At 38.0% G+C, this 61,505-nt stretch overlaps 1 protein-coding gene across 1 annotated transcript; it reads right to left on the minus strand.

The window, feature by feature from the left end:
* Positions 1–10,087: 10,087 nt before the first annotated feature.
* LOC127623901 (tensin-4-like) lies at positions 10,088–58,918 on the minus strand. Its single transcript, XM_052098496.1, has 17 exons — positions 58,856–58,918; positions 58,630–58,738; positions 40,561–41,415; positions 34,551–34,660; positions 31,287–31,413; positions 30,907–30,987; positions 19,916–20,030; positions 17,370–17,725; positions 17,163–17,249; positions 15,541–15,672; positions 15,157–15,252; positions 14,793–14,870; positions 14,635–14,712; positions 14,367–14,535; positions 12,371–12,439; positions 12,000–12,029; positions 10,088–11,765 (listed from the first exon to the last, which is right to left on the minus strand). The coding sequence occupies exons 1-17, from the start codon at positions 58,916–58,918 to the stop codon at positions 11,624–11,626; spliced, it is 2,697 nt and encodes an 898-aa protein (XP_051954456.1). The 3' UTR covers positions 10,088–11,623.
* Between the last annotated feature and the right edge of the window lie 2,587 nt (positions 58,919–61,505).

The following is a 61,505-nucleotide window of genomic DNA, read 5'->3' on the forward strand; positions in this document are numbered from 1 at the left end:
GTGCAAGCGTTGTGGCATCCCATATTTAAGGAACCAGTCTCTTAAGAGGACCTTGGCCATGGTCTCAGCCTTCTTGTCATGGGTGGGAAATGCTTGACTGAACTTTGTGAAAACATCAGTCACTACTAGAACATTTTCATGCCCATCCATGGATCGCTCCAGTGTTGTGAATCCACTGCCACAACTTCCAGTGGTCAGGAAGCTAAGAATGATGCTCAGGGTGCTCTAACTTTGCTAGCACACAACGATCACATCTTTTCACCCACTCTTCTGCATCCTTGTAAATGCTTCCCAAAAATATCTCTGCTTCAACAGGCCTAGGGTTCTCTCTATACCTTGATGCCCCATTTGATCATGAACCTTCTTTAGGACAGGCTCAGTTAAACAGGCGGCTAACAACAACTGGTGACATTCTCCAGTATAGACATCATCAATTACACAGTATAAGAGACCTTCCTTCTCTCTGATCTTTTGCCACTGTTTCAACAGGGACCTTACAGGTTTGGACAAGCCTAATCTCTCTTTGTGATTAGGTTTTCTTTGTCGACTCCAGTTCTGTCTGAACACACTGAGTGTGGGATCAGACTACTGAAACTGAATAATTTCAGCTTTTGAATATCCTGGCAAAGTGGGGGCATTCTCACACCCAACATCCTCTTCTCTTGCTAAGGATGCTTGTAACTGCTTGACTTTACTGCATTCAACTCCTGCTGCCAAAAAGTCTAGTCCCAGAGCTGTCCCTGTCCTAAGTGAGTTACATATAGCCACACAGCCATCATACTCTGTATCTTCACTTAAAGGCTCTGGCTCATCTGGTCCTGGCCTCCTGGAAAGAGCATCAGCTGCACTGTTGCATCGTCTCGGGTGGTACTTGTCCTCAAAGTAAAAAATGGCAAGCTGAGCAGTCCACCGTTGCTCAATGGCACCTAATTTGTCATGAGGTGGCAGAGGGGGTTGTTATCGGTTATGATGATGCACCTGGACCCTAACAGATAACTTTTCTGTAACTGCCCACTTAAGTGCTAACAGCTCCAGCTTCATGCTGCTATAGATCCAATAATTATTCTCAGCCCCCCTTAACCTACTACTCACATAGGCTATCACTGTCTTTCTACCCAGTGGATGCTGGTACAACACTGCACCCAACCCAAGGCTGCTCGCATCAGTCACAATCACAAATGGAAGGGTGAAATCAGCGTACCCCAAAATTGGTGCACTAGTAAGTTTGTCTTTGAGATGTTCAAAGGCCATTTGACACTGGGGAGTCCACAAGCTTTTATATACCTCAGCTACCTTGTAGGGACTTTTATCTGTAAGACACACATTTACTACATCGTGTAGCGGTCCCGCTATCTGGGAGAAACCCTCAATAAATCACCTGTAATACAGAACCCTAAGAATGATCTAAGTTCCTTTGGAGTACTTGGGACTGGCCACTCCTGAACTGCACTTGTTTTGTTGGGGTTGGTACGCACCGGCTCTTCTGAAACCCGATGGCCCATGAACCTGACTTCTGGCTGCAGAAAATTACACTTCTCAATTTTCACTTTCAACCCAGTTTTCCTCAGCCTCCTTAACACTGTTTCAAGTCTCCCTAGATGATCTTCAAAGGTAGATGAGTACACCAGCAAGTCATCCAAGTAGATGAGTACAATCTGAATTACCAAGTCACTCATGATAGCCTGCATGAGGCGCTGAAACATTGCTGGCACGTTGCACAACCGAAAGACATTCGCCGGTATTCGTACAGCCCAAACGGCGTATCTTTTTCATGGACTGCCACTTGGTGGTATCCGGTAGTGAGGTCTATGGTTGAGAAGATTTGTGCTCCACCCAATGCACCCAGGCTCTCATCTATACGTGGAAATGGGAAAGCATCACATTTAGTCTTAGATTACGTCTCCTATAATCCATGAAAAGCCTCAGACATCCATCTGCATTGCGTACCAACACAATCGGTGAAGCATATGAACTCGAGATTTCACTTATGACACTTTCTGCGTAGTTCAGAGATATACTCTCTAATCTCTTCAAACTGCGTTGGTGGTATGCAATGGTATGGCTGAGAGACAGAATTATCATTTGTCAATGGGATCTCGTGTCTCACTCGATCTGTGTACCCCAGGTCTTCATCACGGACTGCAAACACATCAGCATATTTGGCACTGCAATGGAGGGACCTTGATTCCATGTTTCGCAGAGCTTGTGGTGGCAACAGAATGATCTTTGGAGTTACATGGCCTGGTACACTGTCTGGCTACATGTTCCACCCCCTCATACCTTAAACATATGGGTTGGCCATCATCCGTATAATTGGGTTTGAACTTAGATTTCCCACTCTGACTACCATTTGAACCAGCTTTCTGTACAGTGAGTTCATGAACTGCATTAGTGAGTTATCCCACAGCTTAACCCTGCTGAGTGATTAATTTTACTACCTCTTGCAAAACCCCTATTACTTCACTTTGTGCACTGTTAACGGGGTTTGAATATTCAGATATTCCCCCGACCCTGTACTCACGATATTTCGATTTCTGGCCACATTAGCACGACGGGGTCTGTCTTCCACCACCCACATCATAGCCTCTCCACAAACATCAAAGAGAGTGGACTGTGGCTTCTATCTGACAAGCTTGTGCAAATATCTGTGCAGGGTGGCAACTGAGAGAGAGAATGGGAATATTCACGAAAATCTTCCCCCTCTAACTGTCGGCATAAATAAAATCATCCAACAACTGTGGTGTGGTACTTTTCTCCCTAAAGGCTCCCTTCATATATGAAAACAGATCTTGAGTTTGTTTTGTCTCTCCTCCCATACACAGTTTAACCTCATCTAATGCTGAACCCCTTAAAAGAGAAAGAATAAAGTCTAATTGATCTTCATTGTTTAAACCCCTCACCCTGATTACACGTTCAACTTTGTCTATAAACATATTTACAGTTTGACCATCTTTACCCGGATCAGCACTGATTGGTACAATTTGACGTTCTCTTGGGATATACACATAAGATCTGGTAGCAGCATTACTCATGTTAGCAAGAATTGACATTGCTTGGTCATGTCTTTTACCTAGCTCATAAATGTGTCTCTGTAGCTGGGCAACTGGATTACCCCCATCACCAAGGTCCACAGCACCTGTTCACGTCCCGGCTGGTTCCAGTCTGAGCAGCAGACTAACCCTCGTCCTGGTCCATGTTCTTACAATGTCTCTACCTTGAATGGCACACAGTCACATAACAGTCACAGTTGCTTCAGTCGAACCTGAAGAGCCGATCTCTTGTGGTTTCCTATGCCAGCAAACTCCACAACGATGTGAACACCCTCCTGCGTTGCTGGAAACTGGTCCCTTGCTTCCTCACAGGCTCTCTAGGCACGTCACCCTCCAAGTCGTTGATCCTCTTGGAACAGGGACTCTACCACTCTTCACTACTACCTATATCTATGCTCCTCCCACTCTACCTGCCTGTCACCCCCAAATAATCAATGTAATCCCACTCCTGATACCAAAAATCTCTGTGGCCCGGTAATGTGAATAAATGACAATGACAGGGCACAGGATGAAATTATTTTAAATTGTGGTTGTTTTATTCCAGCATTTAAGCAGCATTTGGGGAATTTGGAACTTGGAACATGGAATTTGAGACAGGAAAAATTATATTATATTGATTTACAGAATTGAGAGTGGTTTTGTACCAACAACAAATTAATAAAGATGGAATAGACAACGGTCCGCATAGTCAATGCTAGCAGCCTCTTATCTGTTCGTCATCACACTGGCACATGCACACACTGACACACAGCATTTGATGAACCCCTCTCTCTCTGTGAACATTATTACTCCATTCATTTTAGGAGCATACACTTTTTAATGAACACAAACACTTTTAAAACAAATAAAAGTAAATAAAACTCACTCTGATGCTTCACCGCCGCATGGATATACACACAGAGGGCCTATAGAGCACATTTTTCTCCCCTCTTGATCAAACAAGAAAAATACACTTAAACACCCTACTCCACATACAATTGAGCACAAAATGTTTTCAGCATCACATAAATATTCATATTTCATCAACACTTATGCTCTGTGAGAAATAATGAGATTTGCTCTCACACGAGGAGAAGTGTATCAACTGAAATCGGCATCAATCGGCGAGACCACACTGCAAAACTGTTTATATGTCACAATAAGTACCTATTTATCATAATTTTATTGTTTTATCAACTTCTAATATATGCATTTCTCACCGCATAAGCACCACCTAGACCGCATAAACACTCACAATACTCCTGGGCAGAACGTTAACTCACATTCCTGTTTCTTAAAGGGCAAACGTAACATTTTATCACACACACACATATATATATATATATATATATATATATATATATATATATATATATATATATATATATATATATATTACATTCAGACTATATTCTCTGAAAAATAATGATATAATAATGATAATTTTGAATGCAGTTTTGTTTATCAGGTAAATATAGCTTGTTTCAAGGATAATTAGACAAAAAAGTTGCTTGTTAGGAATGTGATTTTTGCAATGTTGTTCTTTTTTGGTTCAATTCAGAAAAGAAAAACCTCTCAAACATGCATTTTGTTAATTTTGTAATTTTGCCATACTCAAACAAAAATATACATCCACGTAGTCCACGTACGCCATCACACCCTGTCTATCACACTTCTTTCAAATACAAATTTTCGGTGACCCCTTCCGCCCCCAAGCCACGAGTAATTAAGCTCAGGGTCAATGTCTTTATTCATACAGAATAAAGGGCCATGCTTATGACACAACCACACCTCACCATATTCCTTGAAACAAATGCTGACATTCTCAGCAGCATGATGCTGAAACACAACGGCAAGCAAAATCGTGCAAAACTAAACACACACATACACAGTGACAAGGGCTTCATATACACTGTAAATACAAATAGTTATCTCAAATTGTAAAAAAAATTGTTTACTCAGCTTAACCGTTTTAATTAAGTTACCGTTACTCTCTAAATCCTAAAGTTGTCATTAATAAAAACATTTAAGTGGTCCCAATTAAACATTACTTGAAATGTCTCATTTTGGAATCAAAACCCGTTCTTATATACTATTAACGTTCTTTAAACTTTGACTTTGAGTACTACTAACTAAAAATTTTCAGGCACAAAATTGCAGCTGTGTGGATACTCATAAGCCCTTAGACTCCAATAAATTATGTATTTTTGGTCAAAACAACAGAACTTATTAATGTATTTATGTTGTTGTTGTTTTTTTGTAGTGTGGTTGATAGTTGTGATTTATTTAAGCCACTATTAGGGTGATTAGTGTTACCTCCTGGTGAACTTGGAGCCTGTTAAATTTAAGCTATTCTTCTCTACTCAACTGTACTTTAGAAAATTGCACATACATGTGCACTAAGAAGTACTGAGTAGAACCCAATGTGCAGTATGGCTAACCTCGGGAGTCCACTCAGGATTTCCCTTATACTGTACAATTTGTGATATAACTCTATTTAAATAAAAACAATGGTTCTTACATTCTTTAATCACAGATGAGTTCAGTTTACTTGTAACAAGTTAACATTACTTAAAAAAATTAGTTTACTTAGAAAAAGCATGCAAACATGTAAATATGTAAGTAAGGTCAACTTATTAGATTTCAAAGTGTACACAGATTTCATAGATCATCATGACTATGACTCTGACCAAGAGGAATGCATTACAGAAAGCACTCCAGTAACATACAGCTCTTTGTTTAATGTGAGATATGTGTAATTCACCCACAAACACTTAATCAAACTCTCCCAACAAGGACTCTTTTCCAATGTGTGTGTTTAACTAAGCATGAGGAGACCTGCGGGGTCTTACGATTAAGTGTATGAGTGTGTGAGCGTGTATTTATCACTTTGTGGGTCCAAATGTCCCCATAAGGATAGTAAACCCAGAAATTGTTGACGTTGTGGGGACATTTTGTCGGTCCCCATGAGGAAAACAGCTTATAAATCATACTACATTTTTTGAAAATTTTAAAATGCAGAAACTTTTCTGTTAGGGGTGGGGTTAGGGGATAGAAGATGAAGTTTGTACAGTATAAAAACCATTATGTCTATGGAAAGTCCCCATAAAACATGGAAACCCAACAATGAGGGGTGCGAGGATAGGATGTAGAGTATGGCGATTTTGAGAAGGATATGTCACCGGCTCTAGCCTTGCATGCCTGGTAGTGTCCTGGTAGCCTGGAAACCTGCTGAATGCTACATCTGGTTTAATTTGGCAAATCTGACAGGGAAAGTTTCCTTGCAAGGAATGAAACTAGACTTGTTGGCCATATAGGCTAAATGACCAAAGAACATGTTTAGTCCATTCTCCTACAGCTGACGAGGTTCAGGCTTGGAAGCATCCTGCAGTTGTATCACTTTTAGCAAACACTATTTTTGATGGCCACAGCAGCTGCCATCACTCCACTGAGCTTTCTATAGGTGAGACTTCTCCAATGCTTGCTCAACTCGAGACTCCCTCATCCCACTTGGTGTCATGACCTTCGCCTCCTAGTGACGTGTCAGTGCTGAGCCACACTAGCTTTTTGGAGGAAAGCTGAGTTTTTCCGGCAAGCTGTGAAACTTGCAAAGACTAGCAGATGCACAGTTGTCACTACGTTTGCGTCCAGCACAGGCTAGAGAGCCCTGGATCTAAAAGCCTTTCGATCAGAGGTGCAAGGATGTCACGTTCTGATTTTTATGGACAATACCACAGTAGTGGCATATATAAATCGCAAAGGAGGAGTACGGTAACCCCCATATTCTAAACCTGGCAAACTGAATTCTTCTTTTGAGTGAATTATTTCTCCCATCGATCCGCGTGGTGCATGTCCCCAGCCACCTGAACAGCAGAGCAGATTTATTCTTGCATCAGGGTCCCAGAACAGGAGAATTAAGACTCCACCCTCAAACAGTTCAGGGGATTTCGGAGGTATTTGGGGAAGCAGAGGTGGACCTGTTTGCCTCCCCACAGACCACATATTGTCATCTATGATACTTTATGACACAAGCTCCTCTAGGTCTAGATGTCTAAGCTCACAGATGGCCAGCAAAACCAATGTATGCCTTACCTCCTGTCCACTTGCTAAATCATCTATTGTGCAAGACATGGTAAAACAATAAGGCAGTATTGCTAGTTGTGCCAAAAATGCCCCTACAGCCACTGGTCCCAGAGGTGGTAGACATGCTAGATGATCCCCCATGGGGAATTCCTTTCAGGTCAGATCTGCTCTTGGAAGCCTGAGGCACTATCTGGCATTCTCTGCCAAAGCTATGGACACTGCATGTCTGGTCTCTGAACCGGTTTTGTCCTACACAATAGGGTTTCTACAACCAGCGTTGAACACCATACTATAGTCCAGTGCCCACTAAACAAGTGCAAACTCTTGGTTGATTGGTGTTCCTCCCGGGGTGAGGACCCAAAGCATTGGATTAGATTATTGTTTCTTTTACACAAGAGCAATTGGATGCAGGACTCTTTCCATCCATGCTCAAAGTATATGTTGCTGCCATAATGGCTACACATGACCTTTTTAAGGTAATGTCAATAAGCAGACATCCTCTGTTCAACAGATTCTTGCATGGTGCAAGATGTCTGAGACCTTCTCTCCCAATTACTGTCCCAGTCTGGGACTTAGCACTGGTATTAGATATGCCGACGTGCCATTAGCGGCAGTAAATTTACGCATATTCTTACTGTGATGCTGTGCTGCTAATCACTTTGTCATCAGTAAAAATGTTTGGGGATCTCCAGGCCCTTTTTGGTCAGTAACGCCTGTCCAGAGTTAGGACCAGGCCTGTCAAAAGTTATTCTTAAACCCAGGGATGGTTATGTGTCCAAATTTCTGGCAACCCCCTTTAGGGCTCAGGTTGTTACCCTGCAATCATTCTCTCCTCCTCCCTGGTTTCGGACAAGGCTAAGAAATTGTACATAGACCTAACAAGTCAATTCAGGGTACCAGAACAACTCTTTATTTGCTTTGGAGGCTGCTCTGGGTCGTGGATGCTATTGAGCTTGTGCATATCTAGAAAGGCATACATTGCTTAATAGGCATAAAAGCTCATTCTACCAGGAGTATGGCCTCCTCCTGGGCATGGGCAAAGTGCATGCCTCTATAAGACATGTGTCTGCCTACAAACTCCTTCGCCAGGATTTTATAACCTGCAGGTATATTTCCTCTCCTGCTGTGTATTTACGGAGGAACAGGATTGATCACTAACCAATAAAAATGGTTAATAACGGTGTTAGCCATGGTCTCTCTTTTCCCATAGGTTTGAATGAGAGCATTTTTACAATGTTTTACTACCCTGTTGGCTAGTGTCATTGTGGCAAAGCCCAATGTTTCAATAGCCTGTCGGCTATTGTCATTGTGCCAAAGTCATTTGCCAGATGATCGCTCTGTTCCCCTTCTTCCCACTAAACAGGAATAGGTGTTGAGACATTGCTCCACTACCCAGCATGGCTAGTGTCTCTGGCTTGACATCAAGCCATTTATTTATTGACTTCCCTTCCCATTTATCAGTTTGAAAGTTTACCCTGTAAAGGCTGGTAGGCATCACATCAGCGCTATGGTATATGGCTCCCACAGCGTCAGCTTTTGACACAGTATTGAAGTTACTTTCTTGAAAGAGAACTACGTTACCCTGATTCCCTGAAAGGAATGAACGAGATGCTGCATAACATTCCCACAGCTACAGATTTTCCCCATCATGGGGCAAGAGATACTACCTTCAGTCAGAAAATCCTGAAGGTGTGTAGCTGGGCTCCGGCTTATATGCTCACTACAACGTCAGCATAGGTAGCTTCACCAGCCAATCAACTTGGTGTGACGGCAACACAGCATTAGCTTCTGGTTTTGTTTTTTTTGCCAAGGGTGTATTTGGGAGGGTTTGCCAGAAGGGGGTGCTCCAATGGAGAAATCCAGGATGTTGCTGACTGAAGTTTCTTTTTGTCTCATTCTTTCTGATTTGATTTCCACCTCCACCCTGCTCCCCCTTGCCCCAAACCTATATAAAGGGGTAACTTTGTTTAATCAGTAATCACATCAGAACATATGAGACACCATCTCTCTACCCTACCAAACCTCTGAATAAGTAAACCATTATACTCTCTCCTCTCTCTCTCTCTCTCTCTCTCGCTTTCCCTCCCTCCCTCTCTCTCTCTCTCTCTCTCTCTCTCTCTCACACATACACACACACACACATACACCAGAGAATATGGTGAGCTCATACTGCAGTCTATCACATTACGTTGAATTAATGTCATTGGGATTTATTTTTGAGTGGTATTTAAGCTGCTGTAAGCTGTTTTATTTTTATTATCATACGTAAAATGTACCAACAGTACAACCTGATACTTGTCCCTGTGACAGCCCCAAGAATGTCTTTAATACCTGGAGAGATCCATTAACTTTCCTATTAAATCTCATTGACAGTTGCTCGACTGATGCATGACCCCTGATAAAGCATTCACAATAACAAATTACATTTTTGTGATTCATGCATTGCTTTCCAAAAATGTTTTAGTCAGAAATACATGGCTACTTTTGAATGAAAGAGATGGTTTGGTGCAAGGAAGGGGTCAAGGTTTGGTTGGTTCACAATGCCCACTCAGCCTCTGCTTGCAGATGTTGTAACTACAACATCTAGGCCAAAAATGCATCTTTCTCCATTGACAGCCATTTAAAAGCCTTGTATCCGGACTAAATATATTGCAAGCCAAATATATAGCAAATATTTAATTAGATTATAGTAGATGTACTTTTTTTTTTAAAGTGCAAAATGGAAGTCCCTCTTCTCCACAGTCCTTATGGTACCACCAGCTAATCAGCTCAGTCAGGATGTAATTTTCCTATGGCTCCAGAGTGATTGTACGTTGTATTCTCAGCATTGCAACAAGTGTCACTATAGTGGGCAGACTCAATCTGTCTTCTTCTAAAGTAAGTCTTCAAAAGAAACTTGAACAAAATTGTGTTAGTTAAACTGCCAAACATGTTATTAAATAGATAACAGAATAACACATCTGGTTTAATGGTGCAGACATTTTAAGGTAACTTTATTGGCTCTTTGAGGACTGGGGTTTGTTACCACCACAATTATGCAATAACACATTGAGAAGGTACTTGTTTTGCATTGGCAGAGCTATTGCATCTGCATTTGCATACTTTCGTTGAATGTTTTTGGCCTTAAAGTGCAGCTCAAAATACTGGCATGCTAATGGCAGCTCATGATAGACGTAATTTCATAACAAACATTTAGTACCATACATTTTCTTTATTGTAATCTGTGCATGTATATTACAGTAAATAAAATATTAATTTACAAATAAACCAAAATAGTTAGGCAGGACAAGAAACGTTATAGAAAGCAAGTCCCGCCACAGAACAGCTTTTCCAGAATGTGGTCCTTGCACAGTAAAGTCTGGCACATGCACAGTTTACATATTTATGTCTACTTCAGATGAGTCCCATGTGAAACTTTTCACTTCCACCTTATGAAAAGCATTTACACACTTGTTCAGTAAAATAATCTGTTATGGTTAAATCAGTGAACTGTAATAGCCATTGCCCATTTAATGTCACGTTGCACACCTCACATAATGTGATTAGTCAAATAAGAAGTTTTTTTAAAGAGTGCTATTCATTAACTGAACACTCATGCCATGTATATGTGTAAAAAATGAGCAGGCTATACACAGAATATGAGTAATATGATAAATATTTTGAAATATATAAACAACGTCAAAGTCAATATGGTTTTTAAAGGCAACCACTTATTGACTGTAAATGTTAGCTCACCCCATATAAACAAAGAAATACAAAGATAGACAAAAAATGTACTAAATATTTGTAACTGTAAAAATGTAAAAGGGATATCTGATAATGTACACACATTTATATAAAAAATCAAAGAAATAAAAATTGTCAATTAAAAGAAAAACATTGAGCTCTTTGGTCAACATATGGATATGTGCCGAGACACAACAAAGAAAATGATCCGCAGTTACACCTCCATCGTTTTTGGACACATCCAAAATCATCCAAAACAGATCAGCTAGTTCAGATGGAAAGAAAAATTAACAGGAACATCAGAAAAACTTGAAATGAAACTGTAAAAATATTTTGTTGAATTTAAAATCCAATTAAATGTCTTTCCCCCTAGTGTGAAGTGTATCATGTCTGTGTCACTAGCATTATGAAATAGAATTGTAAATAATGACTGACTCTGTTTAAGTGAAAGAATTTTAGAAATGTGGCTCCCCCTACTGGACGTGCTAAGTGATGCAACAGTAAGACATTAAATCTTTGGAATGTATATTTTCCAAAAACAGGGAGGATTCATAGTTTCATTGATGATCATACTGATGTGTACTGTCTGATCACAATCACTGATCGAATCCCATCAGTAAGTAAAATCACTGAAGGAACTGTGAAGGAAAATGTGTCAGAACACAGAAGTCTCCGATGTTTGTTTGCCTGCTTGTGATTTGAAGCCATGCCAGCTTCCATGGCTTTTTTATAGTGACAGCAGTTCTGCAGGAATCTCTGCATGTAATAAGGAGTGTCAATTTTTTCTATTTCTTCTGAGAGCCAATCATCACCTTGGAGACAAAGTTTACAATGGCACTGGCGGGCTGTTCAGGGTCGTGTTCGGCAAACAAGTGACACACATTTTCTGTGCTGCTTCCACTTTTCCTCGCGATGAAGCCAAAAATCCTATTAGATACACACACACACAAATAAATGAATGTACACACACAAGCCACTAAGTGCCATTTAGAACATGCCCCCTTACACTGATACACTGGACACAAAAGGAGTTAATATCAAAACTGTCCTTTTCCATACAAACGAAAATGCATAGTGATCTCTGCATGTCAATTTCAGGTGCAATTGTGGTTGGTTTATTAAAAAAACTACATGGAGAGTGAGAATGTGATGTAGGCTCACTTTGCAGCTGTGCAGCCATCTCGCATCCACCTAAAAAAACAAAGCATTGAAGTCAGAACATCATACAGAAACACATTTATCACAACACACTACTTATAGTACACACCAAACTGAATGTCTGTTTCTCATGATCATAAAGACTTTTTATTATAAAGGCTTGGGAATGATTGAAATTCATCTTGTAGAAAAATATAAGTTGTGTGTATGCATGAATTTCTTTACATAACTTTACAATTTGAACCGAATAGTGAAGGAAAAGCATTCAACACGTGTGCAGAGTGCAGAACTGTAATATAGGAAAAGGCGATTCGGAGGAAGATAAAATACAAGGTAGTTTTGATTAGGGTTTTGATTGTGTGTGCATTACATACTTCCTGTCCTGAGGATCCAGGGCACAGAATATCACAGTGTTGATGGCATAGTGTCTCCTAAAGAACAACCTGGATGCACACGATAACACAACAATAAGAAACAAGAACAACTTTTTTTAAGTTTACATGCATGCACAGTTTTTAGCTCTAACTTTACAAACAAAACTGTATAGGATGGATACGGCCTGCACTGGCTGAGTGGCTTTCGGGCCAACGATTGGATTTTTGTTTGCATACATGTGGTATGTGGGCCAAACTTCCAGGTGGAATGCAGCCAGATTCGGGCCAAAATAATTTTGTTATCTGGGTAAACATTAAACAACAATCAATGACATAATTCGCCATGCTTTATGAGAGTGACTGCAGGTCACTGAAAGGTGCATGTTTTCATGGCATGATCGGGTTTAAAAGAGGGACAAATTCCTTGTGCCTCCCAGGAACTTTTGACACCCCCCTCCCAGTCCAATGAAAAGACATTCCCTTGCCCAATCTATAGATCAAAATACCAGGTAGTGGAAATTTTTCACAATTAAAGCTATACTATGTAAGATTTTTTTGAAAGAAATTAACAAAATTTCATTCATGATCAAGTACATCCATGTAAATGTACATGATCAACAATCCATCTTCCAAACCATGTATTTGCCTTACCCCGATTCACTATGGTAAGCCAAATAATTCTTTATATTTTAGAGCTGTCGGGATGGAATTGCATACATCCGTCAGTTATCCATGCGTAATTACGTCATGTCTGTAAATAAAGAAAAGAAGGTCTGGAGCTCCTATGTTGTGTGTATATGTCTGGTGACGTTATGCTGGAAACAATGCCAATCTCTAAACCAGTTATTACCTTGCTAAAATATAATAGCAAAGTCTTTCTAGCAAGTCAGTCCACTGCCAGCCATCTCTGGAATGCTCTCAGGAGGCTATTTCCAGTCATGACAGTGCAGCTCCTATCTACTTGAATGGATAAAGACCAAAATCTCCAAAACGGTTGGTAAGATTATAATCAAAGAACATATTTCAAATCAGCAATAAAATGTAATAATATTGGAATCATAAATTGTGCTTCTTCACCTCATTTTATGCTAAAACACACAATTTTCCTGGCTATTATAGCTAATGCACATGCGCGTTAGCGAGTTGATTAAAAGGTGATGTCTGTATCTTTAAGATGATTGGCTCTTTTATCTGTAAGGCGGGAATTCCTTTCTACATCCGTTGACCATTGTGCGCTAGAGCTTCTTGGTTGGGCGTTCCAATTTCTCCCATTCATTATTATAGTGGCCCGTCTCTACTAAACTATCTCTGATAATAGTTTCCGTTGTTTTTGACTTTATGATATGACTAGCAATCGTTATGTCTAACTTTTGTAACATTATTTATTTCCAAAACAATTGTTTTTAATAAGTCAATACGACAGCGAAAAATTCGCTACTTCAGTACCTGCTGATAAGACATATTTTTTGGATATCCATCTTTTTCTTCCTTTAGTTAGTTAGTTAGTTAGTTAGTTAGTTAGTTAGTTAGTTAGTTAGTTAGTTAGTTTAGTGGAGGGAGCGAGTTTTGTTGTTGTTAGTGACATTCGATCTGATAAGTTGATCATCTGTATCCATGGTTACAGGGTACATTTCAAATCATCAGAATTTATTCTTTTAATTACAGCGTGCCAGTAACTTGCAGTTCAATGCTTCAACCGATAGAGGGCCAAAAGTTACATCGTGTAGCTTTAAACACAATTTTCATTTCAATATGAACTGAAAATCACAACAACTTGTGGCTATTACTGAAGCATATATTGTAAAATCACTCAACTGCCACATATCTGTCATGGTAGGTCTGCCTTTGAAAGCCTTATGTTATCGTTAAAACTCTGTTTCTCTATGGATAAAACAAACTGGATCTTTACTTGCAGAACATGACTTTACTCAACCTCACTGTTGTAAAAGGGATGAAATTGTAAATATGTGTGTGTTCAAAAAAGAGAAACACTCACTTCCTCTGGTTGTCTGTGAGTGTAATTCCCTGTGCGGACACTTTAAAGTGAACAATGGTGGATGTGGGTGGTGGATCCATACTGAAGATCACAGTCGTGGCCTTTTGAACACCCTGAACTCCTGTCAAAGACTCCAGCTCCACGCTGCCCAGGAACCACACGTTACACGCTAAACAGCACACACAGATACACATGGATTAGTATCAACAGAATAAGCATTTTCAATGTAATATTACATGCAGACACAGTTCACAAAACTCTAAGTTACCTGCTCCCTGTTTCAGTAGCTCTGCTGCAGAGTTTGTAGAAGACTGTGTTTGAGATTCATTCAGCTCCTCTAGAGGGTCTAGATAAAAAAGGGCTCAGCATGGGGAAAAAACTAGAAACAAGAAACACACACAGATAAACACAAATATTGGTAAGTACCTCTGCTCGGGATGATGAGTCTGCAAGGTAACGCCAAAGATGTGATTGAATGTTGGCACACCAATGCTGTGAGACTTCCTGCACATACAAGGATACAGAACACATACCTGTAAACGATACACTTTTGTTTAAATAGTTTAATTGCTAAGAACTTTAAAAAGAAGAAATTCCTGAAATACATTGATCTATATATATATATATATATATATATATATATATATATATATATATATATATATATATATATATATATATATATATATATATTCTTTTTACTGCCACTAGAGGGAGATCATGACTGTGAAATGAACATTTCTATAGGGTGAGACTATTAACATTCATGCAGACTTAAACAGATTCTTACCAAAATATGGTTCATTAGGACAGCCTTTTAACCGCACACCTTTCGGTGTGCATTCGATCAGGAAGTGTCGCACAAGCTCATTGGACAGGTCCCCCTCTGTGCAGAGATAGGAAATATCACATATAAAACTATTGTTAATTATGAATGCATTAATGATATTTATAAGACATGTGGACATGGATGTAAAAATATGTGCAAGAAGGTGGTGATTCCAAATGAGAACGCCCACAGAGTTGTTGACCGGGGGGTTGCAGCCGCCTTGTGCCACCCTACTGAAACTTCACCCAATATTTCACCATTGTTCATTCAAGGAGTTGTTCATTCAGACTGTAACAGCATGCTCAGTTTACATAGTTATTCTTCATGACTGTGGCATTTTCTTACTTTTTCTGCTTTGCTGTAGAACGGAGGGTGGGGGTGTGGCCACCTTCATGGCCAATCCATAAGCTCCTCTGAATGAGTGACTGTCTCTGATGATGAAAGAGCCTGGCTCTTTGTCATTGAGAATGCCGATCGCTACAGTAATTAAGTGGGAGAAGAAAACAGAGGCATTCTGCTGTCAGTTTAACCAATGAAGACATGAAAAGTAAATGAAGAAGCACTAATGCTCGCTTATACATTTGACCTTAGCTGGAGCAATTATTATTGTATTATTTAATTTGATCGATTGAAAGCAAAGCTGTGTAAAACAGAAATACAGTACATACTGTGTGTGACACTGCTGTAAACTTGAATGTTGATCATTCAGCCAATGAAACATTGAAAATATGTCTTTCTGCAAATTACCAGTGGCCAGAAATCATTGAAAAACATGGATTGAGAACATTAGATGTGACCTATGATCTTAAAGACCTATTCACATCAAGACCTAATATTCAAGGTTTTGGATATGAACAATGGATTTCTTGGGACCTTTCAACAGTGGGCACGAAAATTAGTCCACTGATAGAGTGAAGCTATTTTTAGGAAGAGAAGTATGATTTTTTTTCTTCAGTAGACAAAGAAAACTGTCTGCCCAATGAGAAATGAAGTTTTGGTCACATTTCCAGAGCCACTGCTGCTGCACAATCCAGCGCATAACATTATTTTGCATTTAGTTTTTTTTGTTTGCATGAACATCTACGGTCTATTCTGACTTAAAGCAACATCCACACTAATTCGTCTTCATTTGAAAATGCATTTATTTTGCTACATTTTGCCTCTCATCTACGGCAGCCGAGGGAACAACACAACCAAATTAGCAAACCACAGCACAGGAAAATGAAGTACAAAATAACAGAAATATGTCACAACACACACACACACACACACACACACAAAAGCTGCAACATGACGAAATTAAAAAGACACAGCACAACAAAATTATCAGCAAAAAAATATTTATAAAAACACTTTACTTATTGCTGCAGCAACATTTGCTAGAATCCGTCCTGGAATAGGTGTGGAATGTCACAGTACTTGCAGCTATTCTTATAACAGCGCTTATAAGGTGTCCTGCTCCCGCCGAAATTGACTGTATGCAGGCTGTAGTCCCCGCTCGGGCAGCAAAGTGCTCAGGGAAAATGCTCTGTTCCGCGGTCAATGGTCTCTTGTAGAGACTTGCAGTGGGACGAGCAGCTCTCTGCAACTTCCAAGCAGCCTCATGATCTCTCATGCATTGAGACTTTAAAATGAAGTGTTTAAAAAATATTTATTTTCTGTTAATTTTGCTGTGCTGTAGATTTTCCATTGTGTTGTGGCTTATTTCCATTATGTTTTCAGCTTTTATATGCTTTGCTTATTTGGTTGTGTTGTGTACTTCTTGGCCACTGTACTCATCCACACTGGAATGGTATTTTCCACCCACAAAAATTAAGACTTTCAAAAACACTCTCTATAACTGGATACTTTGGAAAATGATGACCTCAGACAACTGAAAACGGAGGTTTCAAACTTTATATACGTTTCAAACAGATTACTGTGGACGTGGCCTAAGATCTATTGAGAATACCCTCGGACATCCTTACCTTGCTCTCTGGAAATGTCCGGCTTGTACCAGAACTTTGTTGTATCCTGAACGAACTTAACATTTTCAGGTTTACTGGCCAGGAAATCTGCAAAAAAAATAAAAATACACATTATACCACAACATTATATAAGGTTGCAGAAGTGACTATATATTTGTGTGTGTGTGCATGCGTGTGTGCATGCTTATAGAAAGTGACACTCCTAACCTGGACTCGGTGTAGATCTAGTAGGTGAGGAATTATGACTGACAAAAGACCCACTGATTCCACCCCTGCTGAATGGGGAACTGAGCATTGTCTCTGGCCCGTCTGTTCCTCTCCTCTTCAGTGGTATAAGGGGAGGCTGAGCCACATCTAGACACAAGGCCTCCAGTTCCTCCACTGCCTCCAGCAGGCTGCTCTCCAGTCCCCCGACATCCAGAGACATCAGGCTCCGGGGAGCCCCCTGTGGGGGGCTGTGGGAGTTTGGGGAAGACAGGGTGAGGGGTGGGGAGGGCTGGGGGGTGTAGTGACTCAGGGGAGTGCTGGAGCCGCCCTCTAACCAGGAATGAGATGGAGTGGGGCTACACGGATAGGAGGAAACGGAGGAGGGTTATCTGAAATATCCTGTCCATAGACAATCACGCCCCACCGTGTATATACACTGTTAAATATAGCCAACATTTAGACAAAATCAGACCACACATGTAGCCTTTTGTTACTGGAATGTTACAGTGAATAAAAATAAATTTTCTTAATCAGTATTTTTGTCAGTATAAATATCTATCCGTCCTTAAAACAAGATGCATTTACATAAACAGTGTAAGAAAATTATGTTTGTTTTCAGATCTTGAATAAAGCTTTTATTTTTTAGCCCACTGGCAATTTTGTTTTCTTGTTTTATGTGTAACAAAAAAAATATATAATTTTTAAACAATTGTTTACAGACAGATTGTTTCACTTTTAATTGACTATATCACAATTCCAGTGGGTCAAAAGTTTACATGCACTAAGTTAACAGTGCCTTTAAGTAGCTTGGAAAATTCCAGAAAATATGTCAAGCCTTTAGACAATTAGACAATTAGCTTCTGATAGGCTAATTGGAGTCTGTACCTGTGGATGTCCTACATTCAAACTCAGTGCCTCTTTGCTTAACATCATGGTAAAATCCAAATAAATCAGCCAAGACCTCAGAAAAAATTAATTGTGGACCTCCACAAGTCTGGTTCATCCTTGGGAGCAATTTCCAAATGCCTGAAGGTACCACGTTCATCAGTACAAACAACAGTATGCAAGTATAAAAACAAGGGCCATCATACTGCTCAGGACGCAGCCATCGTACCGCTCAGGAAGGAGACGCATTCTGTCTCCTAAAGATGAACGTAGTTTGGTGCGAAAAGTGCAAATCAATCCCAGAACAACAGCAAAGGATCTTGTGAATATGCTGGAGGAAACTTGTAAACAAGTATCTATATCCACAGTAAAACGAGTCCTATATCGACATAAACTAAAAGGCTGCTCAGCAAGGAAGAAGCCACTGTTCCAAAACTGCCATAAAAAAGCCAGACTACAGTTTGCAAGTGCACATGGGGAAAAAGATCTTACTTTATGGAGAAATTTTCTCTGGTCTAATGAAACTAATGAAAATTTAACTGCTTGGCCATAATGACCATCGTTATGTTTAAAGGGAAAATGTTGAGGCTTGCAAGCCGAAGAACACCATCCCAATCGTGAAGCATGCATGTGGCAGAATCATGTTGTAGGAGTGCTTTGCGGCAGGAGGGACTGATGCACTTCACAAAATAGATGGCATCGTAAGGAAGGAAAATTATGTGGATATATTGAAGCACTCTCAAGACATCAGCCAAGAAGTTAAAGCTTGGTTGCAAATGGGTCTTCCAAATGGACAATGACCCCAAGCATACCTACAAAGTTTTGGCAAAATGGCTTAAAGACAACAAAGTCAAGATATTGAAGTGGCCATCACAAAGCCCTGACCTCAATCTGATAGAAAAAATTGTGGGCAGGCCTGAAAAAGCATGTGCGAGCAAGGAGGCCCACAAACCTAACTCAGTTACACCAGTTCTGTCTGGAGGAATGGGACAAAATTCCAGCAACTTATTATGAGAAGCTTGTAGAAGGCTTTCCAAAACGTTTAACCCAAGGCAATGCTACCAAATACTAACAAAATGTATGTAAATGTGTGACCCACTCAGGGGCGAAAATTTCATCAAAATGTTGGGGGGGACAATAAACATAACAATTCTCAAGAGCAATTTTTGAAGGGGACACCAAGGTTTTTTTTGTTGTTGCCCCGTTTGCATTTGTATTATTTTATTTGTTAAACAATTATTTTAAGAATATATCATTATATTATTTACAGTACACATATTTTAATGATATTTTAGGGGGGGACAACCCTCAGATGGGGGGGTCCTGACCCCCCCGACCCCCTGGCGATTTCCGCCTATGGACCCACTGGAAATGTGATGAAAGAAATAAAAGCTTAAATAAATCATTCTCTCAACCATTATTCTGACATTTCACATTCTTAAAATAAAGTAGTGATCCTAACTGACCTAAGACAGGAAATGCGATTAAATGTCAGGAATTGCGAAAAACTGAGTTTAAATGTATTTGGCTAGGGTGTCTGTAAACTTCCAACTTCAACTGTAGATATACACATACTGATGAAAAATAAAGATTTATTGCAGTGCAGCTTTGATGTGAGACAGGATTAGGTTTTGATTGGTTGCTGTTTTGATTGACAATACCTGCCTGTATTGACTAATGGGCTGGGGGTGGAGATTGAGTGCATGGATCCAAACATCTTCTGTCCATCTGATGACATGGACGTGAGCATCATGCTGTCCACGTATCCTCGTGACTCTGCTTGGAGACAAACAACAGGCTCCTAAATCTCTTAAATCTACAAAACTGCCTAAATTATTACAGTTGTTAAGACTAACATAATTAAAACAAAAAAATATTTGTGACATAACTGTAATAAATTACATGTATAATTAATCTAAAATAATGAATGAAAGAATGTTGCATTTATATAGCACTTTTTCGGACACCACACACAAAGCGAATCACACAGTGAACAGGGGACACTCCTCAAACTCCACCTGGATGATGCAATGGCAGCCATAGTGTGCCAGTACGCTCACCACACACTAGCTAATGGTGGTGAGGAGAGAGTAGAGTTATAGAGCCAATTTACAGATGGGGATTATTAGGAGGCCATGATTGAGAAGGGCCAATGGGGGGAAATTGTCCAGCACACCGGGATTACACACCTACTCTTTTACTAGAAGTGCCCTGGGATTTTAAATGACAACAAAGAGTCCGGGCCTCAGATTAAAGTCTCATCCAAAGGATGGTAACTTTGTCACTGTCTCTTATGTCTCTGTCACTATACTGGGGCATTAGGACCCACACAGAATGCAGGGTAAGCACTCCCTGCTGGCCTCCCTAACACCTTTTCCAGTAGCAAACTTAGTTTTCCCCAGGAGGTCTTCCATCCTGGTACTGGCCAGACTCAAAACATGCTTAGCTTCAGTGGGCAACGGGTCTTGAGCTACAGGGTGATATGGCTGCTGTTCAAAAACAAAAATAAAACAACAAATCAATATGAAAATTGTCTCTGTATTCGCAATATGAAAATTTGTATTCACTGCGAACATCTTATGGGCTGTTCACACCAAACGCGACCTTGCACAAAAAAAAAAAAAAACCTGGACACAGTGCCATGAATCCAGAAGAATGCAGATGTCTCATTAGCGCTTTAATATATTTTTTAAGGGTTTGTTCACATCAAATGCGCCCTTGAGCTAGACGCAGTGCCACGAATAGAGACAAATGCAGGTATCTCGTGATGCGTTTATCAAAGTTGAAGTTATTTTTATCTTGACACAGCATCTAAAAGAAATTTTGTGCTTCTGCCCAAGATGCTGAATAAAAAACAGTAAATGTGGTGCAACCGAAAACAATTTAAAAAGCATTTTAAAGACCGTGAAGACTATGTAAAACGTTTGATGTGAATGGCCCCTTACTGTGGTATCATTGTAGGAACAAAACATTATTTTAAGACCTGGACACACACTTTTAAATAAAGTAATTCACAGTTTATTTCTGTAAATTCCATTCTGTGTGAGCAATTCATTATTGAATACCCACAAAATATTAGAAAATCTGCGCTGTGTATCCTGCGACTAGTCGCCAAATCCAGGTCGTAAATCAAACGGTATTACCGTATAGACTGGTGTAAGGGGGTTGTGGTTGTGGGTTTGGCAGACGCCCATACACACATTCTTCAGATTGTGCACATAACAAACCACAGGGGAGGGACCCTCAAGGAATTTCTCTCTATTTACCACCCATTCCCTTCTTTAATGACTGTCTGGAAACTAGCTAGCAGTAAAACAAATTAATTCTGTGGTATTTTGAACAAATATTTAGCATTCCAAAAAATTTCATTTTAAACCATTCTGTTTGACCCTTGTAAACATGAAAAAATGAGAATGAAATACTACCGTATCAGGTGCATACTTGAAATAAGAGGGTCTGAATTTCGAATATTTCTGAATTGATTGCATTTTTTTAAATGTGGAGCATAGATATAGTGCGTAACACCCAATCTCTTCTTCTAATTCAGCACTGACCACACCCCTTACCTAACCACATCATAAGATCGGTTGTCAGGGAGATTCTGTCTTTGAAAATGTTACCAAGAAACATATTTAAGTACACACTCAACATCTGGAGGCAGAAAAGTCTCAGAGTCCCAGATAAAAATGATCACCATACAGCACTTGTAACTAGTGACACACCCGGAAAATCCTGAAACTCATTCCCAAGTTGCAGGAATCCCAAATGTGTCTGCCCTGACATTCATCTGGTCTGCCTTTGGGAATCAATTAAGGGAATCAATTAAGGGGGGGATGTATGGTGTTGTTATAGTGTTTATAAAGTGAATTTATGGGTTTGAATGGATCAGAAAGGTAGTGATACTTTCATCCCAAATTGTTCCTCCTGAAACCAACAGCATCAACAGATGTCAGTGTCACATGAGGATTGCACTATCCGGTGGTCCGAGAGGTCACAGATCTGTTGAACCAAAGGAGCTCTTCAAAGAGAAGGAAAATGCTGGATGACCCCTAAAGCAGATGTGTTTTCCAGGACAGAAGAGGGAGGTCAGAGGGTCAAACACCCCTTGATTATAGGCCAAGAATGAATCAGCACTAAAACAGTTTAAGTGATGGTTCACCTACTATAAAAATGAAAATTCTGTCAACATTTCCTCACCCACCACATTTTGGGGCAATCAACCTACAAATTATAGCACATTAATATAAGATATAGTATAAAAGCAACCAAAAATGGCAAACTCCATCAATAACTTGCTTTAAAAAGATCAGACATTTGTTGGTATACAGACAGAGCCAAGCTTGGAGACTTCTGCAGTAAGTAATTCATGTTTTTTCCCCTGCCTCAGCTCAGAGTTCTGGGCCAAGAGATGAACACAACCTCAGTGTTTTAAAGAGCCAGAATACTCACAAATGACCACACATACCTCTCCAGTGTTGAGAGAAAGATGTACAGTATATGTTTGTGTATATCAGAGCTAGCTTTAGCTTTTAATTTTTGGGTGAACTATCCCTTTTAAGACTGTTTAAATAGATTAAATGCAGTCACACAGCGAATGTGCAAGCATTGCTAATATTGGCATGCAATATCATTATCTCACATGGTTTAGAATTTGGATGGCAAATGAAAAAGAAATATGATAAAAGTGTATGGAAAAATGTTTGTCTGCTTGAATGAGGTCTTTCAGGATTAAATCCCCTGCATGCCAGAGAGACAAAGAATGACTTTAGTTTTACAAACTTGCCGTTCAGAGGAGTAATGCACACACACGCATGCACACACGCACACACGCACACATGCAATGAGCCAAATTGAAAAATGTCCAGCTGTTGTGATCAAAGCTGGAAAGCTGAGCTGGAAAGAACGTATCCAGAGAGAAAAGAGAGAGAAAATTCAACATAGGAGAATTACATACTTTCCATTTAAATGCATTACTCCAATAACGTGAGATATTGTGCAGAATATGTATTTCATAAGCTTTAGCTCCATTATTTCTTTGTTTCAGCTTTATATCTGACACCTGGGCTCCCTTTTTTACTTCATTAGCCATGGTGACATCATGCACCAATTTCTTTCCGTAGATATTAGACTTGCCAGCTAGAAGTTGTCCGTTGGTCAACAAAACATACAGACCAAAAATAACACGTATCATAGTGTAGGTATTTAGCACATTATAATAGCTATGGAATATTTAGAGTCTGTTTGCAGACTTTATATGGCAATGTACATACTGAGGAGTCAATCAACACTACATATTTTGGACACATGTAACCAATCAAACAGCTGGATACAGCCATGATTCATTATTAAAGAAATAGTTCACCCAAAAATGAAAATTCCCTCAACATGTACTCACCCTCATGTCATCCCAGATGTGTGACTTTCTTCTACAGAACACAAATGAAGATTTTTAGAAGAATATCTCAGCTCTGTAGATCCATACAATGCAAGTGAATGGTGAACAGAACTTTGAAGCTCCATAAATCAATTTACGGCAGCATAAAAGTAATCCATATTACTCCAGTGGTTTAATCCATGTTTTATGAAGAAATTCAATCAGTTTTGGGTGAGAACAGCCCAAAATATAACTTCCTTTTATCTTAAATTTTTTCACTTTAAATATTGACATAAGCAGCCTCTTTGGCAATTATGATTTCAAGCTCGACTGCACTCCATCTAGCGCTCTGTGCATGCATCACGGACTAGAAACTGTAATCAAGCTTGAAATCATGATCTTGCATAGAGACTGTAACACGTGGGTCATGACACTGAAAAATACTCCTTTGTCTAATGTGATTCTCTCATCTGGTTAAAAAGCTGTAATGCGCAAACAAACCAAATTGCTTGTTTTTGGATGACTTGATTGTCTGTTGTTTTTAAATGCAAATGAAATTGCTGTTTAAACTGACCCATGATCCATACTTTGATTACATAAGACTTTCCCTCCCCACTTTCATGTGAACTCAGATTCTTACAAAACTGTCCCCTGTGCAGAGACTCTGGACATACAGAGAGAACAATGCTCCCCACTGTGTCCGGGATTCTACTTTAACTCCATCAGCTTCTCCAACCATCAAAGGCCTAACTACTCCACACACACACACTGATACTCACAACAACACATGTCTATCTATTTGTGTTTTAGGACCTACCATGGCTGCTTGATAAATCTGCCTGGCCAGACAAAAAAATGCCAAACGCCTACCATCCTAAATCACCAATGAGAGGTGAATTATAGGACAAGTCAAGTGTAAGTGAGCCAGAAAACAGAGTGAAATAAAAGGGGAGAAAGAGACAGCAAGAACAGCTTTATCCTTTGGTAAAACAGTGGACTGTTTCTAGGAGTGTTTGTGTGAAATGCCCACAAGGAATGCCAAGCCTTTTAAAATACTGATAGAACCAACAAGAATGTAAAAAAATAGGTTAAGCTAAACCACAATCATTTAGCAGGACTTTCAGAATGTCCAGCTCCATGTATATAGAAAATAATTTATTTAATTGGCAATATTCTTGTTGCTAGCTCAATTTCTTATTCTGTTTTTGTGTAATGTTTACCTTTGTCTGATTATGCTTAAATGTGAAAGTATTGTATGTATTTGTCAGTCATCTTTTTATGCTAGTGTCAAAGGGAAATTTCCATTTGATAGAAAATGTAATGGATAATATATTTTAAACTAAACTCAAGCCAATATTGAATTCACATCTTCAGACACACTGTACACACATTTTAAGGGAAGCTGAAACAGGAAACATGCACATACAACCAAAATTCTGGGTGTGTCAGTGCCCATGGCATGGGTAACTCGCACATCTGTCAGAACACCATGAATGCAGACAGATATGTACAAATTTCGGAGCAACATATACTGCCATCCAGCACCACCTTTTCCAGGGACGTACCTGCTTCTTCCTGAAGGACAACTTCAAACCATATACTGCCCGGATTGCAAGTGCATGGCTGTGAAAGCAGAGAGTGTGGATGCTAAATTGGCCTGCCTGCGGTCCTGACCATCTCCAATTGAGAACGTGTGGTGCATTATGAAACACACCATACAGTAACGAAGACCCAGTACAATTGTGCAGCTGAAGATCAGCATAATGGATGAATGGGGACAAATTCCACTTTCTAAACTTAACAAACTTGTGTCTTTAGTGCCCAAATGCTTATGTGTTATTAGAAGAAATGGTGATGTTTTACAGTGGTAAACACTCAAATGTCCCAACTCTTTTGGAGCGTGTTGCAACAATGACTGTACATAAAATAATATAAAAAACATTCACAAGGTAAAACATCATATTAATGTTTAGTTGTAGTGCTTTCAATATAGCAAAGTGTGAATATAATTTACAAAATACTCCTTGTGTTTATTAGCATTTTTCATACTTTCCCAACTTTTGATAAATAAACATACACAAATGTCCTGAGCCCTCTTCAGCTTGAAAGAAAACACTTGACTCTAGCCTTTTATTTTGGTTTCTCTGTTGTTTGGTGTACAATGATCAGGCAGCATGAACTGTGATTAAATACTACACTGCAAAAATCTTATAAAACATCCTTAAAGTAAGATTTACCAGGGAAGCAAAATTCCAGATATGACAAAGACATTGAAACTTGTTTTGAGAGAAAACCTTTTGCAAGAAAGTGATGTTGATGTTTAATTTTTGCAGTGCAGATTTTGTTCACTTGATTTGAGCTATAACCTTATTTAGGATAGTATATGCTTAGAATAAGTGAAATAATCTGCCATTGGAAAAAATACAAAAACACTTAAATTCTAGAAATTTTCTCTAAAAATAATTATTAACACTTAAGAAGCATAATGATTTAAGGTATTAAGGGCCCTATTTTAAGACTGCTAGCACTAAGCGCAGCGCTGTGTGTTAAGAAAGTGTAAAGTCAGTGGCCATGGCTATGAAGTTTTGTTATATTCGCGCAAGCATGTGCTAAGTCTAGGCACAAGTGGGTTTGGCAAAATTGCGAGCTTAAAGCGCTGATGGGCTTGTCAAGTGCAATTTAAATCTGATATTAATTCAGGTAGTATTATCAGTGAATGTAACGTCTTTTCGGGTTAGGCTGTGGATTTTTGCACACACATTCTACTGGTTGATTTTGCTTTAATAAAATGTATGTATTGAAACCAGAGATTAAAATGGTTCAAGGAACGAAAACCAAAAACTATTTTTAGCAGAATGTATCCCAAAACTGGAACAAAGAGATTTTCAATTGATCCTGAGTGAAAACGTTATTTTTAAATGCTGGTAACCGGTTATATCTTGTTTTCGTTCTGATAATTTTTTCATGAAACCAAAGGCAGAAGGGTTTATCACAGAAAATATATGGAACTACACCACTTCATGTTGCCCGAAAAAAATGTGCTTTGATGCTGAAGGAAACTGCTGCCTTGTCAACAACTATGAACATACATATACATGCACGGTTAATCCAGATACAAGGAAAACATTATTAGAGGTAAAAAGTACTTTTCTCAGTTGTTTCCAAGTCTTCACTAAATTATTGTTAAATATGATGCAATAATATGCTGCTGGGTTTTGACTGAGAAGCAGATTTATAATGTAACTACAAACTGTATGTTGGTATGATTCCTATGCTGATAAATAAAAATATATGTGGCTTATTTTGGGCTTGTTTTTCCAGACCAGGTTGCTTGTTTCTCTTGTGAGTTCTGGCAATTGGTATTTTACTCACCCAAGTGTACTTAAGATGCAAATGTCCACATAAGAGAACAGAATAGAACAGACGTCTATTCTCCATGATGAGGGTGTATTTACATAAACTTCCTGCTGACAAGGAGTCAATTTAAGTCTGCCAGAGATGGCCACAGCAAATGGCTGATGAATTAGCATACAAACACGCAGACAAATGCTCTCTTACACACACAAATGAACAAGCACAACGCATTGAAAAGTTGTATCAAAATGCCACTAAATACCTCCTTGTATACCTAGAGAAGCAGTCATGCTGCAGAATTCCTCACAGAAGACTCATCCACAGAGATAAGTATGAATTGCTGCCAACTGCTGGGTCCAAACGCTCCAGCACGCTCACTTTGATTTCAAGTGACACTGACACTCCTTTTTAAGTCCTTGTTCACAGTCTCACACATTATTCCACATCTGTCTCCTTCCCTTTCTCTTCTTGAGTGCTGTCTTCTTCCCGATGCAAACACTGACCACGGATGGCACGTTATACAGTCTGTTTTGTCTAACTCTCCCCCTACCCCTACCCCTCTCTACTCATTTGTGCCCAGCTTGAATGAAGTCATTGAGTTTTTGGAATTCTGTTAGACCCAGATGGAAAACTACTTCACTCCATTCTTCCAGTGGGACTGTGCCACCGGTTGACTAACTCCTGCTTTGAGGAGGTGGGAAGGGGGACAAGGAAGGAGGAGGGCTGAAGGAAAGGAAGAGTGAGTATGGAACAACTTTCCCCAATTGGTATGAGGAAGAAGGACCCCCGTGGCTTAATTAACATATGAGTTCATGAGTGCTCTACTGCCTTTTGACAAACGGTTCAAGCATTGTTTTTGGCACTGTCCCAGTTTCACCTATCCAAACTGCAGCACCAGGGGTCAGAGGTAAGAATGTGCTTTTATGGGACCCTTATGCTCTTCACCATGTGCTCCATACACGTGTTAAACACACTTGCAACAATAGATATACCACAGAACTCTATCATAGAGGGGCTAGTAAGCAAGCAACCAGAACACCCTAGCAGCCAACCATCATAGCAAAGTCCTGGAAATGGATATGTGAATTTCGCATAGGCAAACGTTACTGTATGTCTATTCAATTTTATGTAAAAATTTCAACAAAAAAAATCTGCAATACTTAATGTGACCCTTGAAGCCTAGCCTCAGTAGCTTTCTTCTCCCTTCAACGTTCTGTGTAAATATTTATATTTGTCTATCAGTGAGAGTTTGGCTGTAAGAGCTTCTATTTCTCCAGTTTATTTTGGAATTAAAGCATAAGTGGACTCAAATTATGTAACCAGCATATCTTCCCACATCTGAAAATTACAACATATGCTCCATCCCCTAGACCATCTTTCTAGAGGCCAAACATGAAATAAAATGTAATTTACAAATGTAAATTGTATACATCTGTTTCATTTTAACATTGTTTATTATTATGTAATTATGCAGAAAAGTATTGTATGCCAGAAATCAGACTACAAGGCAGCTAATTTGACCTTGTTTAAGTATGTTTAACTTTCACCCTAAAATTGCTTTGGATAAAATAATTTATTAAATTAATACATTTATTTAGTGAAAGCACATTTAATGCTACATTCTTAATGTCTTATTTTACAGATAAAAATCTAAAAAAAAAAAAATTATTTACCAAGATTAATTCACTCGTGAAATTTCATGAAAGCAAAACTTTGCAAATTACACAATTTAATGCTCTAAATTTATGTTTGTGATATAAACTTAATTTAAAAAATATTCTCTGAAATCAAGTCTTACCATTTTGCTTCTCATGTAAATGTTTAATGTATCCATAAAAATACTGGATAAGAATATTTATTATTATTATTATTATTATTATTATTATTTTATGTTATTTTTTACAGAGTGTGACTGCGGACACAACACTGCAGCAAAATAATTGCACTGCAGCTCCCTCTACAGGACAGGTTATGTTTTGTTAGAAATCCCAGTGTGGCAACTTCTTTATTGACCATATGCGATGTGCATTATTTATTTATTTAGTTCAAATAGATTTTGTATAGATTTAGGTTAATCAAAAGCTTTAATTTCATTAAATTTTCTCTTCAGTTTTACATAAAAAAAAGTTGTAACATTCAGTCCAAAATAAAACAAGAATGAACTCAAGCTAGCCATCATGGACATTGTCATTATTTTACAATGAAAAAAAATACAAATTCCTGTGGTCCCAAGCTGTGGCTAAAAGGATAATTATTCAATCAGTCACTAAAAGCCAAAAAAGCCCAATTAAAACAAAAAACTTTTAATTTACTTAAAAGCTTAATTATCAATCCTAAAGGATCTGACAAATCCTTCTTATGCCATATCAGTTTATCTTTATGCCTTTCCCCATTTTGCTATATCTTCTCATTAAGATGCAATCAGACGATACTATTTCCTTGATTACTACTTACTGTAACTAACGGATATACACAGAGAAATAACTGTGTGCAATAGTTGTACATTTTGTGTTCATATCCATGTATGAATGTTTGTGAATGTGAAGATGTTTTAAAACAATAATAAATAATGTATTTTATTGTTTTTAAGTATGCATTGATGATTGAATAGTCATAGTCAATAAATGTTCTAAATAGTGTGATTTGTAAAAGCTGTAGTACTCTAATGTAAAGTTTTGATGCCAAGTTCTAGTTCCCACAGCACTTCATGGCCAGGTTACAGGAAGTATGCATACTGACCCAGAGCACCACATCCTGTAGCAGAGTTATTTTAAGTAGCACAGATTTTGTAACAACAACAAGGGAGACTTTGCCCAAGGGACAATTTTAAAAGGTCATAATCATGTGAGATACAGTTGGATGCTTTCCTTGCCTGAATCAACCAAAGATTATCCATCAGCAAGCTGAAGACACACACAATGCAATTTCCACACAATGATTTCTAAAGGTGAAGTGAGTACATTTTCAATTGAAGAATAATTTCTCCTATACAAGATTAACGTTTAGAGACAAATGGCCCAAAGTTCAGCCATGAAACTCAATGTGGGGAAATCTGATTCTTTTGGTCCTTTAAGCTTGTTAACTGTTAGCCAGTCGCTTGCTCACATGCGATGTGTTAAGCCAATTGGCTCACATGGTGTAAGCTGATAGGTCCTTTGATTTGTAATTAGGTAGCCAAACAACTTGCAAACTCTCTCTTTACCTAAAATTTAAATTTGCAAGTAAGCTGGTTTCACTGCAGTGTGCTGCGAGAGTTTTCTCTGAAACCCTCCTCCCCCCAGATGCACAGGTCTAGCTAGATCTGTTACATGATGGCATTTGTCTAATTGTGCAGCAGCATGTCATACGTGCTTGATACAGTATGTATTGTATGTTTCTAATAGTGCAGCAACAGCATGTCCTCATGCTTAACTCAGTATATCTGCATACTTTCTAGTAGTATCAAGTTTCCGTGCTTGCACTAAAGCAGCAACAGCAGCATAACAGTTCTACTCCGCCAAGATCAAAATCCTACCAATATTTCATACCCACAATAACATGCTAAATCTTTCAGAGAGTTGGCAGGACTGAACTATTAGTAATCCATTTGCAGGTTGATTTGCCCAAAGAGTGTAACATTGGGGCTCTAATGTGCATCCCAACATAGCAACATTGACTCAACCAATGGTGTGACCTTGGGGTGGGACAGTCTGTTTATTGACCAATGGCAGGGAGTGTGTCATAATGTTTGAAATTCAGTTTGGGGTGACTAGCAGCATGGAAATTACACATTCAATTATACTGCACTTTTAAGTTGGAAACCTTTTCTGGAACATTGTCTCAAAGTAGATGAAGACATGATATTGCTACATAAGATGTAGAAGGAAGTTGCACAAGGATGTAGCTCTCAGTAAGAATTACTTGATTATCATGGCAGCTGATTACCTTGCCATGTTGGAAATGTCATGTAGTGTCTATTGGTTTGAGAGTCCATTGTTGAAGGAATGAAGTCATTTACACACTTCACTGTGGGGAGAAAGATAAGAGAAAATCCCAATTCATTACATTATAGACAGAATCTTCATTTACTCCAAGTACTTCAAAGAATACTGTGGTATTATCATCATCCTGACAGTGTTCAATAACGGTATTACAATGTTAGTACCATGGTCCCATGTCCATAAAACATGGTAATATCAATGTAATTTTTTTAAATAATTCTGTTATTATAATCGGGTACTAAATTCATTCTTAATGAAAACGACTGTTAAAGACAAATGCCTACGTCTCACAATATACAAACACAAACAAAGGCTCACTCTTACCAAATAGAGTGGGGGGTGACACAGGAAATGCTGGTGTGGGTGGAACTTGGTTAAGGCCCGCCCACAAAGGACTGTCAACCTCTGGAGTGAGGTCATCAAAGTAACTGTAAGTGTAATATAGACTTTGCTGAAACAGACAGAAAACAAATGTGAAGCTTTGTTGTGGGGATGTTCCAGGTTCCATGCAAGTTAAGTTTGGATTTAAGTTAACATATAACTTTACATAGGATGGTGAGTGAGCCTATCACACTAGTCTCATATACGGCCTTATTTTAAGAGCGCTAAATCTTGATCACAGCACTGGCATTTATAGCTATTTAATACCTCTATGTGCAAGTAGGTTGGCGAAATCGTGTTTGCAAAGCACTGCTGGGCTGGGTCAAGTAAATTGAATTATGTCTGTGACCATTTATTCTGTTCCCTGTCAAGCAACATCAATATATATGAAGACAGCCTATTCAGAATTATTTGGTTGTGTAAATGGGCTGTATGTGAAATATGGACCATTTGTGTTTTATGTTTTTTTGTGCATTACTACGTCCATGTTGAATGTCAGGCATTTTCGATGACAGTGACACGCTGCTTATACTGTATACAGTATGCATGGAAAATGTGGTACTCTTGTTTTATTTTTTTGCTACTATGAACTCTCTCTCATTGTATTGGTCAATGCCATCGTTCCAGGGCTACGGTGTTTCGCAGTGAAGTACAATCTGTTTGCTAATTGTCCTGCTTGTCCGTGCCTCACCTATGGACATGATGGTGTAACGGGACACTTGAAATATGCTTTGCCTCTCTCCCGTTGTTTATTCTTTTGCAATGTATATTTGTCAAATTTTTCTCTGTTTAATGTTTTATGTTTCATTTCTGTGAAGCACCCGAGAGCTTTGGAAATGTGCTACACAAAATAAGTAAATTATTATTATTATAATTATTATAATGAATCATATTGATATACTGATGTATATCAATGTCCACCACAGTCATCTGGTGGTGGAATCCCCAAATTGCAAATGCAGGAACTGGTCAAAGACCTATTGCTCTGGAATATAGCAAATTGAGCAAATATGCACAATGCATGAATTGGGCATTATAAACTCAGGAGCAGATTTACTGGAGACTTGGAGTCTAATGGAGATTTTACCTGCAAGCAGTGAACCAGGCGGTTCATGCGGTCCATGCGAGATATCCAAGTTCAACCTGCCACAGGTGCTGCTGATACAGTTCTACTCAGCAGTCATTGAGTCCTCTGTCCTCTGCACTTCAATAACTGTCTGGTTTGGTGCAGCTACAAAATCAGACATCAGAAGACTACAGAGGACAGTTCGGACTGCTGAGAGGAATATTGGTTGCCCCCTGCCCCCCACCCCTCCTTCAAGAACTGTACACTTCCAGAATGAGGAAAAAGGCTGGTAAAATCACTCTGGATCACACTCACCCAGCCCACTACCTTTTTGAACTGTTGCCTTCTGGCCGTTGCTTCAGAGGTCTTGAGTACCAGAACCGTCAGGCACCGGAACAGTTTTTTCCCTCGGGCTATCCATCTTATGAACAGTTAAAACTGCCCCTCAAAACTGCCCCATTATTGAGCAATAATTATGTGCAATACACAGTTTAAGTCTATTTATATTATCTAACATATCCTCTTCTGCCATTACATACAAAGAAAAAAACAACTTTTTGTACTGTACATAACATACTGTATTTTTGTACTTTATATAAGGGATTGTTTTAGATTTGCACTACATATGTGTGTGTATGTATGTATGAATGAAGGTGTGTGACTGTGTGTATGTACGTATATGTATAATTATATAGATATTTATTATTATCTATGTCTTGCTGCTGTTTTTGTATTGTTTTTGTATTGTTGTACACTGGAAGCTCCTGTCACCAAGACAAATTCCTTGAATGAGTAAGTATACTTGGCAATAAAGCTGATTCTTATTGTGATATTCGGGCAAGCTGATATATCTCTTCACATTGCACAGTCAAAAGCGAAACTGTGAAAAAAAGACCCATTGTGTATGCAATAGACACTAAAAGAAGGACCTGGCCATTCAGCAAGATTCAGCCAGCTATACTTGCAGAGACTGAATGGCAGCCAGAGATACTAAATTCAGCAAATTAAATTTCAGCATTCAGTATGTTTCATATCTGTATGTATAGTGTCTAATAATGCATTGGCAATGTACGCTTACGTTTCTCTTGCCAATAAAGTTTGATATGAATTGAATCTGCTTATTTGATCCTTTTATTAAAAAAAAGGTCTGCTGTAAAACACTAGAAGATTTGGCCCAACTTTTGATTACAGAATGTCCACTGATTTTATAGCATTTAAATATTAATCAAAGAGAAATACCTGTATTAAAATTTTGTCTAATTATCTCTATCTGCAAAAAACAAACAAACAAACAAACAAACAAAACCACATGTACATATTTCAATAATTTAAATAAATGGTGACTAAACAATTTCTTTGAGACTAAATATAAATTAAATATATTTATGATGATTTTCTAATGTTTGTTGTAATGTATCATGTACTATAATTTAATTAGTCACAGAAAATGATGAAATTAATTTGTTTAAAAAACATTATCAATTCACAGTCCTTTTATTAATGTAAAAGCAATAATTGTCCATATTAACAAACTGTAGGATGAGTCCGCACATCCTTTTTATAACATTTTTAAATTACTAAATTATTTTCAGCGGTAATTGACAGCACGTCTCAGATACTGTCCATAGAGCTTAATTAAACAGGAACTTTAAAGTATGAACTGATTTTATAACATGGATAATCCCAGTCCTGGATTGACCAATACAGCATTCCAGATGTGCTAAAATACACCATTTTTAATTTTTTTCAACAAAAGAAAGAAAGTAATACAGGTTTGGATGAAAAAGCCCATCAGGTGTGTTTGAACGCAAGAATACATTCTCATTTTGTGCTGTGGCTGGTGTCAGGTTTGTTCTCTGTACAACTGTGCATTGCCTAAACAGCTGGAGTTTAGTTTACTGACCCCTGCTAAAAACAGGTGGTACTTCAATATTGAATTGCTCTGGTGGCAGAAATATTCCATATTATGGTCTGTTTTACATAATTAATCAAGCTGAATAAAAGTGTTAGATATACAGCCCTAATACATACAGTATATACAGCATACAGTGTATATATACATTTATATACAGTATCAGTATCAGTATACAGTATGTACATCAGTATACAGTATGTACATCAATATGGGTGTATGTAAATACCTGAGATGGCGTGCCGATGGCAAAGTTCTGGATGTTCTGGGTTAGATCACTACCTGCACTCAGCAGTACAGAGTATTCTGAGACATCACTGAGCTGTTGTTGCCTCCAACCTGTAAAAAGAGTGAAAGAGACACGAAAGAGAAAAGAAAAGAAAAGAAAAGAAAGAGACAAGAGATTTTATTTTTAGTTTGCAGAATAATTGCACACATTCCACTGTATCCAGTCATTCAGAATATCCGTTCAGCAAGGGGACACTGTCTGTGTGGACATACCTTACAAAAGCATTATATGTACAGTAAAGCAACGTGGAATTGCAAGATCTGACTCTTAGTCATGCTTTTCTAACACTAAAACGACAAGAAGCAAAGTGAAACAAAAATAACATGATCTTAAACAATGCTTGTTTTGATATCCCTGAGGAGAGGTTTATGACTTTACATAAACAATCAGGGCTATCATGCAGTCCATCCCACAAAAACATAATTTACTCATTTAAAAAGAGATATTTAGCATTCAAATAAAAAATTATCTATACATACACGCAGTGTTTCATAATGATTATGAAAACATAGCAAGAATACATACAAATGGCAAACAGAACCGGCTCTGTAAACTACATTTTACAGACAAACAAAATCTTTCATTTAAACTCAGCGATGTGTAACGACAACATGTTTTCTGGAGACGCTCACTTCAAAGGCATTCTTCAGGATTTCTTTTTTTTATTTCCTACTGGAAATTTTTCCTCATGATAAAAAAAGAGAGAATTTAAACAATGAACACTTATGTTTTATTTATATAGTGAAAAATATTATAGGCCTACTGTATCACAATATCTGACAGAGGCTTTCTGTTAACAAAACATTCCAGCTTGGTCCACGAGCCCCGAATAGCGTTTGCATCTGGCTCACTTTTTGATGAAGTTGAATAGCCCTGTCCTATGACTTTCTTTCTTTTGTGGAACACAAGAGCAGTAATAATAAATTAGTGATGCTGCTCTGTTTTTCCCAACAACAAAGGTAAATTGTAACTGAGGCTTTTAGTCTCTCAAATGTAATTAAATATCTCATTTTATGTTTCAAAGAACAAAGAAAGTCAGGCAGGTTTGGAACATGAGGTCAAGTAAATTATGACCAAATTTTCATTGTTGGGTGAAGAATAGCCTACCTTTAAAGGAATATTACGAGTTCAACACAAGTTAAGCTCAATCAACAGCATTTGTGGCATAATATTGATTACCACATATTTTATTTTAGTTACAGTAAGGCACTAACAAGGGAAGTGAATTGAGGCCGATTTTTTTTAAAGTTAAAGTACTCACTGTTTCAAAAGTATAGCCAAAAGACATACAGGATATGTGTGTAAACATGATTTTAATGTGATAAAAGCACTAACTAACCTTTTCTGTGTAAAGTTATAGCTAATTTTACAACTTCGTTACCATGATAATATAATGTCAACAAACCCTTAAATCCTAAAATGTTGATTTAAACAACTTTACAGCTCAAATAATACATGAGTTTTTAAAAAGAATGAATGCAACTGCTTTTATAAAATTATATGATTCACATTTCTGTTTAAACCCTCTAAAAATGTGCAACTTTCATTGTCTTCCAGTAGCGGTTTTAACCACCTCGCAAACCACGCAATTGCGTGTGGCCCCAGACGTCAGAGGGAAAATGGATAGAAAAGCTCTGCAAAAAAATGCTTGGGGTGGGGTGACATGTTGTCTGTGCTGTTGGAGCAGTTCACGTTAGAAGCCGTTGGGGTCGGGAAAGCTGAGTTTTTTAAGTAGGGTTCGTGTTTGTAATTTATGAAAAAATATATAGTCCATCCGAAATTGTTTCGCGCACGTTCCCACACACAGATATGCTCAAACGGATGAGTTAGGGGCTGTTCACAACGAATGTGTTTTTGCCAGCATCTGCTCTGTATTGCCATTGTTTTCCTGAGTAAACACGCGCTGGACGAACGTCCATACATGCTGTACCGCGACTCGCTGTTTCTTCAGTGTCTCACGGAGGACTGGCATATTAATAAGTTAATAAGAGCTTCAGGTTTCAAAAATGCATGAAGAGACTCCTGTGTTCTGTATCAGTCGTTGAACTTGGTCTAAATGTTTTTTTAGCACAGGTGTCACAAAGATGTAACGTTCTGAACAAGTTCAGGTTGCAAAGGGGACTGTTACAATTATTCCAGATTGTTCTGCAACAAGCAAATTTCAGCACTTGATAAACAGCCATGTTTTTATTTTCTCCCTTCTGCATGTTTTGTATGTTTATTGTTAGTTATGAATGTTGCCTACAATGCTTTCGTAAAATACAGCCTCAGAGTCAGAATATAAGCTCCAGGTGAACGTAAAGTAAATAAGACAGGGATATATTACTATTGTATACAACAAATCCTCAAAGTATTAAAATACTGTCATAATGGCAAACTGGACAACAATAAATAATTGTTTGTTATAAAATTAATAAATAACAACTGAATTCCAAAATGTTACTGGCTGAAGTAGTAGGTTTTGCACACCATGTTCAAAAAAATGTTTGTATAAATGTATGTAGGTAAATATTTCTTTTTTAATTTCTGTATTGTGGAAAAACTAGAAAACACGCATGAATATCTTTAACTAGATTTGTATTTCATTAAACAGTTTGATTGTACTTGGCTAATGGTTGATAGGATGAATTTAAAATGATTATTTAAAATACATTTTATATAATCTTTTAAGCAAACATTTTAAAAATGAGGCCCCAGGTCGGTTGTAAACCCACCCCTGTTCATTTCCATTGTTAGTGCATCGCTGCAACCTCGATTTGAGCTTTTTTTAAAGTACCACATTTTTGTGGTAATCAAAATTATGCCACAAACGCTGTCGATTGAACTTAACTTGTATTGAACCCGGAATATTCCTTAAATTGCACTTGTTCTGCACTATGCAACAGCTGCTGGAAAGTTTCTGTTTACAAACTGTGTCCCAGTGTAGCCGTGTGATATTAGTTTGGTATAATAATAACCTGTAATTGCAAGTGGATATATGGAAGATTTCATTTCTCATCTGCATCATCTCTGTGTAGACATTACAGTATATCCATTCACAGACTCTCTGTTAACACAGCAAAGACTGCTGATACTGCACGGCAGATTTTGAGTCATTTACATTAGGTAAACAGTGAGCATCCAGCTAGAATATGGCAAATGTTTTGTCATGCAAGCCCAAAAATACATACCTAAACATCAAAAGCAACAAAAACTGCTCAATGTGCAGATGGCATAACATCCAGAGTATTGAGATCATGAAGACAGTATGGAGATCAAACAGGTGTGTTAAATAAAGACAAACTGACAATATAACATAATTAGAGTGTCACCAAATAGTTGCCATACTTGTCGAGGGTTTTCTAATACCATTAGAAATAAGATGAAGACACGAGGCAGTTCAGAAGTTGCATTTAAATTATGCAAGCATTCCATACCAGACCTGGATGTTTACATACTCAAGCAAAGACACACGTTTGTGCACACACACACACACACACACACACACACACACACACACACACACACACACACACACACACACACACACACACACACACACACACACACACACACTAAAATAGGAAATGAAGGCAGGGCTTTATTTTCTTTAGCTATAACAGTCAGGAACTGCACACAGAGGACTATTATGTACTGTGAATGTCTACTTGTTTGCAGTCATTAACATAAAATAAGTCCCTTCATATAACTTCAAACATCACTTTTAAAAAGGGACGGGACTGTACAGATTTACAGAAATTGCATACAGTGTGTCTATAGAGACTGTGACCCCTTACAAAAAGTACTAGTCCAGTAACATGGTACAATGATGGTCTCAGATGGTGATGTGATGTCATGGTGCTTTTATTTATAACATTGTTATATTCATGTACCACATGGTATACCAGGTTACTTCAAGGAATACAATGGTACTACCATGATACAAGTCCACATTTTTGGCTGCTTAGTGACGTTTAGAGATAGGTTGTCATCAAAGATAGGGTTTATAATACCTTAAGATGGCTATTTGTGATTTAGCAAATATGTTGCTTGCAAAAAATGTATTAATCACAATGCTTCCCTTATATATAACTATAGTAATATTGTAGCCTGAATTAACCATAGTTTATGGCGTAAAACTTATTTTTACACAAATAAATAAAAAAATAAGACAATAACTTGTCTATTTACTAATAGACTAAATATGTGTAAATATTAACAACAATTAATTATTTACTCATTACAACATTAACACCTTAAAATCCAGCATCTAAAATGTGAACAATTATATTGTTTATTGTCAACATGAAAATGCTTCTTCAGAGAAGCATGACGTTGTGCCTCTGCATTCTTGTCAGAGAAAAAAAAAAGGAACATTAATTTAAAAATGTAGTTTACAATGCAGGTGCCAAATTCTTATGAATTTAATATTTGTATAAATGTTGGCTTCATTCATTTTTTAAAACATTTACAGAATATATTTTATATTTTATATATGTGTGTGTGTGTGTGTGTGTGTGTGTGTGTGTGTGTGTGTGTGTGTGTGTGTGTGTGTGTGTGTGTGTGTGTGACCATGTATTTATCACTTTGTGGGGACCAAATGTCCCCATAAGGATAGTAAAACCCGAAATTTTTGACCTTGTGGGGACATTTTGTCGGTCCCCATGAGGAAAACAGCTTATAAATCATACTAAATTATGTTTTTTGAAAAGGTAAAAATGCAGAAAGTTTTCTGTGAGGGTTAGGTTTAGGGGTAGGGTTAGGTTTAGGGGATAGAATATAAAGTTTGTACAGTATAAAACCATTATGTCTATGGAAAGTCCCCATAAAACATGGAAACACAACGGTGTGTGTGTGTGTGTGTGTGTGTGTGTGTGTGTGTGTGTGTGTGTGTGTGTGTGTGTGTGCATCATAGGAGAGGTGTATTCATTTTTAAATTAATTGTATTTTTATGCTTTTCAATAATTTTTTGAATCTAATTCTAATCCAACTGAAGTATTTAAACTTGAAAACTACATGCCCATCAAGCCTACTCTAATCCAATCAGGGTTTGCGTTATTCAGTGCTCTACCTGAGCAGGAGGGCGGGGCTAAAAAGGGGAGAGCGCATTGTGAGGAGGAGGAGGAGGAGGGTGCGGCCGGGCCATGAGGACACACGCCCGGCCCTGAATCGGGCTAATCAGCGGCAGAGATGAAGGGGAGCCGGGTATGCCACATTGGGGAAGAGAGAGCCACATGCGGCCACTGTGTGTGTGTGTGTGTATGTCTATGTGTTTCTGTTTAAGTTGATTTTATTTAATTTCTGTAATTAAAGTTTACATTGACTGTTCTTCCGGTTCCCGCCTCCTTCATGCCCATCCTTTACCCTCTCTTGTTTACCTGCATGCGCTCACACCACTCCGCCTGACCGCGTGTCGTGGTGAGCACATATGCACATTTAAGATCTGTTTGATTCTGTTCAGATCATACATAGGCAAAGGGAGAATGTATTTTTTAAGCATTTTTATACATCCTTATATCAGTATTCAAATACTGTGTTGAGTGGACTCACTGACCAGGACGGAGGAGTGCACAGACATGTGGAATCGGCCTTGGAGCAGTGCTTGTTGTTTTAATGTTGTGATGAGTAAATACTTTAGTTATTATTATTTACCCATAGTAAGTTAATAGTTCTCAGTGAGGCAAAGAAAATTCAGTAATTATTGATTAGCTAACAGTGAACAACTACAGTCATCAGTTTGATACTACTTACTAATTAGTTAATTGTATTTACATATTAGTTAATATTAGTTACTGAACTGTTAATGTAGTACTACTAATTTGTCCTGCATTAGTTCCTGCATAGTTACCTATTAAGTGTGAAACAGTATTCTAGTGATACCCAAATTTTGAATAGTCGACTAGTCGACAAATTCGACTAGTCGTGACTTCACCCCCACCCCTTCGGTGAACATGTCAGGAATAGCTGTTACCTGATTGATGGGCTTTGGACCTTCCACCTGAGTACATCATTCCATTGGTGTGCAGGGAGGCTGAACGGGTCATTTGACCCCTTGCCTGTGTGGGGATTGGCACAAACTCTGGGTCGAGGTCCAGGATAATCTGATTTAGCTGTTCAATTGATTGATCTATGTCCAAAGCAAGAATAGCAAACTCATCATCCTGTTCTGTCTCTGACTGCACTCCGGGAAAGCTATTGTCAGGTAATAATGGTTTGCTTGCAGCCTTGCGGAGCTCCATCTCCTCCCGTTGTTCCTGTCTGTCTGATGGAGTGTGTGTGTAAGAACTAGGTGATACTGACTCCAGCTGTTTTACCCATATATGTGTCTGATATCCAGTAGATACTTGTGTGTGCGTGAGAGCGTTTGAGGAATTCACCCCTCGACCAACATCTGATAGGACGGAATTCTGACATCTTTGTTCACCTCTCAGTGAAGGCAAACCAGACATTTCCCTTGAATATAGTGTCTCTTTAGTGTCTGAAAGAGCAGCAGTGGCATCTTTATGGGTGGGGATATCATCATCATCATCATCATCATCATCATCTATAATGTCCGTTTCGCGCTCTATGAACACAGTTTCACCATTTAAGTGACAAGAGTTATCAAAAACAGCATCTGCACTATTTGCAGCTATAGGGTCACGCCTTGAAATGCATAAAGAAGGTTTTTCCTCCTCCATTCTGATTCCAGGGATAGTTTTCTTGAGCTGGGGTTGCTCCTCGCTGCTGTAGCTGACTTGGAGCCCAGAGACTAATCCTCCAGTCCAATGGGAGAAGCATGAGAGTCCAGAGTCACTTAGACCGTGGGTGCCTTCGTGTGGCTGGGCTGTGAAATAAAGAAGGAAATAATTTTTACAATAGGGCTGTCAATAGAGCTGAGAAGCAAAATTAAACATTTCACATAATACTCAAATTTGAAAGACATAATTTCAGTTAGGGGGAAAAGCTCCAAGACATCAGTGATCACCAGATTCTTAAATCAACAAGTGTGCGGAACGAATACTTATGAACGATACAGCACTTTGCTATCATAATGCACACAACATACCTATCTAATGTGCTTTTCGTTTTAAACTAAATTGCAAAAATTACAAAATCAAACTGATTTTTAGTCCATTCATGTACCTCAGTACTCAAACTTCATGAGATTCCCAGATAGTTCAGTTGAACTCGGTTGTGAAGAGGGCATTTGCGGCTCAGACTCTACCTCACCGTGGTACTGGCAGGTAGCTTCGCCCAGTTCTACAATAAAGTCTGATCGAACAGGACGCTAGATGGAGTGCAATGGAATGCAACTGAATGCGGGGATCTCGAGATGAGCTTTTCCAAACTGAATTCCTTTCAACTTGACAGCGTTTTTAAAACCCACCACTAGGGGCCTGGGTAGCTCAGCGAGTATTGATGCTGACTACCACCCCTGGAGTCACGAGTTCAAATCCAGGGTGTGCTGAGTGACTCCAGCCAGGTCTCCTAAACAACCAAATTGGCCCGGTTGCTAGGGAGGGTAGAGTCACATGGGGTAACCTTCTCGTGGTCACGATTATGGGTTCTTGCTCTCAATGAGGTGCATGATAAGTTGTGCATGGATCGCGCAGAATAGCATGAGCCTCCACGTGCTGTGAGTCTCCGCGGTGTCATGCACAGCAAGCCATGTGATAAGATGCGTTTTGACTGTCTCAGAAGTAGAGGCAACTGAGACTTGTCCTCCTCCACCCAGATTGAGTTGAGTAACAATGCCACCACGAGGACCAATGAAGTAGTGTGAATTGGGCATTCCATATTGGGAGAAAAGGGGATAAAATAAAGAAATAAAGAAAGAAATAACAATACATAGGGGCCATTCAGACGAAACACATTCTTGCGCTAAAACAGACACAGTGCAATGCATATAAAAGAATGCAGGTGTCTCGAGACCTTTTTTACCTTAGCACCTAAAAACACAGTGCTGGATGCAGCACAACAGTCAAAGACTGTTTAATTCGAATTTCAAATTTTAATTTGACGACTTTCTAGTACAATTTAACCCTATAATGCTGTGTCGATCAAATATGACAAACAATGTTAGACGGCTCCTGTTCTCTCTCTCTGTTCAAGTTGATGAGCCAAACGACCCATGTTTCACATGTTTATGGCAGTGGTTAATAGTGGTTATTTGTGAAAAAATGTGGTTTCAATATTTATATCGATCTAATTAAAATGTCGGTGGACTTGTGTGAAAAATTACTCTTATGTTGGGATAAATTAAAGCTTATTTTAATAAAGTAAAATTAACAGTAATTATTTTATTGTTACTAATATTTTAAAATGAGTATTTGCTGAATATAAGCAACTTGTACTTGGTTAAAATTTTGTATATTATTTGATTGAAAAAGCCTTTTGAAATCCATATGTATTAAATATGATACAACAGACATGTGAGGTATAGCTCTCAATCACCATTACATTACATTCATGCCCACCACAAAAAAAATAAAACAAAAAAATCACAGCGCTTTGGAAATTCTGACATATACTTTTTAGAAGATATATTTAAAGTGTGAACTAATATTTCTGTGTATTCTCATAGATGCAGACGGTTCTGTCAGTATAAAAAATATTATTTTACATTATAAGCTATTATAAAGTCATATTACCAGAAGTTCCTAAGACTCATCAAAAAAAGTTTTACAATTTCAAACAATTCTTTCAAGGTAAAATATATCATGTTTTGTTTATGTTTCACCAGCCTATATAACTTTATGCTGACACCTATAGGTGTGGATTGAGCATTACTCAAAAGCAGATGCATTTGTAAAATAAATGCCATTAAAATAAATGCCATATAAAAAACCTTTTCCGCCCGACGTAAAGTGTCTGATAATAGGGGGCAATAAACAAATACATTTTCTTTAAATAAATGTAAAAAAACTGTCCCTCTTGTGTCTACATTTCTGCAGTGACAGTTCTGCTCTAGCTTCTGTACTACTTTGGTTTACTTTAAAATTCTGTATTTGCAGCACTGCTAATATTGTTCCCTCCTCTTTGATACATTTCTTGTGATGTTTCCCATATGTAAGCCACTTTGAATCAAGTGTCTTCTAATTGAACACGCATTTAGAAGATCTATTCTACAACTCTAATGTAGGATAAAATGTAGCTGCTTATACATTGGTCACTGCTATGACTGCAGCCTCAGCTCATATGATTTAACACATTTGTCAAAAGTACTATTCAATTCTTTAGGTGGAAAAAATTACTAAGTGTATCTTTAAAGTTACCATGGTGATAAAAAGGTGTTTAAAACAAAGTCACACCTGTGGCCCCTATCTTCACTAACACCCACCGCCATGGTGTGTCAGTGTGTTAAATTAAGTGTCTTGGGTACAGAGACAATGATAACACAGCCAGTGAGTTGCAGACACCTTAGTCATCGTACGCTTACACTATTACACTACACAAGGACTTAGATATGTCTTTGTGTGGTTGTTGTGTGTGTTCTTTGCAAAGACATATCATTCAGTCAGTGGCAGCTGAACACATCGCATAAGATAGCATCATGTGTCATGACACACTCGCAAATACTCAGAGTCTTGCAACACTGATCTCAACTGATAACTCACTTCTACCATTCAGAATACAATCTAAAGGCAGCATCACATATGCATGATGTACAAACACATCCACCCAGATAGAAAAACACTGACAATTAACATCATTCCAGACTCCAGAGCCAGCAAAGCTTACAGTATATGAGGTATCCACTCTAAACATACTGTATTGCCTTCAATATATACTGTGGCTACAAAAAGTGAAAATGAATGTCTATGCATTATAAAACAAAATATTAAAGCAAGTGGTGTTTATTTCACACACACACACACACACACACACACACACACACACACACACACACACACACACACACACACACACACACACACACGCACAATCACAACATATATGGTTCTAATTGAGAAAAAAGGATTTGGAAAATTTCCAGTTGTCAAACTGAATGGAAAATAAGTAGTTAATCATGGACCTGTGGTTACTCTGCAAGGACACCTGTGAACTTGAGGAGAACTGACTCACATCCACAAAAAATCACCTTGACACCAGTTTGTTAAAAGTCATTGCAAAACTGGCTAAGGCAAGTGAAGATGGTTCTGAGAAAAGTGCTTGTATCATGTGTTTGCAGAATGCTTTGATAAGTTGTAGCTAATTAATTAGCATTCAGTCCAAAAATGTCCAAATGTCCCTTCTTAAGCCACTGTTTATGTTGTGTAAAAATGCAGAATGGTTTTTGTCTACCAGAACACAATATGACAAAACTGGTCAGTACAGTTAACTGGTAAAAACATTTTGACTTTTACCTAAACCAGTAGCTCTCTTAGTCTCAGGAGGCTGAAATCCAAATACCAGGCATGCATGATAAAATGCCACAGCTGGCAACTTTCACATGCACACACACACACACACACACACACACACACACACACACACACACACACATGTTCGTCTACCTATCATTATGAGGACTTTCCATAGACATAATGACTTTTATACTGTACAAACTATAGATTCTATCCTCTAAACCTAACACAACCCCTAAACCTAACCCTCACAGAAAACATTCTGCATTTTTACATTTTCAATAAAACATTGTTTAGTATGATTTGTAAGCGATTTGAATTATGGGGACACTAGAAATGTCCTCATAAATCACATTTATAGCATAATAACCTTGTAATTACTAATTTGTAACTTACAAAATTGTCCTCGTAAATCACAAAAACACGCACACACACACACACACACACACACACACACACACACACACACACACATAACTGTGATTTCATAGTCAACATTTTCAAACTATCACAATCCAAAGAATTCATATTTCAACATATGATCAAAACTAAATAGTATACTGCATTGGCCAGTTTATTTGGCATATTTGTAATGCTCTGATTTAACAAAGTAAAACATGTAGCTGTGAACCTTCTTTTTGCTTAAAAAAGCAACAGCTTTATCTGAAAAATAAAGTGCATTATTTTACCACTGGAACTTTCAACAATGCACAAAACAGATCAACCATACTCAGCACATGTTATTGTTGAAAGTACCCCATGTAGCTTCATAAACACACACAGAACGTCACAAAGGTAATGCTTTCCAGAAACATTCTCTCGAGTCAGACCCAAAAGGTGTCTGAGAAGACAACAGATGACTTTGACCATAAATGTAGGACAAAGAACAAGAGAAAAATACATTTGACAGAATAACTGAAAAGAAAACAAATAACACAAACAATGATATTTCTGAATGAATATAGAAAGAGCAAATAGGAAGGAAATAGTTAAGTAGCTCTGACCGTGTTATCCTGCAGGCAAATCTACAGATTGTGCCCATTTTCTCCTCTGTTTCTCTTTCTCTCTGTCTCTCTCTCTCTCTCTCTCTCTCTCTCTCTCTCTCTCTCTCTCTGTCTCTCTCTCTCTCTCTCTCTCTCTCTCTCTCTACATGCAGTTTTAAACAGACAGGCAGCTTGCTTTCTTTTACATAAGGTGATAACAGCTCCCCTGTGTCTCCTTTTCTTTCCTCTCCTTTTTTCGTTCTCTCACTCAATCTTTTTCCTCGCTATCCCCTGTTTTCTCTCCTCCCATTCCTTTTAAAATTCTGCCAGCAATCAATATCCCACTCTCTTTCTCTTTCTTCCTCTCTCTTTCTCTACCTCCACACACAGGTAACCCCTTTTAGGTGCCCCTCCTGGGTATACAGAAAAACCCTGGCTTGGGAAGCAGTATTCCGCTCAAGCCAGCCAATGCTCCTCAGAATACAGCTGTACACACACACACACACACACACACACACACACACACACACACACACACACACACACACACACACACACACGCTTGTTGTAGAGCACAAATGGACATCAGAGGACCTTGAGCCCTCCAAATATGGAGTGGGGAATGTAAACAGAGGGGCGGAGTTATGTGTGGGTGGAGTGATGGAGTTCAGGACTGAGACAGAGAGAAAGAGAGAGCGAGATTAAGGAAGTATTGGTGTAGTAGGAAGAAAGAAAGAAAGAAAGAAAGAAAGAAAGAAAAAGAAAGAAAGAAAATGAAACAGGAAGAAACATTTTAGTCACATCACGCCTTCAGACTGTTTGTCGCTGCAACTGGGAATAATTACAGACATACAAGTGTGTGTTTGTGAGTGTGTAACGCTATATTTGACTTTATGTATTGTAAATTGTAAAGGCTGTTTGTGCACCAACCATGAGGTATCTCTAAATTACACAGCAGCTCAGAACTGAATCACACAACCAGATGTGCATGCATCAACCCTCAGTCCCATATGACACATTCACACACACATTAAGCTGTAGATTGTCTGAGAGTCGAAGAAAGAAATTCCCAGCTTTTAAATATTCGGCCCTGGAATTTCCTATTCTTCAGCACAGTCCAACACTTTACTATACAAAACACGATTCTGGGAAGCCAAAAAAATTATAAGGTCACCCTAACAAGTGCACTAACTTACTAGTTCCCATCTGATCAATGAACTTTACTGGACGAGGAGAACAAAGGTTATTTTTATGAAGTTAAACACTCACCGAATTAAATTCCCTGAAGCAGATTTAACTTTGAATAATAGCAGAGAGTGGGGTAAGATGTGCCAGTGGTACATATATATGTGTGTGTGTGTGAGCGTGTATTTATCACTTTGTGGGGACCAAATGTCCCCATAAGGATAGTAAAACCCGAAATTTTTGACCTTGTGGGGACATTTTGTCAGTCCCCATGAGGAAAACAGCTTATAAATCATACTAAATTATGTTTTATGAAAATCTAAAAATGCAGAAAGTTTTCTGTGAGGGTTAGGTTTAGGGATAGGGTTAGGGTCATGGGATAGAATATATAGTTTGTACAGTATAAAAACCATTATGTCTATGGAAAGTCCCCATAAAACATGGAAACACAACATGTGTGTGTGTGTGTGTGTGTGTGTGTGTGTGTGTGTGTGTGTGTGTGTGTGTGTGTGTGTGTGTGTGTGTGTGTGTGTGTGTGTGTGTTATGCGACCATATACTTATGTGCACATCACTTCTTGCTGTCTGTGATTAAGAAGAGCACATGGCTGTGAGGTGCACAGAATGGGGGCAGCAGGGGCATTCCTGCCCCTTCCGTTCACAAATCTAAAGGTGCCCTTATGGTCGTAATCATTTAATTATAATTGTTAAATAAAGCAATATTATAAAAGTCTGGTAATAATCTCGCAATAACAGTAATAATGTGTTATTATGAGGTTTCTTTGTAAATTGCAGATGTATTTTATAAAATTAAATTAATGCCTTTAACAGTGCTCGCTACAGCAGATCGGGGGCGGATTCTAATCACAAGCGATCCTCCCTATGCCCAAATCATTCCGAAGTGCAGAACCCTTGAAGTGGGTACTCTGAGGGGAACATGGAATTACTGTATGAATGTGCCCTTCGACTTATGGAAGGCCCATTAATTTTCTCACTTTCGTTTTGAATGAGCTTTCGAGTGGCAGGGAACATCAAAAGTATGCCAAAACATGTTTATGTATTACTTTTTTTTTTTCTGTCTGCAATGCAGGCAACAAGTATAATAAATAATATGTAGCCTACATTTCAACATTTTTATGTTTTTAATGCTACAATAATTTAATAAATACTTAAGAATCCATTCAGTTACATTGCTTTTATTTATGAAACATTTAGTTTGCATTTTGGCTGTGTACTCACAAAATGATGCAGACACACTAACGCAGAACTATAAATGCAAAGCAACACAGGTCAGAAAAAATGTCCACTCTATAGAAATTTAATACGTCTTTTATAGAATATTGCCATTACCTTAAGAAGCTTTCTGTTTCATGAAACCCAGTTTGTTTTTTGTTTAAACTATTAGACTAATCACTATCAGAAAAATACCATGGTATTATTGACTGAATGATTATATTCATATTTCATGATACTGTCATAGTACTTAAAGATACTTCAAAAAATACCATGGTTTTACTATGACACGTCAAAAACATGGGATTATCACAGTCCATCTCTGAAAAGAATTTCAAAAAAATATGTTTATAATACAAGAAAAAATCTTAAATACTCAAAAAACATAGAATTAGTTAAGTATAGTTATGTGCGACTCTTTAAAAATTAATGAAGAAATACAAAAAAAAAAAAACGTTTTTGCACATCCAAGTACATGTATACATTTCAAATAAAATGATGTTTACAAATGTATGCACATCATAAAATATTTATCATATGGGTTGGTGACTTGCCAAAAAATAGAAAAGATTATCAGAGAATTACTAAAAGATCCAAATGACTTCTTTCAAAATGATCATATTGCTTTGGCCCTATTTTATACGTGCTTTTGTAGTGAGAATTACCCTGGCACCAATTGAAATGAACTGGTCCTCACACAAGACACCAACATATGTGGTGATTTTTGATCACACTTCACTTAAGGTGTATGTGTGTGTGTGATTATTAATATCAGACGGCCCCTCCCTCCATCCTCAGGGCACCAGCGAAGGAGTTTCACCTTAACAGTAAAAGAATGATCCAAATGGACCATTCAATAAATAAAAATTATGTAAATGGAGTTGGTCATTCTAAAAATCTGAAGGATTCGAGAGCAGCCTAACCCTTTAGAGCTCTTCTGTATCATCAATGCAATGAACATGCAGTTTTAATAAAATTTGTTTCATTTGCAAAAATATAAACAAGATAAACCAACAAAACTACAAAATGGCACTAATATGCTAAAAGATCAAATAAATGAATAGGTAAATAAAGTGCATAGGATGAAAAGATGTAAGTGGTTGAACTGGATGTAGCAATGGTAAAGTATGACTATTATCATATAGAAAGATAAATTGCTGTTCCTCTGTTCATTTATAAGGTGAAAACCTTATTTCCATTTAAACAAATAACTCAAAGATTATTTGCAAGGCATTTGATACACAGGTTATGCAATCTAAAGAACATTATAAAATCAAAAAACTGATAGTAATGCCAAGGTCTCTGGAAAGAGGTTCAGTGTGATATTTACGTTCTCCTTGATCGATTGATGGGTTTGGTGATGGCAACGTTTTCCTCTGGGGCTCAGGGCCACATTACAGTGGGGAAGGAGCTGGATTCCATTTCAAAAGCCCTGGACATGAAGGAGGTTAGGAATGCTGATCTCCTGGACGCACAGAGAGGGTTCTTGCAATCTGGAAAACACAGATATACAGCCCTTATGTTGGTGTAAGATTCATCATCTTGAACACGTAGATGCACGAAACTTGAGGAGAAGGTTTGCTCGCCAGAGTCTCTGTCTCTTAGATGGAGACTAAGAATAATGATCTGTTATCCTCTCTCTCATGGAGTGAGACTTAGCATGTTGGATGGTTTGTATTCTGTTAACGACCGTCTGGATGGGTACTCAGGACGTTGATTATTATTCTGTTATTGCTTTCAAACTCCAACAGCTAGGTACTCAGAATGAAGGTGTGGCTGTTGTAAGGATGCTTTATACCTTCCTGATGATTTCAGTTTGGCGCTTCTTGTTCCGGGGTTATGATTGGCTGGTCTCTTCTCTATGTGGAACATTTGCATATTTTAAAGTACATAGTTAGAACAATGTCTTTAAAGTCTTATCTATGCATTGTTCCTTTTCCAAACCTCTTCAAAAATACTCTTGGCATTGTTCTGAAGATATAGAGACCAAACATGATATTGAAAGATTAAATATTATGCATGCATTCATTTATACCACCATAGTTTAGTTTGTGTGAACTATTATGCTAATTGAACAACTGTGATTTGCATAAACAGTTTTGTAAACAAACATGGAGTGGATATTTTGCAGTTGGTGTCCATGTTAGGAATCCAATTTTGAGTGTAAAGATTTGTCTTTGAGACTTCTTTGTTTCAGCTTTTGGCACATGATAAGTTAATGCTGCTTTGAGAGGAATGTTATGGTCCATCTCTCCTCTGGCCTTAGGATGGGGGGTTTAAAAGGTTGCTAAGAAACCGCTCATGGACCAATGAGAGTCTTTTCAAACTAGTTAGAAGGTCTTTCCTGCCTTGTGAGGGGTGTCTGGCAGTTGTCCGAGCAGCTTATCTGATGGCTGTGCTTGACATTTGTTTGTGTTGGTCCTGCCATGATCCAATCATAATGGAGAAACTTTTCTTTGCCTTGAAAGTTAGAGAGGGGCTCTGCCATAAACTGGCTCATGGAATGTCATCTGGTATGATTGTTCACCAATTCCCCCTGCTCGGCTGATTGAGTATCTGAAATCGTAGAACTGGCCGAGTTCCTGAAGAGGAACAGCATGGACAAACATGCACACCTCACGTCATCCTTTGACCACTGGCATTAAGAGTAAACTATGGCTTGATATCTTGTATGTAAAGCTAAACATAATGGCTATATGAGAGATCTGAAAGTATTTCCTTTTAAGGTTATGGTGAAACCTATGTGGAAAAGATGATGACGTTCCTAAGGATGGCCAAGAATCTAGATTCTTAGAGATACTAAGTTCTCTAAAGGAACACTAAGGATAAACATTTAAAAAGTATTTTAGCAGGAAAACTATTTCTTATATGTCTCGATTGACATGATTTGATATGGCACTGTCCAAGCTATAAGCTAAGTGCACTTTCTTTGGTTACATGGTTCGCTGCATTGCCAGATTAAAAATAACCTCAACTAGCTCATTTGGTACCAAGAATGAAGAGATTAATCAACTGCCATATTATCAAGTGTTCCGTTATCATCCTCATCAGCGGAGCTTCGTTGTTATGTCATTTGCGTATCAACTTCCAGGCTTTCAATGGGAGTGATCATTTTGTATGACATCCATCGTCCTGTCCACACTAAGTTGTGTAGACAAAAAAAGGTGTAGGTTGATTAAAAGTGAGGGTACCATAGGTGCAATCAATCTATATCTCTCTTTTGGAGAGGTGCCCTATGAGGGAAATTGGACTGCTGAACTTGACAACAAATTAGACAACCCTAAAGATGATAGGCAATATCTTGCTACATAAATGGGCAGTGAACTCGTTGATTGAGGATCTCAAATGTTGAATTCGACCCCATTTCTTTGAGGTTTCACAGGGTTTGTAATTTATTTTTAGGATTATATCCTCCCTGTGGGCTGTGGAGATTCTTTAAAATGGCAAACATTTCTCTGGCTCAAAATGATACCTGAAAAGATACAGGGTTCAGGTGTTTGCTGAGTCTGACAGGCCCTGCTCATTCACGGGATACCCCCCTTTCCCCGGCTTTCCTCCCACCCTCTGAGATACAGACTGGCCTGAGTGGGGAGGGGCCCCAAACCTGGTCATCCCTATTCTGCCTGGATATGGCCTCCTCAAATGCCTTTGGGAGCTTCAACAAGCATTTGTCGGATCTGTGCTAAAATGTCTTGATTCATTCCTTCAGTTTTACTGGATCGCTTATTTCTAGATCCTTCCCTTCTGTTCTTGCCCTGTCTGTTTTTGGGTCTGGGGACATGACTGCCTTTGTTGTATCTCCTGTCACCTGAGAACTTAGGGTTTTGGGTTCTCTGCTGGAAATTTGATTGGGAGGAGTGGCCATAATTATTATAATGGGAAAACCCATGGGGAAGCTCTATCACTTCCATCTTGAGGGGAGTCTTGATATCATGTCTAAGTTCTGACACAGGAGAATATACACAGTGCGTATATGTATACACATGTATTTATATATAAGAGTCATAATATCAAATATTCTGTAGGGGAGATTGAGGTTAGTTGTCACGTGGACTGTATTTCAGAAAATAGGTTTTGAGTTGAAGGTCCAATTGTATAAATGCTTTTCTGTATTTGTTGTTTTGCATTTTGGTTCCAACGCCTAGTCTTATATTAAAATAATTGCTGTGAATTCAATCATTGAAACAAAAATTCCACAATCAGCATATATTTCTGTAGCTGTTGAGTAACAAAAGTTAATTATTTCGCCACAAGTTGCCGCATGAGCTTTAATAAACCAAATCCAAAAGAAGGGTTTGATAATTTCATTACATTTTCCTTTACATTATTTCTTCTTCACGAATGATTTTGTGTTTCAGAATTGTGGTTCCGTTTAGGCCTACATTTTCCTAAAAAGCCTTTCAGTGTTACATTTTCCTTATATAGCCTAAAACACATTTTTAAATGGCTGAAGATCAGATATGAAACTCTAAATGGTGCAAGTTCAATGTTTCTTTGAACGTCTTATCTGATAGCCACACAATCACATATAATATGTTATGCAAATCGGCTCACGTGGTGTAAGCTGATAGGTCATCTGACATATTATGGGGTAGCGAATCAACTTCCATACTCTGTCTTTGTCATTAAACATTAAAATTTGCTCAGTTTGCAGATAACCAGTTCATCTGTGAAACCCTCCTCCTCCTCCCCAGCTCGGTCTAAATCTGTCTAAATCTTCTTAAATACATGGGGATTGTATTTAAGTCTAATTGTGCAGCAGCATGTCCTATGTGCTTGATTGCATGGCCAGTAGCACGCTGGGGCGGTTCTAGACCATTTTGACTGGGAGGGCCAGGGTTGGGCCGGGTGTGCTTGTAGGGGGGCAACTGTATTATACATTAAATGTCCCCTCTGCACATATAAAGCATATTTTGCTGTTTTAATATTTGTCAATCAAAGATTCACTAAATTTGAGTACATTTTTTTTACAATTATAATTTTATAAACAAACAGGCTCATGACAAATGTTTCAATCAAAACACCCTAACATTCTGGTTTTACCCACAAACTTTAAGCCATGCTGCCATGCTGTTCTTTAGAATGACTGATGCAGTACAATTCTTTGGTAAAACGAATGATAGGCTACATCAAGATTTTAGATTATAATTTAAGCGAAAGGCTATAATCAGCATGTACATGTCTTGTAAATGGTCACCATTTCCTTTAAGACTCACTAGTTCATTTTAAATTGTCCAGAGTAACAAGTGAATTTTTAAATGCATGCATCTATCTCAATTATTATGAATTTAAAAAAGCTGCATGCATCGTAATTATAAGTGACCAATAAGATTATTTTAATTTGTTTTTTTAATCGTTATTATGTCTGTCAGAGTCTATGCGCATTACCTTATTGAGAGCACTTGGTGTGCGCCTCTTAGACAATACTGTTGCTAATATTAAGCTTAATTCTCTGTTATTGAGCACATGTGTGCCTCTCCATTGTGACTGGTGTGTGTTAAGTATTTGATTGATAAATGGTGTTAATAAAGAGGACTTTTGTTTGTTATCTTAACTATTTAGTGCTTCTCTTGCATTGCGTTTGCAAGAGAAGCAGCAGGATCAGCTCTGCAGCTTTGTTCACTTGTGAGTTGCGCATTTGCTTTTTATTCTTGTGCCGGAACCCAACAGGACCAATATTAATCAGCATTATTAGGTTGTTCATTGATGTGGTGGTGCGCTTAATGTATAACAGCCTTTCTCACTGAAGGTAAGGCATTTACTTGGGCTTTAATGGGGTGGTGAAGGGTTCAATTTAATGTTTTAAGAGTATTCATAAAATATTTGCCATTACAGGCGCGGTGTGATCCCTGTATAATGCTAGCTGCTGTTTCTTTATACCTGTTCCTGCATGCAGTTTCATCAGAGTCGCTTCTTTATTGCCAAACTTGTTGCACTACATTTGTCTTGTTTCTGTATTGTACAGTGCAAAACATTAAATAAAAGATGGTGAAAAAAATACATCATTATAAATAAGTGTGTACTGTATGTTGTTCGCGAAATGAAAAGATGTATTCATACAACATTTTTTATAATGAATGCTTGCTAAATAAGAGTTGGGATCAGGTGTATTCAGTAAGGAAGAAAATCAGATCCAGATCAGGTTTTGTGATAATTACGTGGGAAATTGCACTATAAAAGTAACTTAACTTACACATACATTTACAACACCACATTAATCCACATTAAGTAGAACTGAAACTGGAGCTGGCACATCCAAAGATGTGAAACTACTGCTGAAACTTCTACAGTAACTCTAGAAGTTAATGGCTTGTTATTCATTTGACATTCGGATTATCCTACCCACCCTCTGTGATGCCGACCATGTGACGACAATATCATTAGCACAACTGGTTAAAGAATATATGACCATATCATCCAGGCATAAATGATCAGGCTGAAATGGTCAAAGCTTGTTGTAACTGGACAATTATGCCTAAAAATTTTCCAATGGTCTTTCGTTAACTAGCGCTTGCAAGATAACTTCTGAAAATTCCACCCACAGCATTAAAACTTCGGAGGTGTCCAAGTATTAATTATTTATTTATTTACATTAAAGTGTAAGTTATACATACAATTTACAATCTTTTGGATGTGTCAAAAAAATGCAATAACAGTGTTTAAGACAGAACATGCAAGACAGTTGCATTGAACACTTGGTCACCAGTGATGTTTTAGCAGTAGCGAATTCTCAGGGCCAGCAAAGCCTTCTCTGCTGGCCTAACATCCCAAATAAATAAATATTTTTCATCCTTTCATCCTCACCCGTCTTTTTGCCTACATATTTTTAATTGCTTTCCACTCTTAATTAATCTACAACAAATAGAGGAAAACTAAAAGTTTTTCCAGTCAGAATTTATTCCTTGATGCTTACAATCTAAGTGTGCCAACTGTTTCCCAAATCACATGCACAGCAGCATGTGAGTCTGAGCTCCACCCTTTCAGGCCTTCAGAATTTCTACAGAATCCCTCAACTGTGTAAGTGAATAGGCTAGTCAGATTCATCAGCCAATCAGATTGATTTATTTGTTCTTGGTGGTTGTGATCTTTAGTATATGTCCTGGTCAAGGCCTTCTAGCTGGCCTTGAGTGACACAATCATGCTTTAAGTGATGTACGTAATTTGAAAGCGAAGAGTGGGAGATCGTCATCACTGCCGCTATCACCATTGAGGAAGAGATTCTTATGGATTTAAAAACACGAGTTGTTATGCATGACCGTGTGATTGCTTAATTTATTAAACAGGAGAGGAGGACTGATTGTCACTTCAAGTAAATTAGGATGTGCTTTTTGCATTGTTATAGCAACATCAGGAGTTTTCTAAGTGTAAATTAGGCTGTTTGAGCGTTCAGTGTCAGATCAAGTTTTGAAAAGTAGTGCTGTGTACCATTCAACTCGGAAGTCAGATTAATATATATAATATATGTATAATATATATTAGATTATTATATTATAAGGAGAAGTGCAAAGGAATGCATCTTGAAGTCAGAATTTAAACTTGTAGGCTTGTGCAGAAATGAACTCCGATTTCGCCAAGATGCAGGTGCATGATGTCACACAAACATGTCCACACTCAGGGAGATATACAATGTAAGTGATAAACATTCACTTTATTAAAGAGCATCTATTATGGTTTTTCAAATATTACCTATCATGTTGTGTGTCATATAGCTCTTTGTGACTGTAAAAATGTCTGCAAAGTTGCACGACAAATGGAGTAATTGACTCCCAAAACAAAGAACCGTTTCTGAACACCTGAAATGAGTCGTTAGTAATTCCAGACCTACTTCCTGTACAAACCTATGTAATTTGGTAACAAAAAACCCACCTCTGCTCTTCACTGGCTGTTCGCGAACAGCTTTGTCCCGCCCTCAAACACTACACTAAGCGGTAGACCAATCACAACAGACTGGGACATCTGACCAATCAGAGCAGGCTCTCTGAAAGGAGGAGTTTAGAATGAATGTTTTAGAACGGTCGTGTCACGTGTCGTTTTTGACACTGGGTAAAAAAGGAAATGCAGCAATTTAAATTATGAGCAACTTAAAGTGTTTTTTGACCTTGGATGCATGTAAATCTATTAAAAAAATTAGGCATGTTTAAAAACCATAATAGGTGCTCTTTAAGTAATATCAATAAATTAGTTTGTTTCCACATTACATGATATTAAAGCTTGTTTAACAATCGCCTGCAGAAACAGGTGTAATCTCTTTTGATTATCGTACACCTGAAGCACAAATCTGGCACTGCAGCATTGTTTATCAGTTAGGATTATCATTGCTAGGAGACATCTCTAATGAGAGTCAAACCCCTGCTAAGGTAACGGGAGCGTTGCAGTTCCGAATATCTGGGAATGGAATGCATTTATGGTCGGAGATATCAAGTAAGAATATCCCACATCCAACTTGAATGGAACGCAGCATAACCGTGTACTCTGACAAAACAAAATTTATTGCAAGCAACATTTAAATCACAAATATTATTAGATAGATTTTCCAGGTATTATAGACCTCCTTGTTTGATTCCTTGTTTGATTCATATGAAAAAGTTTAGATTTTTGAATGTCTGTTCGGGAGACAAAGTGCCATTTCAAGTTCTGGCTTTCATTCGTGTTGTCAGTTGGTATTACTAGTTAACTGCGACATAATGTATGATGCCCAAAGGCATACGGTGTCTTATTCATTGTGAAACTGTGTTTTCTTAATGGCATGAATCACACTGAAGTCCTAGACTTTAAATGCACGGCCCACCATTGCGTTTTAGCACAGTTTGTGGACTTTTTAGACAATCTCTTATATTTGCTTATGGGTCATATTACATAAATATTGAACTTAAATTAAACTTTATCCTGCTAAATAGTATTATTATAATTAGAGAGGTATTATTATATTATAAAACAAAAAAATGTATGTATAATGTGTGACAATTGATCAATTTATATTATTTTTAAATATGATCATATCAGCCCAATTTTATCATTGTTACTTTGGCTACCTGTTAAGTTTCGTTGTAATTTTAAAATTCTGTTAATTTCTTACAAAGCTTTGAATGGTCTAGCTCCAAAGTACTTAAGTGACCTTCTGTCATGCTATAATCCATCACACTCAATACAATCGCAAAACTCCGGTCTGGTAACAATACCGAGAACATCAAAATCCACAAAAGGAGGCAGATCATTTTCATTTTTGGCTCCTAATCTATGGAATAGTCTTCCTAGCAGGGTTCAGAACTTAGACACACTCTCTCAGTTTAAGTCTAGACTAAAGACTTATTCAGCCAGGCATACAACTAATTTATCCCTCAATTCATAGCTATGCTGCTTTAGTTAGGTCAGACGAAACCAAAAACTCTTGTCTGCTTTAAATTGCATCTACGCTCATTTTATTGTATTTGTTTCCCTGCCTAAACCTCAGGATTATATCCTGGGGTTGCCAGAGCCTGCCAGATCCATTTCCAGTCCTGCCTGATTTCCAATTCCCACTGTGTCACTGAGTGATGATGACCAACTGCAGCATGTGCCAGCCGGACTTCACTTCAGTCTACTAAGACAGACTTCAGAGGATTAATTGATGCAAACTCAAAGACATGGGATTCTTCATGAGCCACTGCCTTAAGCGTGGGCTCAGCATGGAGTTCTACAAAATTACATGCCATAAGTTTTCAGCCAGACTGCGATGCTCATCACTGAATGATACCTACCTGTAAATAAACTTGGTCAAAGGAGGGACAACACTCTCTTAAACTACATAGAAAATGAATAAACCACTAATAAATGCCATTAAATCAAGGGAAAATGCATCTACGTGTATTTCCTCAGTTAATTTGGGATTACTTCAAGGAATTTAACAATAAAACTTATAGTTAATATAAAATATTTTTCTTTAATCATTGACCCACAACACTTACTTAGTTTTCTCATTTTAACCACTAATATTTCTAAACATATATAACTAATATTGCCATTATATTAATTCATTTTCTGTTATAGCATAATTTTAGTGAAAAGTGCTATACAAATAAATTTGACCTGACTTGACTATTATGCAGTCATAATGCATTGATGCGCTGTTTAAATATAATTTTTTAGGTCTATGTATTATGATGTGGGGTCACTGAACTAAAATGAGAATACCACTCTTACCAATTTACAACTCCAATTTAGGGGGGCCACTGGGCCACTTTACCTCCTAAAGCTGTTGTCCTACATTACAATAACAACATTGCAAGAACAATCTAACAGAAATGTGAGGATACCTGACGCAAAGGATGGATTTCTGTACACAATCCTGGAAAACAGCACCTCCACCACACCGTTCTCTAGAAATCTTGGATCTTGAATGGAGAAAAGAACAAATAATGTAGACTGAAGTGAATGGAAAGCACCGCACAGCAATTTGGGAACATCAAAACACAAGTTTCATGACAGCTGCTGAATCAGTGACTTATAAACACGCTCTCCACAGCCATGTGACCTTTTTACACTTCTGTTAATCCCAATGACAGTTGTATTGATTGTGTAAGGTTTCCCATTGCGTAAGGACATAAGTGTTGTACTTAGCAATAGTTTGGGGACAGAACTGTACTCAAATGTGAGATAAATCTGGAATAACCTCCCTTTGGGGACATCCAGATAAATGATCCATAAATAAATTGGTTACACTTTACAATAAGATTGAATTTGTATACATTTATTGACTACATCACCCAACATGACCAAACTGTGAACAATATGTTTACAGCATTCATTAAGTTCAATTTCTTCACATACTAATACATTTTTTATATTAAAAGTAGTATATGTTTGCATTAGATAATGCAGTTATGTGTTTATAAATGCTGTAAAAATATATATAAAATAATTATTTTGGTAGCTGATGATCCCTAATGCATTAACTGATGTTAATGAAAACTACATTATTGAATTGTTAACAATAAATTCAATAATTATTTATTTTTTGTTCATAAATTGCAAAAAGTATGGGGTTAGTGTTATTTGTAATTAGCTCTATATTAAAAAAACAATGTTTCGCAATAATAAAAATGCAATTATCATCGTTCATCAAGAATGTGAATTGAGGAGAACACTTGAGTTTTAACTCAAAGGTGTTACTGATTATGAAACTTGACAGAAAAATCACACTTTTAGACATGTCTCCTTGATTTACGTGATTGGGTGTTTCTCACTATCAAAAAGAACATAAAGTTTCTTTACAGTGTTGCCAAAAACAGCTTCTTTGTGTGATTCCAGCAACCAGTCAGAGTAGAATATTTATGTCGAAATTCTCTGGGCATGCATGGGTATTACAATAATTTACTTTACTGCTAAAAAATCTTCAAAACATGGGAGAATGTAATGGAAGGAAAATATTGATGTACTAAACAGCAAGTGGAAGATGTTTAAAGTAAATTTCAAATGACACGTTTGTATGCATGAGGGGAGATGGTGGCTTTGAGGATAGTGCAAATAAGTGTCACAAAATGTAAACAAAGATGTTTCACAGAAAAAGGAAGTGGGGAATTATGTCAGGACATCCAAACCACAAAAAGAGATTTCCTACTCTCGTGTGACTGTGAATCACTGTTCACAGGATAATCTTCACTCTTCCACAAACTGCTGATTGACCAAAAGTCATAACAGCACCAAGACCTCAGAAAATGTTAAAGAAGAAAAGCAACATACACCACAAGTCAAAAGTTTGGATACACATTTACTGAAATTATGTTTCTCATCACATTAACAACCTTTTGATCTATTGGCTTGTGCTTACATGATTGAAATTAATATAGTACATAAATATAAATTGTGCCTATATATGAATTTCTTAACAAAACATTTTTAATGGAGGAGTTGGATTGGATAGTGAAGGAAAAGCAGTCAATATGTCCCAAGCATACATGGGAACTCCTTCAGTTATGTTTAAAAGCATCTCAGTTGTCTACAACTCATGAATTAGTTTGAGAGGATCCCAAGAGATGTCATCTAAGCAAAGGATGGCTACACTGAAGAAGATAAAATATTAGATAGTTTGAGTTTCTCTTAGCCTTTTTCTTCACTATATAAATAAGTTTGTGTTATTTCAAAATGTAGAAACAATAATAAAGAATGAGTCCATACTATTGACTGGTAGTGCATTACATATGTTTGAAAATTAAGGAAAAAAGAAATGGTTGTTGCTAATAATACTACTAATAGGATGTCAGTTCATTACATTTCTTCCCTCCTCGATATTCCACAATCATCTGTATGTTTTATTATTGCAAAGTGGAAGGGTTTAGGAACCACAGCAAGTCAGCCACGAAGTGGCAGACCACGTAGAGTTACAGAGGGGGGCGCCGAATGCTGAGGCGCATAGTGCGTAAAAGTCTCCAACGCTCTGCTGACTCAGTAACTGTAGAGTTCCAAACCTCCTCTGGTATTAACATCAGCACAAAAACTGTGCACCGGGAGCTTCATGGCATTGGTTTCCATGGTCGAGCAGCTGTACTCAAGCCTTACATCACTAAGCACAATGTCAAGCGTCGGATGGAGTGGTGTAAAGCACGCCACCACATGACTCTGGAGAAGTGGAAATGTGTTCTGTGGAGTGACGAATCACGCTTCTCTATCTGACAGTCTGACGGACGAGTCTGGGTTTGGCGAATGCCAGGAGAACGTTTCCTGCCTGACCGCATTGTGCCAACTGTAAATTTGGTAGAGGACGGATAATGCTATGGGGTTGTTTTTCTGGGGTTGGCCTAGGCCCCTTGGTTCCACTGAAGGGAAATGTTAATGCCTCAGCTTACCAAGACATTTGGAAAATTCTATGCTTCCAACTTTGTGGAACAGTTTGGGGAAGGCCCTTTTCTGTTCCAGCATGGCTGTGCCCAGAGCACAAAGCAAGGTCCATAAAGGCATGGTTGGATGAATTTGGTGTGGAAGAACTTGACTTTCCCGCACAAAGCCCTGACCTCAACCCTATCGAACACTTCGGGATGAATTAGAAAGGAGATTGTCCAACATCAGTGTCTGACCTCACAAATGCTCTTCTGGAAGAATGGGTAAAAATTCCTGCAGACACACTCCAGAATCTTCTAGAAATCCTTCCCAGAAAAGTGGAAGCTGTTATAGCTGCTAAGGGGGGACAAACTCA

Source organism: Xyrauchen texanus, chromosome 30 (genome assembly GCF_025860055.1).
Source record: "Xyrauchen texanus isolate HMW12.3.18 chromosome 30, RBS_HiC_50CHRs, whole genome shotgun sequence".
Classification (NCBI taxonomy): domain Eukaryota; kingdom Metazoa; phylum Chordata; class Actinopteri; order Cypriniformes; family Catostomidae; genus Xyrauchen; species Xyrauchen texanus.

What these genes read in the sequence shown, in the direction of transcription:
- LOC127623901 (XM_052098496.1), bottom strand. Translation starts at nt 58,918, where the DNA reads ATGTCCTTACGCAATGGGAAACCTTACACAATCAATACAACTGTCATT. An exon ending in CCATTAGTCAATACAGGCAG is followed by an intron (nt 17,726 to 19,915) that starts GTATTGTCAATC and finishes CTATCCGTGTAG; the next exon opens with CCCCACTCCATCTCATTCCT. An exon ending in CTCACAGACAACCAGAGGAA is followed by an intron (nt 12,440 to 14,366) that starts GTGAGTGTTTCT and finishes GTGTGCATCCAG; the next exon opens with GTTGTTCTTTAGGAGACACT.